Source organism: Phaseolus vulgaris, chromosome 3 (genome assembly GCF_051622355.1).
Source record: "Phaseolus vulgaris cultivar YP4 chromosome 3, ASM5162235v1, whole genome shotgun sequence".
Lineage (NCBI taxonomy): Eukaryota > Viridiplantae > Streptophyta > Magnoliopsida > Fabales > Fabaceae > Phaseolus > Phaseolus vulgaris.
In genome coordinates this window covers 42,394,580-42,461,480 of record NC_143500.1, presented here as the reverse complement: position 1 = coordinate 42,461,480, position 66,901 = coordinate 42,394,580, and the positions used below count along the sequence as shown (strand labels likewise).

Below are 66,901 nucleotides of genomic sequence, written 5' to 3'. Positions count from 1 at the left end.
TTTTTTTGTAATAAACTTAGTTACGGTGAAAAGTATTCTAAAGAACAGTACTATTAAGAAATTATTGAAAAAGATAGCATTGGCAATGAACATTTACTTTCCCATAACAAGAATCTAGTTCACATCGAGTGGTAGTACCATTCACATAACACAATTTTTTTTACCTTCATTGACAAATCAATCAACAAAAAATAAGTAAAGAAAGCGTTATGATTGTGAAAGCGAAAGAAAATTAGGTAATTTCTACATCAACAATTTTTTTATGATATTTTTTTATAAATATTCTCTATATTTCATAATGGATAAAAAGTGTTCTTAGTGTAGCATAAATGCTAAAAAAAATTGATTTGTTATTCAGATAGTAAATATAAATAATTGATGGTTAAAATCTTGGTTGCTAATTAGATACCAATTTAGAAATTATTTAGCAATAATAAAAACTAATTTAGAAACTAAAATATTTTTTAGTATCTAAAATGGTATATAATTTAGTCACTATAACAACTAATTATTCTTGATATCTAAAATTGATTTATATTTCATGATTTTCTTGTAATGGTAAAACTAAAATAAATAAATAAAATAGAATATATAATTTTTTACAGAGCTGGATCTTCTATTTCAATATCTCTTATGATATCTATATAATAAATTAGTACAAAACGACTAATTAGCATTATATATATTAAAAATGTTTTTGTTTTTTTAATTTTCTTAAATCAAACACATCTATTTCAAACTTTTTTTCTTGTGTTATTTGTATTTTTATTATTATGAGTTCTACTCAATACTTAGTATTCTTTTATATAATAATAACAAGATTAGAGCAATTGAACTCTGATTATTTAAACTGGTGAGTGAAGAATGAATGGTGGACTTGCGTAGAGTACTATTGGTGGCTTTTTTCACCAACGATACCACGATGACTAAGCAGTAGCTTCGTAATGATTGAGTTTTATTGTAACCCCAAAATATAAGGTATTCACCCCTCCCTCTTCAGATTCATGCACCTCACATGTCCTATTACTCGGTCACTATAGGTGCTCGTAGTAAAGGGTTTTATAATTGTGTATCACAATTTGGTTGTGAAGATCGTGCGTTATGGATGCTGTGTAACCAATTCTTAAACATGTCTCTTCTCACTTTGTTAAAATATACAATCAGATTAATGACACTAGTGTTCTTACACTCTGTCATTTCTTTGCTTTCATGCCATGCATCATTCATAATAATGGTTTGGTTTGGTGTCATACTGGTTCCTCGGTTTTTCCAATGTCCAATAACAACCTAACACACTGATTTGATTCCCGTCTTCTGTAATTTTTCCTTCACTAACTTTTCTGTTCTTTTTTTGTCAGCATTTATTTCCTAGATGTTCGTGAATGAACCATGATGCTCAAATTAGCTCCTCCAAGGTCCCATGTTGGAGTTATGTAGAATAAATTCATAATTTATCTCAACAACAGTAACTATATATGTTACATACAACGTACGAAATGTAGTGCTACATAATTGAGTTGTGTTTTGTAATAATAGTTATGGATGCACCTACCCTTGAAATATAATAATAAAAAAGTGACGAGGAACATACGTACATACCCTTGTCTTGTAAGATGCACCTAAGAGGAAGCACATTGATGATGAAGGACAGGTCGAATAGACTAGGAACCTAGAGGTTGAGAGAGACTAATCACTATAGCAGTGTATGCTTCTAGCTCAAACAGTTTTCAGGGAAAGCACATTAAAACTTTTTCTACAAACCTATCCCAGCTTTTGAAAATCATGAAATTGAGCTTTATCGCAAGCTGTTTCATTTCAACCACACTACTTTTCATCCAAAATTTCAAAATAATGAATTTGTAGATTTTTTTATACGTTTCTCAATTTTTTATTTAATGTAAGTCTCAATCTCAGTTGAATTTCACGTCTGCTATAAATTAGTCTGAGCTTCCAAAACTTTATTGAATGTATGTAGTGGTCTTATGCTCTGATGAGAAAGAAACCGTGTGGCTTGACTAGGAAAGTGGTGATGTTATTATGAAAGGGAAGACTAAAAAGTAGCCATAGCTTTCAACATAGCTACCAAAAAATAAAGCGTGAAAAGTGAGAGAAATGACTTTCATATGGTTTTGTAAAACAAAATATTACATTCTTTTTCATTAAAAAGTATAGTAAATATGGAATCATACTAGAAGTAAATCTTAAATTTGGTTATAGAGTTTCTCTTAGATTTAGGAAGTGAATTTATATTTAACTAAATTTTATAAAATTAAATTGTAGGTGTGATAAGATTTACACCCTAATTTGATTTGATATTTGAAGATATATTAAGTTTATAATTTACTTATTAAATAATTCAAATTCATTTAGTGTTAGTTTATAATAGTGATAATAAAACAACTAATTTAAAATCAATCCTCATAATTTAAAGGAAGAAACATTAACCAAATTGTGAAATTTATCAAAATTATGAAATAAATTACTTGTAATATATTTTTAAGAAACACTTTGTTTCACTCCACGATGGATATAATGCAAGTATGATGTGTCGGGCCCCTACTCCCAGACACTTTATTCTTGTTATATTATTTCACAATATATATATCGTTTATCTTAAATTGAAAATAACAAAGATTTGAGCTAATTTAATAGTAAGAAAAATCATTATAGTTCGCATTTATTTATTTAACTTTTTTATCAATAAAAAATAAAAATAAATAAATTAGAGTATTTAATTAAGGATCTCCGTACAAATTCATTTATTTGGCTTGTTAACTGAAATTATGTTTATTCTATAAAATAACTTAAATAGTTTTTATTTCTTTTGATTTCATTACCAAATTTATCTCATAATTTTGCTTGCATCTTTTTAATATGTGAAGAAGGAGCAGATGAAGAGAAGGTTTTGAGGTGCGTGGTGTACTTTAAAATAAATTTGCGGAGGGAATTTGTTTGGGGTTTTCCATTATTAGCCTCAAATCATTGCTTTCTAATTCCAACCATTGCTCGTTCTAGAATGTCTTCCCACCACTTAAATTCAACCGACAAAAAGCAAAATTACTTTCTCTTCAAGTTTATAATAAAACTAATTCAACACAATAAACTGAAGAAATAAAGGCCCAGGTTAAAACATGCTTCTGTTTTCCATAGTTTTCACTACATTTTTAAAATATCTTGCCAATGTTTATACTCTGAATCATAAGATTAATATAAGACCTTTTCATTAAAATATGTTCACACAATTAAAAATAAGATTATAAATTATAAGAATAAAATTTATCCTGCATACATATCAATAGAGAAAAGTGATATTCTCAAATTATTTTTTTATATGCTAAGTTTTATTATATATTTAGATAACTTACTTAAGACCTAGATTTTGAAATAATTTTATTGTTTAATTTTGAAAATTATTAATTCATGTAACAAAAATTATTTTATATGTTGATATAATTTTAGGATAATTGAATTAGACCAAAAATTAATTCATAAATTATAATATGCATGTTATAATTTAAAATTGAGTTTTGATTTTGATTTGATAGATATGTGATTTTGAATTGAAAATAATTGTAAAATATTTAATGCTTATATTGATTGAATTGGTCTTAAATATAATTGAAGAAAAATGTTAAATTTTTAGGATAAAATGAGAATTTAGCTTGTATAATCTGTTAAATTCGTTCTAAGCGAATTGAGGTGCTGATTGGTTCTATAAATATATGTATTTATATGTCCTAAATATGCATTATGAATATTTTAAAAAATTATAAATTTTAGTTATATATAAATCGGGTGTTACATAAATATAAATATATATTATATAAAAAATAAGTACGTAATTTTATTATAATTAGTACATTTATTTGTATTAAACAAATAATATAATTTAGTAAATTTAAAAATTATTTAATTATATATATATATATATATATAAATTGCATATAAATACTTATATATAACATATGTACGACAACAAAACGTTCCAGGAGGAGAATTAACTCTTTTTATTCATATTCGCAGGGAAGATAATAAAAGCTTTGAGTTTAAAGGATAAAATTTTATATTTTTATTCCCTTGTGGATTGGATTTTATATCATTCAAGTAAATTGATCATGAAACAGTTCCTTTTTTTTAAAAAAAATAATTTATTTATATATTTTAAAATTTTATTTTTATGTTTATAAGATAATATAAATTTTATAGTTTGGTAATCAAATTTACTTTCGTTATGATTAACAAAATATCACTTATGTATTAAAGTTACATTTTTTTGCTCTTTATTAATTTTATCTTTTATAATTTAAATTTTTATTTTTATTTCTTATCTTATTAAAAGATAAATACTTTATAAAAGATGCATTACGTGATATTTTCTTATATTATAAATCGAACACATAAATAAAAACAAACAAGAACATCCTATAAATCCCTTTTTAATTTGAACAAAAATAGATACCAAAAACTTGACCACATCAGGATCCAGGAACATCAACATGACTTGTTAGTTTATAAATTTAAAATATACAATTACAATTAAGATATATTTTACTATATTTCAAGATAAAATAATATCAATATACTATTATGTTGGAAAAAAACATTTTATCAGATAAATATGCATTATTAATACAAATTTATTTAAAAATAATATAACTTTAATAATATAATAAAACATTAATCATGAGGGAAAGGAATTGGAGTTTATTAAAAAAATATAATAAGTGGTTATTTTATTAAAAAAAATCTTTTAAAAGAAAGTTTGAACAAACAGACCCATGGATAATAAATACCCCAGATATAGTATGTATACCGTCTACAAAGGATTTGATATAATATATCATATTAATAAATAGTTTTGTTAATATATATGTGCATAAAAAGCAATATTTAGTATTATAGTTTATCACATTAATGCGTTCGGATTACACATCATATTATTGTATAAAACAGTAATGTTTATATTAACGGTTAATTTTGTGGTTTCTCAAGAATTTTTAATACATGATTTTGTGTAAAGTGTTGTCCTAATTTAATTTTTTCTACTTAAAAGAGATTAACATCCTTTTTAGTAGTCTTGAATTCTATTAACCTAATTAATTGTATTTGTTTTCACTGAAAAAAATATCGATAATATGTGCAGTTAGTTTTTTTTTTTGCTGAATATTTCAAAACATTTTTATTTTCTAATAATATTTTTGAACAAATAGTAATTGACAATAAATAATATTAGCATATTAAGAGTATTTAAGTGTTTTTCCTTAAAAAACTCTATTTTACTTTTTTTTGCCATAAATATTTATTACATTTGACATCTTGCATTACTGTGAGTATGAAGGTAAATTTTTAGAAAAACTTATTATTTTGTATAATTGCTAAGTTAGTCAATCCTAAGCTTTTCTACGTGACTTTGTTTTAGTTTCTTAGATTTTTCTGCGGTTACAAAAATAGTTACCAAGTTTTGTCCTCAATACCTTTTCTACGCAAATTGCACGAATGATGGTACTTTAATTTTGAATTTCTCTAACGTTTTTTTTTTATATTTTTAAATAAGGCCATGATCTTTATCTGTGATTGATTAATTGCAATAATACAATTAATAACTAATTTTGTATTTATAAAATTTGAAAGATAAATTAGATGAAATTATAATAAGTTAATAAATTATTTATTATGTTCAAAATATATTATATTAGAATTACATCCGTAAAAGGTTGTCATGTTAAAGTGAGGAACATATACAATTTAGTGGAGTTAATAAACTACAACACTTGCATACACAAAAAAAAGGTTGAAATGATTCATTCAAATGGAATGGGCAATTATGATAAGGATCACTAAAGCTTAGTGATGTTAATTTGTTGGTCTGATCCTTATGATTAATTACATCATTCACTCAAATCAAATGCAATTGGAAATTGAAAAGTGTTTGATAAGGATTAGAAACTAAAGTATGTATTTTAAAATGAATCACATAAATTTGGATGGACTTATATTGGTTTAAGTCATGTTTTACATATTTTTATTATTTGATTTTAAATATTATTGATAATGTATTCTTTTTATGTTTTTTTTTTGTTATAATTATATTTGTTACATGAGTAATAAATAACTTTGTAAGTTCAGGAAACACCTCTCTACAGACAGAAAGCACAGATAATGTTATCGTATCCGCGAACGTGTCCTTGCGATGAATTTTAGAGACACTTTCTGGATAGATTAGATGTTGCATATTTTCCCTATAGGAATCGCAATATCAGGGATTCATAAACCACATGACTAGCTGAGATGATGTTTCTTTGTCCACACTGAATCCATGCGCAAGAAAAAAAAAATACAGATTCATCATATAAGAAAATTTAGGAACCATGAAGTTTTCATGCAAGAAGATAAATCCAAATTGGAGAGGGACAAAAACGGTTTGTTGTAGAAAATGAACTCGAGTGCTAGATTCTATAGAGATACATAGAAGAGTAAGTATGATACGCAAGGCAACTAGAGGATTAGAGAAAAATGTGTATTGAAATTGGAGCTATAATTAACTTTTCAGGTGTAGGTAAGTGATTTCAAGTCATGAATGTAAAGATAGAGGCATATCTGCCATGCCATCTCCATGATTACTGTCCTACAGAAAAAACCAATCAAGTGCCCCTGCACTATACCAATTAGTGCATATATTAGTTAGAAAGGGAAGGGAACAAAAGAAATACGAATATATCTCATCAACTGTTTCACCTTCTCTCTCTCTCTTTTTCTTTCTATCTTGTGGCCCACTCCCTCAAGTTGTCTATAAATTGGACATGCTCGCAAGACTCTGGATGAACCAAAAAGAACAAAGACAACCCTTGCTTACACAAAATGGAGTACTCTAATGGATTTCCTAGAAAAAGAGATGTTTCTCTTGAGGAACTTAGCCAAAGGCTTGCTGAGTTTGCTGAAGTAAGAGGATGGGATCAATATCACAGTCCGAGGAACCTTCTTTTAGCTCTTGTAAGTCCCATGATGTGTGTTATATATGATGTTGAATTTTTTTTTAAGACAGTTAATGAAATATTGGATTATGCAGGTTGGAGAGGTGGGAGAGCTTTCTGAGATATTCCAGTGGAAAGGAGAGGTTGCAAAGGGGCTACCGAATTGGAGTAGTGATGATAAGGAGCACTTAGAGGAAGAGCTTTCAGATGTTTTGCTTTATCTAGTGCGTCTTGCAGATGTTTGTGGGCTAGATCTTGGACAAGCAGCTCTGACTAAAATAGTGAAGAATGCTCAGAAATACCCAGTCACTACTACTGACCATACAACCACTTCCACTCGCAACTAGCTAGCTATGTCCCCTCCAAAAATAATTGCATATCTATGTAACTTCTCTTCGTTTTAAGTTTTCAAACACACTCCATTAATTGCCACTTCAATCTTCCACATGTGATATGGTGTACTAAATGTAGTGAAATGAGAAATTTGGCCATGTGGGGCACGTGCCTGGCAAACCATTCTTCATCATGGGTTGTTTTCCATATCATTGGCATACCATCATTTACAAATAGGTATACAATAACTCAAAATTCTGTTTGTTGGAGGTGGATTGAAGCTAATGGTTGGTGGTAATTGCAGCACTTGGAAAGTGCCCATCATTGATACAATAAGAGGAGGAATCTTTTACATTTTTAAAACAGCTTCTGCTTGTTCTCCCAAACTCTTTTGATTCATTCTAAGGCTTCTGTCAAGGAAAAGAGTCAGAGTCAGAGTGAGGAAAAGAGTGAGGAGATTTGAATAAGAGTCAGAGTGTAAGGAAAAGAGTGAAAAGAAAATTAAATTGCAGGAAAAAGAGTGAGGAGATTTGAATGAAAAATGGTATTGATTGATGTCATTAGATTAAAAAAATTAAAATAATTTTTAAATTAAGAAAAATAATTATAAAATATTAATAAAAAATATATTTAAATAATTTTACAAAATAATGTATATCGTGTATTGTAACAGTTGTATGTATTTTCCTTTGAGTGAATTTCTTTCCAAATCTCCTCATTTGAAAAAAAAAAGTTTAAACTGTCAAAATTATTGCATTTTTCATGTTTTTAATATTTTATTCTTGTTTTCTAATTTTTCTCGCTCTCTTCTAATCTTCGTTCTTCTGTGTCTTCAGATACAAGACAATAAGACATGTTTAACTTATGATTAACCTAAAATTAAGTTATAAATTAATTAATTTATAGATGAACTTTTTTTTTTCTAGAGAGATCTTTAAAAATAAATTTGTTGAAAAGAGAGATATAGTCGCATATATTGGAAAAGATATTGGATGCAGCTATTTTAAACCATAGTTGCGGTTGCAGTAGCTTCTGCAACTCAAATGATGCTGTTGCAAGTGCATTTGGAATCATGAAATGCTGCTTGCATTTTAGAAACATGATCCTTCTTTTTTTCCAAGAGGTAATATAAAAGTGTAATAGCTACTTATTTCACTACTTTTTATTGTTAGATAAAAACAGATATATTTAGTATTTGTGCTCATCTTATTTAGTTTATAACATCCTTTTAGACATAATTTCAAGTAACATTCAATATTATATTTTCTTAAATAAAAATTGTTTTTACTTTCTTAATTAATGCATAAACTATGATAATTATCTTAAATACGATTTTTTCAAGAGTTTCTACTCAATGAGAGTATTTGCCGGATTTTTCAACAATGGCGTTTTATAATTTTGTATTTTTTTTTTATCTTTTTTCAATCGAATTTTTTCATATTTATTTTTAAGTTAAATTTTGAATTATTTTAGAAATTAATAATATTTAAAAATGTACTTAAATATATTTTTAGTTTCGAAAATATGATTTTTCCTGTTCCTAAATGTTTTTGTTAGTATTAAATTTTTTACTTCTTTTAATAGTTTTTTTTGTTTGTTTTATTATTAGTTCTGATTAGTTTAACACTAAAAATATAAAATATTAATTAACATAATAAAGATAAAAAAAAATTCAGATAATTATATTTTTAAATATATAATTTAACTAAAATATATTTCTTAGTTAATAAAAAAATATTTTATTTTATTTTTTATTCAGTATTTAATTTTCAACATATTTAGTTAACAAAAATAATTATCATTTAATGAGATGCTAATAATTTATTTTCTTTAAACTAATTTTGATATTATAATTTTGAATAATTATAAAATTATGTTACTTAATTGAATTATAAACTTAAAAGTGATCAAACTATAAACGCACAAACAAAATGTCAAAGATTTAAAAATATATATAAATAGAAAAGATTTAATAAAAATGTAGTTATTTTTAAAAAAATATAGAAAACTATAATTATATAATAATATTTTTTTCTAGAAGAATACAATTTTAATTATATAATAAAATTTATATAATTATATTCTTTTATGTTATTCTATATTACTAATTATTTTTAAAATTAGATTTATTAAAAAAAATAATTTAATAAACTGATTATTACCTGGACAAAACTCGTACATTAAAAATTAATATATAACTTCAATTATTAGTTACAAAATAGCTTTATCGATATTGGATAAAAAAATAACTAAATCTCCCTCTTGAGAAGATAAATGATTTAGTTTATAAAGTGCATTTCAAAACTATCAAGTTTTTATTGGAATGTTATAATATTAGGTTATAAGTATTACATGGTTTTTATGTATAAGAATCTTCTAGGTTTGAGAAGATTCAAGTGTGTAATGTATTGTTGCTTCATCTTTTTAGGTTTTTTATATACTCTCCAATCCCCAATTGATTAAAACTAAACCTAATTCCAATCATTAATTTCATTTTTCTGTCTAAGTAAGTTGAGTTATTTCTCTTCAATTTCCTCCCATTCATTTTTTAAAAGAGAAAAAATAAATTGACCGACGAGTTAAAAAATTATTAAAAAAAAGAAACAAGATGATCAGTAAATTAAATAAGAAAACAAAGATAAATATATATAAATAATTTATTATTTAAATTAATATCAACACAAGTAACTATATTTCATCATTGGTCAGAAAAAATTTCTAATATTTATAATGTCGGATAATTGGGCTTAAATTAATTATGTACAATTATGATAACTTTAATAAAGTATTTTAATGCTGAAAATTTCATTTCTTTAGAAGTTGGAATTATTGGTGCTTGACTCATCAGAAATGTCCCAACCGATCCCCGCACTAACAAATCGTTTTAAAAAATATGGGATTTGTATTAAAATTTGAGAAAAAAATATAATATAGAATAATGTTGCCCCGTTATCCAAATTACAAACTAATATATATGAAGTCTGTTGATTTCTATAATAACTATATTAAAAGTCATATCAACAATAATTTGAAAATAAGTAATGATGTAAAATTATTTAACATTGTTAATGTATAGTTACAAATTTGAAAGACTAAAAATACAATTAACTATTTTTTATTACTTACATAGGTATTTGGTTTTAATTTAGTTAAATATAACTAAAGTTTGGTTTATCGTTAATTTATATTGAATTATTTTATCATGGATACACTAGTATAATTAATAGAAATAAAGTTACACATAGATAGTCTTTATTAAAAACAATTATGGCAGTTTACTCTTGAATCCTTATATTTTTTTTCTGCACCTCCCTAAAGACAAAACTGTCTCTATATAAAAACGGTATATTTATTTCTTTTATTTCAGATTACAAAATCTAGAAAATTTTTGGATTGACGACGTGTCCGGTAACTTTTCAGATTGGTGCTTCTGGTAGTACATGAATGACAGTATTAATCCAAAATAAAAAATACAAAATATCCATAATTAAAAAAACCATTCCAGATCCGTCAATCCGTAATTCAAAATATGCATTCTGGATTCAAAAACACATAGTTGAAAAAAATCATTCCGGATTCATCAATCCGTAATAGAAATTAGGCTTCCGAATTCAGCAATCTGAAAATCAACAATTTATACAAACTTTGCTTTCGAAACACCCTTCATCTGGAAAACAACATGATTCACTTTTGGATTGATGAATCCATAGCATACTTTCAGATTTCGATTTTAAATAAAAGGTGAAGGTTAGTTTTCGGGATTTACAAAATTGTGGGGGTGCAGAAAGAATAATGTAGAGGTGCAGAAAGAAACTGCCAACAATTATTTGTACTACTTAGATCAATAGCATAAACCAAACATTTAAAGAAGAAGAAAAAATGCAGTACAAAAAGAGATAAATTCGAAACGTGAACACTTCTTTCTGCACCCTTAAAAAAGGCTCTATTTTATTTTGAAAAGGCATACTTAAAATATAAAAATCCTAACTATTATTTGATGGAACGCATAAAATTGAGGCCCACGTGACAGTAAAATGGGCTAAGGCCATGAGAAGAAAAGATTTAAAAGAAATCAAATTCTTCCTGCACCTTCATATTTTCTTCTGCCACCTTCATACACAATATGAAAATACATTTTTATCATTTTTTGTCACCCCCATAAACTAGTTTCCGGATTATGTAATCTGAAACACATTTAAAAAAAGACTTCCAGATTACATAATCTGGAAGCTGAATAAGACTTTTGGATTATGTAATTCGGAAAATAATAATGCATATGAAAAAAGGCTTTTGAATTACATAATCCAGAAGTTAATTTTAAATTTTGAAAAATAACTTTCAGATTACGTAATCTGGAATATTATTGAGGAGCATTTTTGAAAATTCAAAAATATATGGAGGTGAGAGAAGAAGGTATGGAGGTGTAGGAAGAAACAGTCTTCTTTCTTTCATCTAACTCAGACGCGAAAAAACTTGTTTTTTTTGGATTGGTTTCAACTAGAGTTTACGCTCTCTCTCAACAGAAAACTAACATGCACTTCTTTTTTCAGGAACTTTAGTTTTGCCTTTTTCTATTTTCACCATCCTGACGGTTTCTTCCAGCACCTCAATCACTTCTTTACTAAACACATTCTAAAGTCGAATTTACTATTATACCTTTCAGTAATTACTCACGCCGTTTTCACTCTTCTCCTCCAGCGCACCTCCAACCTCTCCTTCATTTCAGTAGTGTTCCACTTCAGTCCGGCACATGATTTCATTCATTTTGGCGCACTTCTAGTTGCTCTTTGTAGTTTTTTCGTCTCACTCACACAGTTATGCAAATTAAAAAAATGCATTCAATTTTCTTTCTTGATTAGGTAATACGTATTTTATTTGATAATTAAAAAATAACTTTTAAATTGGGTAATTTATAACTCATTTTATAACTCAAAAATAAGTTTCAAAATAATTCATAAGTCATTTAATAATTAAAAAATAGTTTTCGGATTGGATAATCCATTAGTGATTTGATGACTCAAAAATAACTTTCAAATTGGATAGTTTTGCTTCATTTTTTAATTTGATATATTTTTGGATTACTTGATTCGTATGTTTCAAAATTCAGTAGTTATGTTCTGAATTGTGTAACATAAAACTTAGTTCCATATCTGGATTAACTTTTTGGGTTATCTAATCCAGAATACAATAGTATATTAAGAATTGAAGCGAGGGAGAAAAATCAATTATAATAATTGTGTGCATGGATAACCATTTTATATTGTTTAAATTTTTTTCACTCTTTTCAATTTAGACAGATTCAATCAGGGTAATATCTTCCTACACCCCTACATTTTTCTTCCTGCATCTCCACAATGTTTTGCAAAAACAAACATATCCCTAGTATTTTTCTAAAATTCCTAAAATACACATAAGATCCACAATCTACTCTTTCTTTTTCCTTTGCCCACAGACTGCAGACACAAACTCCATTCCTCTTTGAACGGTGATGACGTTGTTCTATCTCTTGGCACAAGAAGGCGTTTATATTGGTGGTGGTCGATGGTGTCTTGGTGACTGGGTAGTGGTTTCTCTTGATGGTTTCTTGTTCAGAGAAGAAGGTAAGTATTTTTTGTTTTGTTTTTGGATCTGTAGTTCTATTTTTTCTTGTGGATTTTCATTTTCGCAGTTCATACGTAGTGATTCTAGACAATGTAGTCTAATAGGTTTATAGAACAAGAAATCCGTATTTATTTTTTTGTATTTTGAAATATTGAATCCGCATAAATTCTGGATTAGGACATCCATAAATCTTTTGGATCGATAAGTTCAATAAGCTTCCAAATTGACGGATCCATAGTAGGTCAGGTCTTGTTGTTGTCAAATAAATTATTGGATGAGGATAATAATAGAGTATTAGCGAATGAAGAAGAAGATGATACTATTAGACTATAGTCTCTTAGTTCTAGTAACGGACGAGGAGGACAAGTGCCTACACTTTATGGTAAATAGCAAATTCTTCCTGTACTCAACCTTTTTAACCTACATCTTACATATTTTTTAATATTTTCCAAAGATATCCTTCATTTCGAAAATAAAAATCCAAAATATATTATTGTATTCTAAAAATTAAAATCTAAAATAAAATTAAAAAATTAAGATTTCATTATGAAAAAGTAAATTCGAAATAAAAAAATACGTTCTAAAAACATCCAAAAATATATTTCCAAAAAGAAATATTTGAAATATATTTTTATCCATTTTTTATTTAAAATTGTTTTTATTATTTCACATTAAAATCAGACAGAAATTTAAATATGAAAATCGGACCCAAATATAAGGTACAGACCGTAATTGCCATGGTAAATAAATGATAAATACAATATATATCTTGTAGTTATTTATATAGAGATTATTTTATAAATTAAGAAAATTATTAATATTTAATATAATTTTTATTATTAATAATAGTAATCACTTTAAATACTAATAATTTTTTAATCTTTAATATAATATTTAATTTAATTAATATAATAATTAATTATTTTTTAGTTTTAAATTTAATTATTATTTAATGACTTATTGTAATATTTAACCAATAATTCGCCAGTTCAACCACGAATCCAGTATTTATGAATAATAATAAATTTGTTTACATGTACTCAACTTATATTTAAAAAAAAAATGGAAGATTTTGGTAACAATTTTTAGGCGTCATAACATTAAAGGTTGTACATTAGTCAAATTATTTTCGAATTGGATTTTTTTTAGTTTTTGATGTTTTTCAAAAAAACACCGATTTTAATGTTTTAAAATATTTTATAAAAAAAAACATATTTTAAAAATATAACAAATAAATAATATTAAAATTCCAACAAAAAATACTTTGTTTCAGTAATAATGTTGACTTTTATAAGCAATGGACAGAAACCCACAACCATACAGACTCCACCAACCAAACTATTTGGAGAAGGAGAATATATAAACTAAAGTTTGAACAAAGTTCAAATTAAGGGAATAATAAAATCTATCTACAACTTCATACCACCAATAATGTGTTTCATGATATTTTTTAGCTAATTAAATTATTTCAATGCCTTTTCTTTTTCATTTCCATAATTTACTCATTCTTTTTCAAAATACCACTTTGTACTTTTGCAAATGAAAAAAAAATGTTTCTTATTTTAATTTTTAAGTGAATAAAAGTCTAAATTAGTTGATATGGATCCCTTTTTGAATAAGGTCATATCTCAATCACTGTTTTATTCAATAAGATTTAACATTTCTTTATGATTAATGCAAACAGCAACATCACATGGCTTACTTGTTTAAGATTGTGAGCCAACATCTCACAACCTATTTGTCCACTTCTTAAATATATTTCTAAACAAAAACAGGTTACGTGGTTTTTAAGTTTACTGTTACCACTTAATTTTACCTTTTTGTTTATGATTTACGTTTGATGTTAGGTCAGAAACTCAATCATTATGAAATGATATCTCTTGTTTATATATTATAATTTATCCTAAGCTATATGAAAAACAAAAATATAAGAAATTAATAAGGAAAAGGTGAGAATTATTAATATGTGTGACGATAATGGGCTTTACAAAAAAAAGAGCAAAATAAATACTACCAATAGCATTAAAAATGCAAATTCAGACCCACCACTCACATAAAAAGAAAAAGAAAAAAAACAAAAAACAAAACCTCACACTTTGAGCAATTTGTATTTGCTACCTTAAGACAATTGATTGTAATTTTTATACCCACCTACGCAGATATTTCTACAATGGAGAATCATTTTTTAAGAGTATTAGGTTTCACTAACTCACTATAATCTTAGCTTTTTATGGAAAATTATTTATTAATTAACAACCTACTTTTTTTATACAACTATTTAACAACCCCATTTAATAATAAAATATTATATTTAGAGGTTAACAATATTTTTAATTAATAATAAAATATTGCACTTAGATAATGATAATATATATTTTAAATAAAATAATAAAATATTTCTTTTATGTTTGTTTCTACGTATGGATTGTTCCCGTAGACCAGTCTAAAAAGGCCAGCCAGGAAAAATACCCTTGGCAAAAACTGGTGCACCATGGCTTCTACTTTCTTCAAACGTGGTTTCCACTTTCTCGTACTTACAATTATTGAAATAAGTGGAAGAATGACCACCTAGGATGTGTTTCGAGAAGTTTTGGTTAATGTCGTTTTTTGCCAACAAACTAGCATTAGAAAATAGGAAAAAATAATTAGACGATGATTTATATACGACGGAAGATTTGTTAACAATTTTTTGAAAAAATAGTGTATTTGGTAATGTGTGTTAGATGTAGCTTTTCGTTTCACAAATTCCTTTGTTTAAAAATATTTTTAAATATTAGTTTTAAAATAACTCTCTCTCTTAGACTATAATAACATTAAAAAAAATTAAAAAACATACATATAATAGTTTTATACTGATTTATTTGACATAATAGATTTCGTTGAGTTTCTTCAAAGTTAGTAACCAAGTATTATTTGTCAAACAATCATTCTTGACCAAGTTAAAAAAAAGTTATCTGAGTGGTATTCCACAAATTACAAGACTGCTTACTATATGAAATAGTGTTCTCTATTAAGTGTGGGGAACAAAAGATTTAGATAAAGTTTTAGCATTACGTGACATAGTTTCTCTCTCTTCTTCTTTTTTATGAATGATTTTAAATTAGGTTGAAGAACATAATTGTTGCAATATGATCAATGAGCAACCTCAACTCACTTAGATGTTTTTTTAGCATCCTACAAACCTTGAATGTGGATGATGCATTAATACACTCCATGCAACTTTAGTTATTCTTCTTTTTTTCACGCAATTTCATTGATAGCTAACAATACTTATTTTCTTAGGTAACATAACCTTTTGCACCAACATATGGTAAAAATACATGTCATATTTAACCGATAGTTAGACCAAAGTTGAAATGCGCTTGTGTCAAAAAGCGATTAAAGAAAACAACTTTAATTCTTTTATCCTAGTGATAATTTGATATGTGTATAGTACAAAGTTAGTTTTATTTTTATATATGCATGCTCTTAACATATTTATGTTTATTTGTCATAAAATAAGACTACACATTGATATTTACCTATTGAACCAGACACTCACGATTTATTTGTCAAATATATACTATCGTCTTATCCACAAAATATAATAATATTTTATGCTTAATTATTTTTAAAACTTAATCAAAATACTTTTCCTTAACAGTTAATTTAGTTTTAAAAAGTGTAAACTTCGATTTAGGATATTGCAAACAAAAATACAAAATATGTAAGTAGAGATTGTCTTTGGAGAACCTGAAGTATCTAATAATCTTTTTTTTCTCTGTTAACAATTATATATGTTCAAATGATAAGCAAAAGTAGATAACATCTAATTCTTAAAAAAAATAATTTCATGTGTTTTTCATAGAAATTAATATGTTTAAACAATAATCTTTAATTTTTTTTTTATTAAATTAGTAACTATCAAATTTATATAATTGAAACCAAAATAAATAATATGGAATAAGTTCTGCCTCATAAGCATGGTTATGTTTTTAGGCATAAATAATTTTCTTGTATACAACTAGAGAATTTAAAAAAATAAAAGTGATAGTAGTTGTAGTATTAGTGAATGTCCTTATCTATTTAACGTGGATAGTCGTAGGTAGGGCACTAGGGTAATTATTAAAAGCTTTTAAAAGATTGTGTTAGATTTCTCCGCAATTAGTTAATAATATAAGTATTATTAAAATTTAGAGTAAAAATTACCATAGATCGAACTGCCATGCACAATTAACCTTGCATAAAAAAATAGTATGCAAAATTTATTTGAAAAACTTTCACTTATTTTAATGTAAAAGAAGAGAATAATTAAAGAAAAAGCTTGAAAATGTTGTCTGTGTTTGTGCTTTGAAGAACTTATTGTGTCTTATCCAATAATTTAAATTATTAAATAGTTCTGAATCACCACACATTCAACCAATATCTAATAACATTTATTTAAAATTTTCAATTTAAGATAAAATAACTAATGATCATAATTACATCAGTTGAGAGGAAGGTAGAAATCACTCATAATAATTTATTTAACAGTTGATAGGAAATGGATAAAAATGATACAAATCACTTAATAATTTATTTTATTTTAAATGAGATCAATTTACAAATTCTACTATTCTAAATAAGAGCTAAAACCTTAACAACTAGTTTAGATAATGTTAAATACTAATTTAAAAATTAATTTATAAATTTTTGTTAGTAATAGAAATTATTTTAAATATCCAATAATTTTTTTAATTTATAAAACAGTTTCTAACTTAATTAATACTTTTTTATTTTTAAACTTAATTTTTATTTAATAATTTTATTTTATGATAGATTTTATTTTAAGCTTACTCTTAAAAACATAAAAACATTTAATATTGTTTATGAATGATCAGTCTCATTCAAAATTGATCCAATAATTTGATTTCAAAATTAAATTAATTTTTTTAATTTACTTCAAGATTAAATTTATATATTTGAACTTGGTAAGAAAGGCTTTATCATTTTTTTTTCTCAACAAAAAATAAATAAAATAAAGTAAGATACTTTTTAGGATGTTTCAACCTTTAGAATATCCAAACCCTTATTAATCTAATATAAGCCAAATCCAATTCAATCTGCAAACCGATCAGGTTCTACAGAGCACCAATCCCAATATAAACCTGAATTTATCATTAATTAATACTTACTAAAGATAGTAAATTTTGCGGGATTTTATTTTTGCATTTAAATCTTACATGAACTTTATGGTGGCATTTCATCTGGCCAAACTACGCCATTTTAGAGATAGAAGATCATTTATTAAGTAGAAATTTAGAAAGAAACATCCTCAAGATCAACTCCAACAAGTTGAGTGAAGTAAGGACTTTGAAGAGCTTCCCGAAGCTTCTCATCATCATACCATGAATCACGGCAGGTCTCCAAGTTGACAAAGTAGTTAACTATGGAAGATACGCACAACTCTTTTCTCCATTCTTCCAACTTTCGAAATCCTGCAAGTTCTCCATATTTCTCAATATACTGCAAAACAACAACTTTAACTGTTATATTATATGTCACTAACATTTGCATGCTTTTGCAGATACCAACCAAATAAACTTAACCTCAAAATCTCCAATTTCATGGGTGTGGCGTTTATGAATGCCAGCAGCTTCTCTGGAATCATAAAACTCCTCGATTGATTTCATCATTTCCTCACATGATGGCAAAACCTTTTTCCCAGAAAGTAGTTCAGCTATCCATTTTCCTTGATACTCAAAGAAAGGGAGCCCTAGGATCTGCACCACTTATCAACCAATATTACTAACAAATATGAGCTTTCTCAAATTTATATTCATAATACATACCCAAATTACAGATCTAGTTCAAGGTAATTTACCCTTTTGGGAATGCCTACGAGAGAAAGCGAAGGAGCAAGTGATGGAGGGAAAGTGTGTTCATACAAAGGACCCACTCTATTATCATCCACAACAACTATTCCCTTTGTGTCAAGAAAGGGGAAGGAATAGTTGTACCTAGCATCCACAAACCATATTTTTTTTAAGTTGACCTTTGAATTAAACAAAAACTTAGAATAATTGAATTTTTCCTGTAAGTGTTTAATCAGTTTTTTGGCATTGATTTTGAGGTGATATGAGATGTTACCCAGTGCAGTATAAAACAGTGTCTGCGATCATTCTGGAACCGTCCGTGAAAACGACACTCCCATCCTCTTGAAGGTTGTCGATCTATACAACGTACCACGATGAGGCTAGCAAAAATAGCAGTGGATCTATTTCATGGAACTAGAACTTCAAGATTAGGAAGTGATACCTGTGGACGAAGGTGAAACTTCTCGTATTTGGATACGACTTTAGATAAACCCTCGTAAATGTCAAGTGATTTGGAACTGAGGTGGAGTTCCTTCACTACTTTCACAAGTTCCAGTGATATTTCTTGTCCACTAAAAGAACTTCCAACCACCACCACTATCTATGTAAAAAAAAATGTCAGTGATTTTGAGGAGTGTTAGGTTGATAATTTAATGATAATTTAAAACACGAAAGCTGAACAGATATGCTTGCATCTATAAAAAATCTCACTCTCTACTAAGAAAATATAATCTATTCATGTACCTCCCCGCGGAATGGCTCTGGAGACCTGTAAATGTGACTGTGTATTTGTCTTCTTCTCCATTTGTCCATTCCTGAGCATCAACAATAATTTCATGGCGTTTTCATTTGCATGAAATGTATGGATTAAGAGAAAGTATTGCATAATTGTAGTAAAAAGATTCGATCCACCTACCCTGAATGCAGGGCAATCTAGGGCTGGAGTAATGGCCAGTTGCCACAACCACAGCATCAAACACTTGTTCAACTTCCTCATCACTCTTCTTCTCTTTGCTTCTAACAACCCATTTCAAATCCTCACTAGAGACACCATAGTTGAATGGTCCTACATAGAGCACCTTTGTATTGAACTGGATAATCTCTCTCACCTTAAACCATTCACAAAAGTCCTTGAGGTAGAGAAGGAGCTCTTTATGGCTAGGAAACCTCCTTGGGTCTCTATCTTTCTTGACTGAAAAAGGGAAATCAGTGAAGCCCGTGATCTCTCTTGGGGACATGAGCCTCAAAGATTGGTAGATGCTACTATGCACCCTTAGCCAAGGGTTTCTTCCCAAAGGGTCCTCCTCTTGTTCTACATTTGGGTCATATAGCCATTGTCCTCCAATGTCATGGTTCTGCTCCAACACCACCACCTCATGACCTTCTCTTCTCAGCTCCCTTGCTACCGCTATCCCCGATGGTCCTGCTCCAATCACACACACATTCTTCGATTCCTTTCTTTCTGAAACCATGGTCTGAATGGGATCGATTGTGTCAGTGGCTCAAGCAAGACATGCAATTGTGTGAATATGCAAACATGGGACGAGGGATTTATAGTTCAATTTTCTCACGTAAAATAAATCAAGGAGAGTCACGTGTGATATATGGAGAAACTTTTAGATCTACAATATTACAAAGGAAAAAGTTTTCTTGACCAACAGTATAAATAACACCACTCCACAACCCTTTATAATAATATTATAATATTTTAAAATAAAAATTAAAATGAAAATAATTAAAATATTAATTTATTTGTTTCCTAAGAGTGTGTTTTCACTGTATGAGAGATATCACGGTCCTATTATAAAAAAAAACAAACTTTTCTTTCTGGGTTATTCAATTTCTCGTGTTTTTGGGTGGATTTCAAAGTATAGTTTTTCTATTGGAAACCATTTAGATTGGTGTAGTATTGTCAAGTAGGTGTGGTCCTTTTAAAATAAGGAAAACTTTTCCTTTGACACTATAAAACACACTCTTTAAATTAAAAAGTAAAATAAATATTATTAAAATATTAATTTATTAGTATGTTAGGTATATGTTTGTAGTCTATACAAATATGAAGCTCAAACACTTCTTTTAAATGACGTGTAGTGTCGAATATACGTATTGGACACCGACACTCTCGTATGACATTCGTAGAACACGTATCCGTGAAGTGTTCAATTTAAAAAATATTTGTTGAAATTTTGACAATTTTAGCACGATTTTAATACAATTTAAAAAAAGAAAAATACATTAATTTTCTAAAACTCAAACTTATTATATGAATTTTTATTATTATTATAAAAATAAGAAACAAATCATTTTGAACCAGTAATGAAAAACATCTTTTTCTCAAAAAAAATATTTGAAACATACTTGTGCACATAAATTTTTATTGTCAATTTATATAATTCATAATTATACAATATATAGATTCGTGTCCCGTGTCCTACATTTTAGAGATTATATGTATTTTCGTGTCTGTGTCCATGTCTGTGTCGTATCCGTATCTGTGCTACATAGGTATATAATATTAACATATCATTATCCTTAAAATAAATAACTCAATAATTGAGGATCTACTTTAACAATGATTTCTAGCTGCTAATTTGTACATATTGTTAGTGCAATGAACTTTTTTAATATAATGGATACATCATCTTTTTTTGGCTTTTCGTAAAATATGGCTAAATTTTATAAAAACTTTGGCAAAATAAAATTATATTTTAAAAGATTACTTCTAATTATAAGTTATGTTTTAAAAGAAGCTATTTTTTTTATTTTCCTAAATAATAATAATAATAATTTTTTTATCTTTAAAAAATAATGTAGTCGTTTTTTGAAATTTTATTTTATTTTAAATGAATTCGACTTTTGAAATGACTTCACCTTTTTTAGAAAAATAAATTTGTGTTTTCAAACATAATTTTTCTTTTTTAAATAAAAAGTTTTTTTTATAGGCTTTTAAATAAAAAGTTAAATCAGTTATTAAATCACCATTTCTTTTCAAGAGGAATGAAATTGAGTCTTAAAACATAACCTCGGTATTATTTTAATAAAAAGTTCTTAATCATACCCATGATATTTTGAATATATATAATATTTTTTTACTTCCTTAATTTCTTATGTGTTCTTGTAAATATGAAAATTTTCACTTTTTATGAAAAAACAACTTCTGGATTATATTTTAAAGTATTTTTTATGAAAAAAACTTTTCATTGTAGAATCTCAAATTTTTTAGACTTTTAAATTGATAATTTGAAAATTATTTTTGACTAACCTTATATAATATTTTTTTATTATTTATAGATGATATAATCGGTAAGTTTTTTTTTACTTTTAAATTACAATCCAAAATCAATTGTTTGAAAAAAAAAAAACCTTTCAATTTACACAGTTTGAAAATCGTTGTTTCCTAAAAAAATTCAAATTTAAAATTAACTTTTAAATTAGAACATTTTTATATAAAAAAAATAACTTCAAAATTACATATTTTGAAAGTGTTTCTTAGAATTATAATATTTTATTAGTTCATTCATAACACAACATAATGGGGGTGATAATGACAACAAGAAATTGTGGCAGGAAGGAACAGTTTGATATTTTAACTAGTTTCATGAGATGCACGTAAAAAATGAGATAAAAAAATTATATATATATATATATATATATATATATATTAAATTAGCCCAGAATGTCTCGTTCTTGTCAAACGTGTTCCATCTCTGTATATAAAAAGTTGAGTGAGTTAACTTTTGTGTGATGATTAGATAAAAATGTTATAAAAATATGAAAAAAAAAGAGGAGATGACAAGGAGAGAAGATTGCGTATTCTATAATCAATAATTAGCGTTATGGGTGTTGATGGATCTCATATGATAATTCAATCCAATTAAGTTTTAAGTTAAATTGATTTAATTTAATTTAAATTAATTTATTTTTATTTTTATACAAGTTGAATGAAGAATTTAGTACGAGTGATCGATAACTAATTGAGACTTGTTTTTGATATTTTATTTTATGAACAAATTGTATTCTATATTTTTTTTCATATGTTATATTAATTTGAACATTTTTTTATAACTTGATTTATTTAATTATTTGAAATCTTGAATTAATTTTTGTAAATATTATAATATTTTTTTTACTTAAGTTAATACTTAAAATTTTAATTTTTAATAAAATTAAATTAAAAATTTTGATTGACCGAATGTAACCATCTAAATTTTTTATAAAATTAGATTACAATATCTGTTATTTTAATATTTTTTTATATCATTTAATTATAAAATTACTATTTATTATATATATTTATATCTAAACTCATTCAATAATTAAAAAGTTGTATACAACCTTACAACTATTGTCAAAGCATAATTTTGCTTAAGTTTAATATAAAAATGCAGAAACTCAACCGAAGTGAAAGTGGACACCTAGTGAAACATAGTAACAATTTCAATATTAAGATTTAAAATTTTGATATTAACGGTTATATATATTTGAATGACTTTTTCGTTTAACCAATATGTCAATGATAATATCTACTTGATAAGGTTTGATTAACGTTATATATCCTTACCTTTAGAAATTAGAATATACCAAATTTGAATAGTTTTCTATCTAATTTTTTTTAAAATATTTTGTTGTGATATAACTATTTAAATTTATTGATTTTTTATTTAGCAAATTATTTCAATTATTATCAAATATAAAAATGATTAATATTAAAACTATTAAATAATCCAAAAGTTTTTTTTTTCAAAATAAACAATGATTAATGTTAATTTTTCAACAAATTTTATCAGAAATTTTAGTTCGTGTAAATATCTCGATTGTATTCAATCGATATATTTTTTTTTTATCGACGAATTGATATCATTGAGATTAGTTAATTTCAATTGTTGATAGAGTTATTTTTTTTCTGACTTTTCAAATTGTATCGGTTAAAAAACTCTCTTATCTAGCATTGGCGCAAAAAAGAAAAAGAATCAATATTTACCGAAAGTTTCTCTAATCAACATTAGAAAAATATTCTAACCAATTGTTCAAAAGATAGCATTGATGACTTGGATTGAATAGTAATCCTTGCAAACATTGACCATAAAACAAGATAATAAACATCAAGTGAAAAATACGTGGTTGACATTAATTGGTAAACACTCACCAAAAATTAGCAACGATTATTTTTAGTTTTATTTATTTTTTATAACTTCTATGATAATATTTTTATAAATGACACTAGAAGAACTTATAGACAGAAAATGATTCATATTGGTGAGTAGAAAGAGAGTTTTAAACAGGACTCACTTAATGTTCCTTATCATTACTAGCGAAAACACAGATTATGTATTCACATTTTTCTCTTTTACTCAATTTTTATGATAATAAAAAATTAATATACATACAAAAATAATTTTAGATGAATCAAAATTGAAAAACAAAAAATGAAGTGTAGAAAATGATTAAAAATTGAGGTTATTTTATTTGATGTGCAATTGTGTGAGAGTATGCTCTTTCTTTCTTCCTCTTGTTGTCTTAAAATAAGGAATTAAGGAAAGAGTGGGGGAGTCATATAAAAATTGTACATTAATGTTAATTTAAAAAATAATTTTATTTTTTAAATAATTCATATGAAATGATAAAATACTCCATTACTAATGATATATATTAAATAAGGATAGAATTAAAAGAAAATTGTGTATACAAAAAACACGGTTATAATAGAGAATCCCCTTTATATATAGGTATAAATGATGTAATTACAAAATCGGTAGTGTACATCATTAGGTGATGAGATTTGAGAGTTAAAACTAACATAATAAATAAAAAACTATATTAAGAGTGAATAATGTAATATATACTCTATGTACATAATCTCATATATCAATAAAAAATTATCTTATAAGTCAAAATTCACAAATTCTTGTTAGAATATACTTTAAATGATTTTAATAATATATTAAGAATTTAACTTTAAATCTTTAAATCTATATAGTATTAAAGTAATTGATTTATACGTAGATGGAGTAATATATATATAGTTGGAGGCGTATGATATATATAGATAATGTTTTGAATAGAAAGAAAATGGTGAATTGTGATGGATGTTGACGTGCCTTCTTCCATGGATGGTCCAGTGTGGCCATGCAATGATATTGCATGGTTAGGGTGGTTTGGTTGACAGAGTGTTATTCCTCAGGGTGGTGGGACTCTCTCTTTTGGTTAAGGTTACTTTTTTCTCAACAAGGCACATTGTTTTGGTTTGCAGGAAAACACCTCATCAATTACAACCACTTGCACCACCCTTTTGAGTTTGAATCCAATCATTCATAACTCACATTTGCAGATCATTCCTTTCATAGCTTCTTTCTTCCATTCTTTTCTATTAAGATTAATAATCACACAGATTATTAAACCAAGGTATGCAACCATGCATTAATATCTCTTCTCTACTTTTCCACTTGTTTTCTCCTCAAACAATTTTCCTATGGTCGTGTCTGGCTCTTTCTTTTGTTTATTTTCTTTTTCCTTTCCACGTTAAATGGATGCCATGATGATCAATCACAAGGGCAATCCCATTAAGGATGAGTTGTGTGATGATGATCATGATTATCTTGAATGTGTCATAGGATCCAAAGTTTCAAGAGATTATTGTATTCTCTCCTTTTATCAGATCACAGTCATCATGGTTAAGAGATAATTACCGTGGGTTTAACGGGTCTGAGATAATCTTGTTCAGTTTCTAATTTAATTTCTGTTTTCCTTCTTGTCTTCTCTATCCATGTGGTTCTGTTATGCTGTTTCACTTTCGGTCTGAAATCTGAATCAATTTGTGATGTATTATCCTGCTTTTGTAGCACACCTAGATTTTTCTTCCTTTTGAAACCAAATTTTCAATCTGTTTCCTGGTTTGGACTTTCCTTCAAACTATATACTCCCCTTTGAGGTAGCCTAACATAATTGGTTGTGTATCAAAAGTGAAATTCATTTCACACTTTTATGTCGTAAAATTTATTATTGAACTGAAAGATGGATATTATATTGTGTGCGATCACCTACTCATGGAGTTAATGATGCACAAAAGTATTAATTAATGTAAAACTGTCTAATAAGGTTATTGTCTATCTCCTGGTAGTGTTGGCAAAATTCTTCAAGGTGTGACACTTCATTGTTTTGTTTCATAAATTCACTCCATTCTCAAGCACTTGACAAAATGAACCAACCAACGTAATTATCTCAGTAACATGCTAGAGTTTCTTTGCCCCTATTTTGGTATATAAAATCTACTTGATAGGAAGTCATTAATACCTCTGTTTTTGTGTGAAGTAACAACTTCTTTGACAAAATGTACATTCATTCTGCATGGTAAGTAACCCTTCATTCAAGGCTTTGTTCTGTGGATCTAGTTCTCGTTGGAGGCTAGGCATGCTATTTGCACATTCAAGTTTTTAATTCTCTTCTTTGAAATGTTTTCAGGTAACTGAACAGGTAATATACTATGGTATTTTTGAATGAGTTTCTCCATAAGTAATTTCTGGAAAAAAATAACGGAGTATATCAAGATAACCTAGCTTCACCACCCAGTCACCCTTACCTAGTAGTCCCCAAAGTTCTGAAACTAGAACCTTTGCACCATTCCAATGATCTAGATTGGTGAAAAAAAGTTATACACATTCCATGTTGCTTTGATTTTGACCAGCATATACTTCCCTTTCCTCTACATATCTAAATGGATTCTTATTTGTTGCAGGGGTCTCTGAAATTGTTGCTTCATCCTGGATCAAAGTGATGGCGGAGGAAAGTACTCTTAACCAGTTAAAGTCTGAGAAAGTTGAGCCTGAAGATGTGAAAGAAAATTCTAATGGGAGATTAACCATCACAAATGTTCCACCCAAGATTCTTTCGCGTTATCTCAGTGGTCCAAAAAGTTCCTGCCATGATCTTTGCAAATATGGCATCCCACATGCCGTTGAAGCCAAACCATGGAGACTAACACAGAAAAGGGTTACCAAAAAGGAAATGAAAACCAAAGTTCCAGAAGAGAATGTGACTTCTTTGGCAAAGACAAAAAAATCAGGAAGCGGTTCAAGGCCTTCTCAAACACCAAAAATTGAGAAGGCCAATAGTCCAGTTGACATTAAGGAAGTAGTAACATATGAAAAAACAGTTACATCAGACAAAAACTCACCACCTTTTGAAGAAACACATGTTTCCTTGGAGCATAATAACAGTGACCTAAAGCAAGAACAGGCCGAGCCATCTCTGCCAGTACAGGAATGTTCCAAAAGTGAAACAGAAAGGGAAATGGTAAAAAACAAAAGTCCTAGTTCAAGCAGCAGAAAGGAAACTGAAAACAGAAGCAAACAGACTAGGAAACCTTCAACTGGAGGCAAGGAAAAATCAAACTCACCAAGTATTCCATTGTCTTCAAAACGCATTGTCAAGAAATCTCGAAACACGAATTCCAAAGGTCCCAAGAATATGACAAGAGAGTATTCTCTGAAACGTCCTGAGAATGTTAAAGTCAAACCTGAACTAGCCAGCAATGAGAACATATCAGAAAAAATCCTTGATGTCACCGAACCTGACACTGCAAATTCATCTGAGGACCCTACTGTAGCTTGTGATGCAAGTAAGTTGTCTTCACCCTCATCTTCATCATCAGGGGACAGAAGCTTGGAGCATACGAATAAGAAAAATGGCATGTCTCCTGCGTCGTTTGCGTCTTCAAGGAAGGGCCTTAGATCTGTGGCCGACAAAGGGAAGGTAAATATGCAGCACAAAACGCGCAGTGTTTCACGATCACCACCATCATCTTCGTCGTCCTCATCTGTTTTCACTTCCAAGTCTTCCCCTCGGAAGCAAAATAATGCTGAATTTAAGTCCAACAAAAGAGGACATGATCATCAAGGTGAAAATGTGAAGATGGGTTACAAAATCAGACCAAAAATGAGCAAAAAAGTTGGGCTCACCAATAAAACTGGTGTTGCATCCCGGAAATTGACTTTTAGGAGAGGAAAAGTGATTGAACTTCAGCCTCAGATCAACAACGTTCCAAGGAGACTCAAATTCAGGCCAGCACGCATTCTTGGTGATGACATGCGAAGAGATATAAATGGTGCAAGAAAAAGTATCATTGAGGATAATAAAGTAGGTGGTGGTGAGGTAAATGCTGCAAATACAAAATCAGAGAAACATAGAGGAAAACTGAAAACCGTGGAAGGAGGTAAAAAGAGAATTATTGTTGGGAGGAAGGTTGGTGGAGATAAGAGCAAGATAGAGGGTTCAAAATCAGGATCTGAGAACGTGGTTTTGAAGCATCAAGATGTGGGATGGAAGAAACAAAATCCAGGTTTGTATAATAATGTGATTGAAGAGACCGCAATTATGCTTGCTGAACTAAGGAAGAGCAAGGTTAAGGCTCTCGTTGGTGCATTTGAAACCGTGATATCTCTTGATTCTCCTAGAGATGTCACTGCAGCGGAAGAAAGCACAAGTTGACTTACCTAAGGATTCTTGTGTATTCAACTTCAACATACGTATAACTGTGTATTTGGTCTTCAGCTTTGGCCTTTGTGAAAGGGTAACTATTTGGCTAATGTTGTTAATGGTGTTTTACTGTTTCCTTTGATGTCATTAAGATTTGAGGAAGAAGACTATTTCTCTGGAGTGTGTTGAGTGTGCTGTTGGTTGTTAATGATATAGCATTCCTGCTCTGAATTGTCATGTCAGGTTACGTGATAACTCTTATGCTAACTCCATTAGGTTTGTGTTGAGTGGCACAACTTTGCACGTCCATTGCCAAGTTATGTAAGATTCTTGTACTTGATTTTGGGACCTCTTTTTTCTCTCGCTTGGATTACGATCTTGAGAAAATATTTCTACTGGAGTTGAAGAGAAGAGGAGAGATGTGAAAAGAAGATATTGCACGTTATCTTCGAATCCGTGATTTATTACACTTCCAGTATCAAAAGACGCAAAAAAAAAGAAGTTTATGGTTAAGGATTTTAAGTAAAACTCGTATTTCTTTTAAAATAATTTTCAAATGCAACGTAAAAGGAATCCAAATATAAGAAGAAAGAAAGTGTAGAGAGTTCAGAGGACTACTTGTTCTTATTGTTTTAGATTCTACTGAAAAGGGGTGGCTTGTTTAGATATTTCAAGGGATTTGGGATTATTCGTGATGTTGTTTCAATTTCTGAATTAGTATGTTCCTCTTGCTAGTTCTTGCTTCTCGTGTGTCACGTTCAAATGTGGTGGTATCGTTACTAGTATAAATTCGCAAGCTCTAAACGAAGGAATAACAGAATAAATTTCTGTGATACTGATTTGTCAAGTTTTATAAGGATAAAACATGTTTTTTATTAATCTGTGAATACGTGCAATATCCCTTAAGCCTCCTCGAAATGATCACCCAGTTTGGTCGTTTCATTAAGAAACCAGTGCTTGCGGATATAAAGAAACTTAAGATCCGATTATATCATAGGAAGGTGGTAATACAATGGAGTGGTGGCAAAATAAATAAAAAAGCACGCTGACTTCTAATTGATGAGCTTGTGCACGTTTCGCTTATTTTGCAAGCATTTTTATTTATCAATAAAAATAGTTTGAGCACGAATTACATTTACTAGCTGACAGCTGTTCTTATTTCCATGCCAGACAACAATATCCTTCTAACAATTGAAGCTCAAACATTTCACAGGGACCTTGCTTGTTTTTCGATTTTTGATTGAGTTCTTTCTTGCCTGGGACTCTTCTCTTCTTCTGCCTTCTAACCCTGCTCTAGCTCCCATATCTTCCCTTATTACCTTACTCCGGTAATTTTGCATTTTCCTTGTTCCCTGTTGTTCCATCACCAATGAGATTATATTAACAAATTTAAAATAAATCTCCAAGAATTGAGGAAAACCTTCTTCCCTTCCCACCTGGACTTTGGCCTGAATCGTTTTCACAAACTCCCTGGAAAGAATTTTGGACTTCATTATCTCATACCTGAAACATTTTACCTACAATATGAGAGAAAACTAAACCCAGATTCCTATTTGAGAACCACATTGCATCGTAGGCAACAGTTTTTCATTAAAAATAAATAATATTGAATGAGCTGCTCAAGAAATTAGCATTACTGCTTTTGAATAATTTTTTTCAGAGCACTTCCACAAGTTTCTGGTTTGGTTTTAGTATTTTTGTGTGGTAACGGAATCCCTTTCTGCATCGGATGCCCTAATGCAGGAGATACAGGTCTTGGAGAAGATGTACCACTCGGACGTCTAACAGGAAAAGCAGTTTCTTTGGTCCTAGGGTCTTGTCCTGGTGACCTTTTCATGGAAGTTTCCCCTGGTACACATAATATAGCAATTCTTCATAGCAGCTAGTGGTGAAACTTTATAATAGTCCACATACATTTATTGTTAGGCATACTGTTATAATTACCATTACTTGGCCGCTTTGATATGCCATCCTCTTCTCTTCTCACAGTTTGAGGCCTCGAAGATTTGGGGCGCTTTCTCATTTTTTGCAAGCCACGTAACTCTGCTTCTTCTAGAGAATGAATCGCAAATGCCGTAGCTGCAACTGAAGTTACGTACTCATCATCTCTTATATAGTCATCATGAGAAGTTATCCTTGGGAGCCAGTTCAAAGTCTTGTCACTTGACCCATGATGTTTTGGAGAATGGGAATCAGAAAATGACACTCTAAAATAGAGACCAGAAATTTTTGGTTCCTATTCAGTGATACAATTGGCAGGAAACCAAAATGAAGTTTTTGTATGTAAAACATAAACAGCTCACAACCAAGGTGATATAAGAAACAGTTCAGAACGAAATTACAGCATACAGAAATCCAAAGTAAGATAAACAACAAATGGGATATCAACTTGCACTTCTGAAACCAAGTACCTTCTTTGGTGGAGTCTATTTTCCATTCCTTAAAATTGAAATCTGTGTAGACTTTTCGATATAGAACTGACAATTTCAACCTGTTTGATTGTGTGAAGATGAACTGAGAGCAGGCCTTATAGATAAGGCAGCCTCCAGCCAGAGACCAAAGCTGCATGCAGACAAGCAAAGCAAAATACACTTTACAAGCATCCTCTAGATGATGCAAAGTATCGTCTCTGTCTCTTTTCCGTTTCCTTTAACTACACCCACATGCACATAAACCTTTATCATCAACTTGTTAACAGTTTTAGTTGCATGGTTTATTTCTAGCTGTAAAGACGTATTTGGTACATTGAGGATTATCAGATATCAGAACAGAAACTTCGCCCGTAAACTGAAGCTATCCCCTTTTTTTCCTCGTAGAGGAAGGGTACAATGGCACGTTTACGGGCAGGCAGAGACGTGGATTATATTAGTAAATAAATCAAGTTGCATGAATACAAAAAAGCTAGCTCGCAAGCTTACCTTTTCTTTACTATTTATTTTTCCGTCTGTGTGCTGCCGAATTTGGAAAAATCGAAAGTGTTTTCATGAATGCATATAAAATTCCGGTTTAAAAAATCCATAACTCAGAAGGTAGGTTTGAACTTTGAAGTAAACAAGACAAATAGATGGCCAAGGTCGTTACCCCCGAACCATATCAGCTAAATAATTACAGCAGTGGTAATTAGTGGTGGCTGTTATCAACCGCCACTTTTCTATAGTTTATATATTACAAAAATGCTCATCAACTCATACTACAAAATATATTCTCAGAAAGTACAATAATTTTGGCATTGACTAAGCCTTTGGTTATAACTCGGACAGGTTAATCTTCAGAGAAGTCAGCTTTTTGAATGTTGGTGTGGCTGTATTAGCAGTATGAAACATGTATAAAGGAACATATTCAGTTAACGCGTGAAGATCCGTGCATTACCAACAAAAATGAGTTCACGATGTTTAACCTCAGAGTTCATCAACCCCGTTAGCAATTTCCGATGAAAAGAACTGCTCTACTTTATCGATGAATCTGGGAAGAAATCTACAGTGCAACATTAAATACGAAGGCTCGCCGTGCTTAGGAGCCAGTTCTTCAGAATGCTTAGTTGTTTTAGCGTCCCGTTGGCTTCTTATTCTACCATTTTTTACGTTATTTCCCGAAGCACCACTCTTTCCGAAGGAAGCCCGAGTGCCTTTGCCATTGGAACGGCCACATTTTACAGGAATTTCCACATGCGGTTTTTTAATTTCAGTAGCTAATTGATTATATTCACTCGATTCATCTGTTGTGGAATTGTCTAAGGTTGAATTAAGCTGAGTTGCAGGAGCAGCATTCCTACAAGACCTTAGCAAGGAAAGTAGCATGTCAACACTCAGTTCTTGCTGAACTACAAACTTGTTCTGCTCACACCCGTAGCAAGCAGCAACTAGTGTTCCAGCCAAGATCGGCATCAACTCTGGGTCACTGAAGAAAACGAATGGTAGATCGCAAACCTGTCCTCTTATGGGTGAACATTAGATTAACTTGATAAATAGAAGAAATAAATGAAAATTAAATAATATTTAGAGTTTCAGACCTTGTGGAGGATGGTGGGACTCTTTCCCCATCGAAGGACAGCCTGATTTCCCGGATGAAACAAGGCAAAGTGACCAAGAAGAGATAGAGATTCAAGCACAAGAGAACCAACCTGAAAAAAATGCAGACTGTGGCATTTTAGTAACTGGCATTCTAGCAAAGGTACATCCAAATGAAGACTTGAGGCAAGGGGTTCTTCCCCATTATGAATATTATGTAGGAAAGCTGGGTTTAGCAAGGCAACACAAGTATTTTATCACTTAAGAATTATGAAAGAATGTCAAGTTGTTGGTAATTCACCTGATCAGTAGGAGATTTCCACTTGATGGCAGAATGAGAAAGAAGGAAGCTCATCAAATGGAAAATTTCCATTTTCAAATCAGGCCTAGCCTGGAAGTATACCAGCATAAGGAAAATAGGAATACATAAGCAAGAATCGCTACCAGGAAAAAGAGAAAATCAAACACATTAGCGTTCTTAATTTAACATGCAGCTGCTTTAATAGATCATTATTACAAGGAGAATCAGCAACCTTACCAGCATTCGCTGCAAAAATACAAGATCCAAAAGAGCCACATTGTTCAGCACCTTCAGTACTCCAGCTGCCACCTCTTCAAAATTAGACGGAAGGATATATGAGGCCTAGAAGAAAATGGAGTTATTCAACTTAGACATAGCTCAACAAAAATAATAATAGTTACTTATTTACTTATTATAAGGACAGACGAGCAATTGAAGGTGTTAAATATATGATTTGATTACATCAAATAAGGAAATATTTTAACAAATATTTCATAATTTTAATTATTCCTTTTTTTCTTTATTACTGTAAATCCTTTTCATTATAAATAGGAATACTTGTATATACACGACAGACAATTACAAGCAATCCTTTCAATAGAAGGAAATAATTAGACATGTGACAAATTGCAAATGGCAAAATTCTCCAGAAAAACAAAGAAAACATGTAGGGTTTGGGGGATAAATGACAATTATTGATTGCGTTGTGAACATAAACCTGAGTAATTATCCCTGAAAAAAACATTTTGTTTAACAGGCCAATATCAGTATCTACTGATTTTTCACAATAAAGATCTTCAAAATAAATTAATACAACTTCTGTGAATGAATTTGCCAGTTGTAGAAAACCTACCTGTTCAGAGGATGATCTATTGTTTGCCTGCAGAAGAACAGCAGTCAAAAGAGAAGGGAGACTGACAAGTCCTGTTTCAGAAATAGCTGAAAGAAGAAATACTACTGGCTGACCCAAATTTGATACTTTTTCGTTTTTCTGTACTGCAACATTTACCACTGTATGTTTCTCGTCCTTTTGGGGAATAGACAAATTAGTCATATCCCCACTCTTGGATTCATCTAGATCTATCTTTTCTATATCATCAACTTTCAATTTAACAGAACTATCATGCTCCAATTCAGAATCCTTCCCAATAGAAATAGATTCATTATTCTTGTTCACCTTAATCATTTCATCCAATGGTCTGTCCTCAGGAACATCAGGTAAATGCACAACTGAGCTGCCATTGATCATTGATAAGGGAGTGTAATCTCCCCAGGAATTACTCACGACAAAATGTGCAGAATCTGCAAGTTTAGCCCCTTCACTACCAATTTCCTGTTCCATTATCACAGGGGAAGATTCCCAGTCAATATAACTCAATCTTCCAGATCTAGAGGTCAAAACCACCAAAAGTTGTATGCTTAAGAGAATAGGGCCAGGAAATGCTGACCCTTCCATCTGTGGCCTATCATGAAGTGCAAAAAGATCTCTTAACCTGTGAATAACTTGGTAGGAAATCAGTAACTCCAGTAAGCCATCCCGCATCTGAAGTTGTCTTTCTTCTGAGCTTATATGACCAAAAATAGCAGTAACAGTCCACAAAAAACTATTTAATATTTCAGAAATTGATTCAAAGTTTTCAACTGATGCTTTACTTGATGGCAAACTGAAGTTACCAGGAACACCTAAAGATGCTGCAATCTTTATATAATTCTCGAGAGCTGCCGAAAGCATTGGGATAATTGGAGGCAGAAGATTCTGTGCAAGGAAATAACTCCTATTTGCAGGTGTAGATAGCACAACTCTCAGAAGTTTTAACAAGTGCAACATAACCTGGCATGCTTCAGGTTTTGAGGTGTGAGATGCAGGCAGGGCAGAAGCAATAAAATCAAGTAGTCCAGCTTGACGAGATGCTTGTAACTCAGGATCCTTCCCTTCCAAATACTAGAAATAATAATCAATAAATAAATTAACATAAAGTTAAAAAATAGGAATTGAAAATTAAAATTACTACCCATAAATTCCACAATATAAAAGGGGGAATGCACTCATTTAAACTGTAAATATTCCTAAGGAAAATGAACTTGGTTCAACATTTAGTCAGGAACAAGGATTGGTTGGACAATTATCCATACAAGTTAAGTGATTTTATTGCCGATAAAAAAAAAACAAGTTAAGTGATTTCTGATTTCTGATCCAACAGTTGAGACCATGTGCAAGCATCAACCAGAATACAGCAAACTAAAGCTAAGCAATAACTAAAACAGGCGATTAAAAAAAAAACTAAAACAAATACAGCATCAAGAATAGCTAGTTTTTCCAGACTAATATTTATTCACTGACTGACTAAACAAGATCTCTCCAAAAAATGCTATTTTAATTAGCACAGGATTCAAAATACGAAGGTGCAGATACAAAACATCAATGAATACAAAATTTTCCCACAGAAACATTCTTAACTTTGAAACATATTAAAAACTTATATCCTTTGATAAGGAGAGATATAGTTACCAGTGAACAAAAAAAAAATACCTTGATCATTTCAGAAATTATTAGCCCTATACTTGTGGCCCCTTCTTTTCTTGCTTGCCTAAGTCTTTGAAGTTCTTGAAGCCACCGACCAACTTTTGCTCTAGCAGCACCAACTGCTACTCTATATCCCAGGCTAGCACTTTCACCACCAAGAGGGGGCTCAAGAAACTCGTACTTTAAAGCCATAAGCCTTTGTCGAATTCTCTTGATTCTTCTCTTAATTGAGTGTTGCAATGTGATATTGCCAATTCCAAGACTAGAACCAACGCCAGAAACAATGTTTGTTTGAGAATCATCAACACTGTTTGTAGGGGTAGATCTACCTTGTCCTTCCTTATTTAATGATCTACGCAACAAAGGGGATGATTGATCCCTCAAATTTGCTCTCTCCCGAATTTGCTCCAGATAAATCTTACGGCGTTGTTCACTTTCATTAAGTCTCTCTGCCAATTTCTGGGCCAAAAGTTCAGCTTCCTCTTGTTGAGCTTTGGCTCTTTCTTCCTTTCTCCTAAGTTGTTCAATAGCTCTTGCTTCCCGAGCTGCACTTGACGCTTTTCTTTCCTCTTCCCGTCTTACTTGAGCCTCCTCCTTTCTCCGCTGAATCTCAGCAAGGCGCTGTAACTTCTCAGCCTCAATGAGTTTTCGACGCTCTATAACAGCTTCTTCTCTTGCCAAATCCTCCTTTTGCTTAGATTTTAGCACTTGAAGCTTTTCAGCTCTCCTCAACTCTGATTCATGAAGTTTCTGACGCAGAATCAATTTTTTATTCTCTTCATTTAAGGAAGTAATAAACCGAACCTCATTTACCTTGCTACTTTCATCACCAGCTCTCTTCACCACTTGAGCCAAAAAAGCTTCATGACGAGATTCACTGCGTTGATGGCGGGCATACATGCCCTCTCGTAACTTCATATGACGAACAGCATGCCACTCGTTGACACGATTTAATTTTTGCGATGTTCGTTGAAGCTTTTGGACTCTTTCATTCTCTAACTCACTTCTGATTCTCATAGCACGAGCATGCTTTTCTTCTGCTTCTCTTTTTAAGTCTGAAGTTGTTTTCTTCTTTTTTTCAGGAGACATTAGCTTATCATGCAGAGTACGTACACGCTCAGCACTTTTCCGGCCCAGGCTTGGTGAATATGGCATGCGGGAAGAGACACGAAATGGAGATGAAAGTATGTCCTCCCAGTTCCTCTTCTCCTTCCAAGCATTCAAAGACTTTCCCGGGGCACTACTCCTTTTCTCCTTATCTTTTTCAGGTACTGCCATTTGCCTCCTCATATTATCTGTGGATCTTGGGGGTTTCTCATTAACACCTTCTATTGTAGCTTTATCTTTCTTATAAAGAGTCTTATCAGATCCAGAACCAAGGTGATCTCTCTTACCCTTGGTGGTGGTAGAAGCAGAAGAATTCTCCAAGGGAGATAATTTAGATAACTTAACTTCTGAACTTAATATGTTTTCTGGAGGGTTACATCCATTTTGCATTGTGATCGTGTCACAGGATTTTCCCCCTTCAATAATATGCTCTTTTTCATTCAGATTCCCTTGTCTTTCATCTGAAGATCCAACATGCTTTCTTGACTTCGTCACCAAATATTTGGCAGCATTTGTCCCATCATTGAACCTAGACTTGTTTGTATTGCCAATAGATTCAGAGGTCAAAGACGTGGAACTTTCCGTGGTACCTGATTGCAAGATAACACGCTCTTGTTGAATCTTTCTAAAAGCCTCGAGAGATGAAGATAGTATATCTGCCCTGTGTGGTGAAGTTGTCATCCTTCGGACCTAGAATCAATAAAGAGCATCTAAACATCTTGAACATAAGAAAGCCAGATTGTACAGATTTCTAACAGGTAAACTCATAGTCTTATTTGTGAAGTTTATGAACCAGCATCTTCAAAAACCAGAAATCAAACAAGTAAACAGGTATAGATCATAAGGGATTTCATGCTTAAATAAAAAAAATGTTATGCTTCATTTATATCTTTTTCTTAGTCCAAGACACAAATAAACCAATAACTGATAGTCTAAACTACAATAATGTTTAACACAAATTGTTGAGTGAATCCAGTTTGGATGACTTGAATTTCATCATGCAGAAGTTATAAAAGTAAAATAAAGAAATAATATCCAGTGGAGAATAGATCTTGTGAGAGTGTAAGATGAGTAAGTTCACGCTTATTTCATTTTGATCCTAACTCTCTATCATGCCCATCAGACAAAGCAGAAACTTTAGATATGCATACAATCACCCAAACAGATGCATATTTATACAGAGTTACAGATACATATCAAGACTTCTTATTTCATTATGCCCTCAACACAATTGATTAAAGAAAAATAAGAAGAAAATGAAAAGGGATGATTTATATATAATGTCATTAGTGAATAATTATTCCCCACTCTTCATAAATGCACATAATTACACTCACTTTGTCCCACACATTCAATGATAGCAAGTGTAATTATCTTTAGTATTCATCCACTCTAAGAATTGAAGGACCTAACATGTTATCATATACATTTTCTTAACAACGGATAAAATATTACTTTTCAAAAGAATTCAATTCATTATTGGTGAATAAATTTTATTTTCTTTGACAGAGGATCCATGGTTGTCATGAACAACATATACAATTTATGATTTAGTATCTTGGAACAACAAAATATCAACCTAACCAAGGAAGGAAGAAGATAAGTAGCAACAATATGTGAACACACATACTTCCCATGAGAGAGCATGAGGCCTGCGGTGATCACTCTTCAAGATGACAGGAACTCCATCCATTATTTGAGAAGATTTTTTAACCATTTCAAATTCCTCTACTCTAGTGATTAGCTCTCTAAAATCAGATGCAGACTCCTCAAGAACAAGAATTGCCTCTTTCATCTGCTCCAAATCACATTCTAGTTCACAGAGAAGATAAAGTTCATCCACAGACCTATTAAGATTCTCAAACAGAAAGCACCAAAGCCTCTGCCTAAACCTTTCTTTGCTTTCATTGGAATCACCTTCTTCAAGAGATCCCATATTTTGAGAGGTTGAAACAACATTTTCCACATTACCATCGTGTGAAACCCTAACCACTTCACTAGAAACCACAGAATCATTGACAACTTCAGGCACTTGTGACTCAGTACCTTGGGCAGTAACTGTTTCACTTAAGCTGCCATTTTGTTCTGGCACTTCAGAATTTTTTTTATCACGTACCAAATTGATAGAGGAGGCCTGTGCTTCATTTGTGACCTCGGCAGCATCTTTGGTGGACAGAATGTCATTGTTAATGGCACTATCAGTTGTTGTTTTATTCTCTTCATCATTGTTCTTATCGCAATATAATATGTCATCTTCTGGACCAATTCTTTCCACAACCATTTGTCGATTGTTCAAATGTTCCGAAGATACATTCTTAACATCTTTACCATTCTCCCCAAGTATTTCGACTTCATGTTTCATCAAAGGAATCTGATCAGAAGCAACCTCTGCAATGATAGCAGTCGCCATTAAGTCTTTTTCTTGAGCATGATATGAATCACAAGGTTCAGGAATATTCCCATTCTTTCGACAGCTAAGCAAACTATCATCTCCAATACTACCAAACTTGATCCCAACTCCAATCATGTTTTCAAGGGGCAGTGCCAATCCCCCCTCCTCTAAATCACCCCATCTTGTTTTCTGGGCTAAGTCAGGCTTATCAGTTTGCTGTAATTTCCTAATTTCCTCATGTTTACCTTGAGAATCCATAGTAATTAATGCAGTTGAGTTCTGACTTTCTGCATTATGTCTACCCACACCTGTATTAAAACAGTTTGTGCTCTCTTTTTCATTTGATTCACCAAGAGAACTCACAGCACTCCCAGAGGCAGGGTTCTGTGAAAAATTCTCCCCTGACCTTGAAAGATTATTTTTCTGCTGGCTACGTGAATTGTCATCGGTTTTAGTAATGCAATGCTGAGTGTGCAGAGAGTTAGAGGCATTTTTCCCCGAAAATCCTCCCACCCAGCTCTGCAAAGAGAATTTCGATGTATTTCTGTGCTTCTGGATAAGAAACAAACGACAAAATTAGAACGTGTAAGTAACACTTGTATAACAAGCCACGCAGAAAAACAAGAAAATAATCTTCAGTGCAAGACTCGGATATAACCAAAGGAGATTAATGATGATATATAAGAATTAGCGCAATCAAATTGCAAAATGAGATTAAAGGTTAGAGCAAATATATGAATACTAAATCACTGATCCATCCACTGTGAATGCATGAATTAGTAAATAACAATTTACAAGGTTTACACATTTCCTTTTTGTGTCTTCAGTTTTATCTCTCATCAAGTACAAATCAAAATGTCATAATAAAATACATCTCAAACGAGTTAAAATATTTGGGGAAAAAAAACCTTTTTAACTTGGAACCACCCTGAGTTCTGATCATCAACGACTTCATTATCCTCCATCACGGAACGACCAATGCAATAAGTGATTACGTGAAAGAAGTTAACAACAATTCATAAAAATTCCCATAGGGATGATATGACAAGACACTATCGAAATCGAGAATCATTGAAACACGGAGGGGAGAATATCGATTGAGAAGGAATTTCAAAGCTAAACTGAAATACTGCATCAAACAAGAGTGTGGGGGAAGCAATTCCTCTTGAAAATGAGAGTGGAAAAGACGAAGGAAAAGAAAAGAGAGAGAGGAATCGGAAGGGTAACGTGGAAGAAGGGGATTGTGCGGTTTTTGTTAGGGTTTTGAAGAAAATTTGGAAAAGGAATGAACAGAGAGTGTTGAAAAGGAGGGAATGAGGTTTATAGGTGGGTTGAGAAACAGCATGCATTGCAGACACAACACAAGCATTGCGTTTTCTCTTTCCCTTTTTTTTTTCCTTTTTCTTGTTGGTTGAGTCGGTGCAGTACAGATACTTTACCTTAAAACAGATTTCTTTTTTTTTTTTTCGGTTTTATTAACGATGTTAAAGAATCACTTCAAAACATAAAAATTATGAAAAAAGTAACTAATTTGAAAAGCTTTTATCATAAGAAAAAATAAACGATTACCTAACAAGTTTCTGCTTTCTAAGAAAATCAGTAAATAGGGTTGAATTTGGTATGTGGGGTTTTTCTTAAACTACATACTTGATGATTGATTAGGACTAGTTATTACATTTTTCGGCGAAAAACATGATGAATAAATGAGGATTAAAAAATATTGAACTTTTCTATCATACTCTTATCCCTAATTTATTGTTCTTCCCCTTGTTTTTGTTCATGCATTTTTAGAGAGGATGGAAGAGATATATTTGATTATTGTGTTGGTTTGAGAAGAAAAAAGAGAGAATAAAATGGTGGAATTCATTGATCAAGTTTTATTATTCTTTCAATATGATATTTGAGAAGAAGACTAGTTTAAATTATTTGTTTTGTTTAAAATGTTTTCTGCAACTTAAACATACGCATTATCCGTGATTTGTTTTCCATATTCTCTTTTTTAGAATCAAATTTTTATTGTATTCTTCTTGTTAAAAACTATATATGAAAATGTTGATATTATTTACTCCTTCTAAGCTTATAGCTGAAAAAAAGAATTATTTAGATTCAGTTTTCATTGTTAGTACCAAAAATCAATTATAGTTGTAGTTGTTGACTTCTCTCAAGCCTTCTACATCTTTTCCCAAACTATTGTCATTTACCATTTGTGGGGTCATAACATGCATGATATCATTGTTGCAATCTTAGTTTGAACACTTTAAACTCCATTGTATAGTTAAAATTACCTTATTTTGAAGCTTAGATTTTATAAGAAGAACATATGTTAGTTATCTACTCTATGTTGTAGCATCCTATTGTCTTTGTTAATTAATTATGTGACTTTTTAGGCATAATTAATTCTCTCTCCTCTCTCTTTTTCTCTATGTATATTAAATGAGTTTACTTGTTATTTACAAGATTAATTAATTATGAGATGTTATTTACAAGATTAATTAATTATGAGATGTTATTTACAAGATTAATTAATTATGAGATGATGTGGATTAATACATGTATTTGTTATTAATATTGAACTTAATACATGGATTCATATATGTTATGTGTAGTTAATAATTGTGATTATTATTGGTAAATGTTAGGATGCTCCTATTAGTAAATGAGGAGGATATTATACTTACTTAATTGTTGAAATTATTTTCTCCATTTAAGTACTTAATAATCTATATTTTGTAAAGATATAAAATGTTTTTCTTATAGAAGTAAATCAACTATCTAAATGTGATATTTTATTGTGACATGGCAAATAAAAAAAATATGGAAATAGAAAAAGAAAATAATGGACAATAATGTTGTAAGTTTGAATAAGCATTTAATAACATATGTTCTAAAATAATTACAAGTGTGTATGCAACATGTGTGATATTATGCTTTGTTATCCATAGATTACATATGTTAAGTATTTTGCATGATAAGGAAAGTAATGTTCGAGATTTTGGTATTAAACAAGATCATTTTCTAGGTGTGAGTTAATATTGCATCTCATTCATATCAAGAAAAATTGTAATATTATTCACAAGGAATCAGGTATTTATTTGTTTATTTTAAACATTAAAAGCAACTAGTATGTTTAAGGATGTCATTATTAGGTTCACATTAAAAAATAAATGACTCAATCTTTATATGTATTAAGGCAAAATATAAAAATTATGTATATTTTTGTATCTTATATTTTGATTTTATTAGTAGCTTGTAGAAAATAATTATGCATGACTAGAAATAATTTATAATATTTATACTTCTTAATTTATTAAAATATAATTAAATTAACAATCACAATATATTAAGAAAAAGGTGTTATAGGAGTTGGTTTTTTTTGGTAACGGTAATTCAAGTACAATGTAAATTTTTATATTATAATTTTGATTTTTCTTTTAATAAAAACATTCTTTTTCATTATACTAAAACCAAGGACAACAAAATGAATGAAATAGCAAATTAGAAACTATGATCTTTTAGAATAATTATGGGTTTTCGATTGTGCTACAAAACACAATTTGCAATGAAAAGGTAAGTCCACCAAAATATGAGATGTGAAAATTTAGTTGTGGACTTGAATGTTGTGATTGAAGAAAGACACGTTAAAGATGTCTTCATGAGAGCTTTTAATGACATTTTGTCCTCTCTACCATGGATGGATTCATATGTAAGCTTATCTCAATCCATCTGTTATAGTGGAACCTCAACATGTTGAAGCATAACAAGAAAAATAACTGATGGTAGATTTTATAAATGCATAATTTGAGAAATTGATAATAAGGTTAGATAATGTAGTTGACACCTTGGGAGTCAATAATATATTGACAAAGAAATCATCATAAGTTTTGTGAAACGCTAGTTTATTATTTTCAATGGACAAGTTGTGGCAATTAAGAAGTGAAATGACTTTGTGCATGAACAAGTTAATATCATGAGGTAAAGTTCAATTGTTCAATATTCAGAATTTGATATACGAAAAATGTTGATGAGGATGAATTTAGAAGATCAAGAAGTAACTCTTGAATATTGTGAAGTTCTATGCAATAACCAATGTCACATAAGACAATTGTTTAACCTGTCACCCTATCTAGGACTAAATTATCTATTAAAGTTTACGCGTTAAAGTAATTTTTGTTAAAGTAGTGGTGGTTGTTAGTATAGTATGAATGTGAAAGAAATTTTAAATATCTTCTAAGTTATACTTGTAATGTATTTTTTATAAACATTATTGTAATGTGACTTAAAAGACGATCTAGTCAAAATAGTTACAAGGTGGTACGAGTTTAGTTACATTAATGTAATGACCAACTTGAATGTACATTTTATTTCTATGATGTATGTTCATTTTGTATGATTGATGCCTTAACATGTGGTTTAACTTATAATTTACACTACTAGAAAAATCATTAAATAGAAACCAAAAAATAATTAGTTGTTATATTGATTAAATTATATATTATTTTAGAGACTACAAAAATTATTGATATCTAAATTAATTTCTATTAGTGATAAATAGTTTCTAAATTGGTATATAATTTTAGTTACTAAGGTTTTAGCTACCAATTATTTAGATTTTAAAGTTTGTAATTAAAACCTTGGTAGTTAATTTAATACTAATTTAGAAACCATTTATCAATAATAAAAAATAATTTAAATACCAACATTTTTCCAGTCTTTAAAATAGTATATAATTTAGTTAATATGGCAATTAATTATTTGTTGTCTTTAAAATTGGTTTCTATTTAATGATTTTATTGTAAATGTTTATATTAAAATTGCAAGGTTGATGTTGAGCTTATAATTTATACTATCGCAAAGTTGATGCTTTTTAAGGAGATAATTAATGCAACATCGTTAAAGTTAAAAAACAATGATGGTGGAAGTCACATGGATACAATTATAATTTTAAGCATAATTAAGACCACAATTGTTTATGTAATAGGATATATCAAACAATGAAATATGCAAATTGTCTATAAAAAATATCTATTTTTCATTTTTTTTCTTTCTTAGGTTTCACTTCCATTAATGCATAACTTTCCAATGATTTGATCAATTTATTTCACAAGGAAGTAATTCCTATCAAAATATTATAAAAGTGTTTTACTCAAATTTAAAAGTGGTTGGTAATGGAGATTTTTGTAGTGAAGTTTACAAAAATCGATATTAAAGTAAAACTTTGTGATAATTGGTGAGGTTAATTTGAAATATCAAGACCAAAATTTTTGTATTTTTGACATTTCATAATAACTTAACTACGATTAATATATAATATTGTATGTCGTGAAGGTAGAATTTGTAAAAAGGCAAGTAGTTTAGCTATGGAGGACAAACTATTGCATTATATTTATGTTTATATTTTAAGTTTTTGGAATAAAATTTATGTGCACATGAGACAAGAAGACATTTTCAAGAATAAGACATTTTCAAGTTTTAGGAAACGAAACAAAGAGACATTTTCAATTATGTATTATTGATTACATGGTTATTTATGTGAAGGTTATGTACATATTCATGTAACTTATGTAACTTTTATTTAATGAGAAATTCAACTTTTTCTTTTTTATTTTCCATCAAACAATTTATAAATAGTTTTTTTAATTATTTTTCATATTTTTTCACTTTTTTTTCCCCTAATCTAAACAACCTAATTTTTCACTTACGACAAGAAAATCATTAAATAGTAACCAAATTTAGAGATAAAAAATAATTAGTCACTATATTAACTAAATTAGATACAAATTTAGAGATTACAAAATTATTCATATATAAATTTATTTCTATTATTAATAAAAATTTATAAAATGGTTTATAAAGTGGTATCTAACCATTAGTTACCAACGTTTTAGCTACTTACTACTTTATCACTTAGATTCACATGTATATTTCCATTGGGCCATGTCTGGTTGTCTGTGGAGTGTCCTCCCCACATTTTCGATGACTTTGTCATTCAACCACAACTCCTCCATAAGGTCATAATTGCGAATGGAATGGACACGCCATTTAACGGCAGGAGGCTTTGCCTGTAACCAATAATGGCAGTAAAAATATTAGTAATTATCCTTTGTTTAGGGTTTAAAGAAATGTTGTCAACATTATTAATTACGATACCTGGATCAAGGACTAACCTGCACCCAACAGCTACTAAATACACCTCACTTGGTATTAATAACACTTTGCAGTACTAAGCACACCTTCACAACCACTTTCACACAGCCCTAGCACCAACTAACCACACCCCCGCATGAGCTAAGCACACACTGCATAAGAGACAGAGAGAAGAAAGCAGCTAGTCAAAGAAGAAGTTTAACTTTAACGATTTACATAAAGAGGTAACAAGGTGTAGAGATAGGTGAAATGGGAAAAGAGAGAGAATAAAGAAGAAAAGTTCAGAGTGAGTGATTGTTTGGAGGTAAACCATAAACCTCACAAATAAAAAACCAATGCATATTAAAACCATCAATGCACAAGCACAACATACATATTTTTATGAATTGAATATAACAAAAAAAAAACACAAAGAACGAAACAAAACAACTCCAATGCCAATACAATACAAGACAACATAGAACACAAAGGAGTGTGCCCAAACCTGAATTGGAAACAAGTATATCTGAACTGGAATGGAGGCACAAGAACCTGAACTTGAGAAGGAAGAACTTTGCTGAGAAGAATACTTCTAAAAAATGTCACATGCTACACTTCACGAAAAAATATCCAACCTTCTTCTTTGCTTTTCACACTTTATATAAACATGACACACATGATCATTGCTTGTGTTGATATTCACAGACCTAGTGCCTTCTAAATCACCATCACAGACCAAGCTCTTGGTCAAGGAAAACTTCATAATTTTTGTATGCCTTTTCAAGGAATCTATCTCTGCATGCATGGGTTATCTCAAAAGTATTGTGCCCACGTGAAACCAAATGATGCACTATGACCATGTGAAATACTAGAATAAATGAGGCTAAATTCGGAAATAAGAGATGCTACGTGGTTTTCCCTCCACATCTCTTGGAAGAAAATATTTATTGTTCATAGGTATATTTTCTTCTTTTCTTCCTCATAAAACTCTGGATCTAAATAATTGATATCATCTCACTTTTTTGTCTGCAAACAATACATCCACAAAAGCAAACAGACCGAATAGTGTAGCGCGATGGGAAGGAGAGATGTAAGCGCCAACAACAACAACATGATGTACAATGAAGGATATTTTAGTCTTTTCATTAATATAAGAGTGCACATAGTAATTATGGGGGGTGCATGAAAAGAGATGTTAGACTTAAAATGGACACACCAAACGTTTTTTCTCAAATTAATGGTCACTCACGGAGGACCTATAATGATTATAGGATCTCTTAGTGCTGTAATTTAATTAAAATACACTCATTTTAATATATATTTTTTAAATATTAAAATCAATATAACTTAGTAGATATATTAATTAATATTGAGTTATATTTGTCCAAAATACTAGCTCATTGCATAGATAATTAGTATATTTATTCACTCATAATTCATAATTATACGTACTAAAAATAAATAAAAATTATATTTTTTTAAGTATATCATAAACAATTAATAAATGAATATACTATTTTTTAAGAGAACTTACTTCATATTAGTTCTAGATGAAATGAGGGAAAAAAATGAAAGCAATAATATTTTTAATATTACATATAATTTTAATATATTATAATTAATAATTCTAAAAATATAAATATTGTTTTATTTTCTATTTTTATAGCTAAAGTCCATATTCACAATACATTAGAAAATAAATAATTTTTAATCATAAAAATACAATATCATAATTAATATATAGAAAATAAATTTTAAGTTTATAAGTGCATTGTGATTGTTTTTATTAAAACAAAACAAAATATTAAAAATAAGTTAGTGGTTGAAAAGTAAAATAGTGTATATAATTATATTATTTATATCATATAAGAAATATATTACTTGACTAAATTATGTACAAAAAATATAATTATCTTAATTTGAATTTAAAACTAACCAATATTTTTGTAATTTTCTGGGATTAAAATAATATCTAATCGTATTTTTGAAAAACATATTTTAACTAAAAAATAATATGGAGTTCTTTTAATTCCTTTTCTTCTTCAAATGTGTGATTAATTTGCATTGTTGTGTAAATAGTGTTGATGCGCTGAAGTTTCAGATCTACATTTGAGCAAATTGCCTTTTCCTAAAATTTCAAAATAGCACAAGAAATATAACGCCATTTCAAACAAATAAATACTTTCGATATGCTAAAAATACTCTGTGTATCTTTATTTTTCTTTTAAAAGTTGTATTTAAAATTACTTACAAGGATTAAAAATATCTGTACCATAAAAAATATTTTAAAATGATCACAAAATGTTGTTTTACTTGGCTAAATTAACCTCGATAAAAAAATTAAATATCATTAACTAATATATAAATATTGAAAGTGATTTTTTTTTGTTTATACTTACTAAAAAAATTCTCATGTCACTTAAAAGTATAATTAAAATTAGAGAGTGGAAAGTATTTAAATATTAATATAATAAATAGTCGGTTGATTATAATAAGTGTGGAGATATTTGATTTTCAAGGTAACTAGTTAAGTTGTAAACAAAATTGAACAGAGCAAATTATTTTATTCCATTTTATTCAATCTAATCTTTTACTAAGATTGAAACTTATCATATGTATAAAATATAAAATAAAACATATTTATACATTATTTCAATTAGCTCATCAGGTGTTGTAAGGATATTCTTAATTGAGATTATTGGGAAGAAAATAATCACAAATTGTTAAATATAAATAAATAAAGCAAATAATTTTATTAAAATAAACCGAACCTGTATATAACATTTGAGACAGTGATTATCTATTACGATTATAATATTACAGTCAAAGTTTGTGCAATTTTAATTTCGATAAATAGTTGATCTAAAACCTTTAATGTACATTTTTTTTAGTGTTATATACATATTATTCACTTGCACCAGATTACAACTGTAAGATAGCCACACATTTGTCGTACAAAGCTCAACCAAAATATACATTGAATTTCTATTTGTGTTTACTTCTAAATAAATAAATAAAAAATGGGCAATATCAGGATATTAAACCCAACTCCAAAATTAAAACAAAATAACTACTCACTTAATCATTATATTAAAAAAAAACATATGTTTTAAACTGCAAAAGCTAAAATAAAATATTTTTTCTACTGCATATATAAAATCACTAAATTAATAAAATCTATTTAAAAAAACATCATTTTCCTCAATGAAAAAGGACATAAGTGTTTTGAAATATATATATAAAAAAAAAAGTCTCCCCTTGTGGAATACGGTTCTGTGGAAGAAGGTATAGCTTCTCAACAAAGGCAAGAGAAAAAGACAGTGACTCCTTGCAACATCAGCAAATTACAAATGTTGTTTTCCATTTGTTTTTATCACAAGAATAATTATATTTGGGCATCCAATAATTTTTATATTTATTTTAAATTCATTAGTTTAACCTTCATTTTATTTATAAATGTAAATTTTTTAATGACCATATTACTATTAGAAGTGAGTTGTTATGTAAGGTAAATGTAAAAATTTATTGATATAAAAAATATGATGATACCTTGTCACAAACAGAATTGTACTTTTTTTTTGTTAGTCCAATTAAGGAAAAGGGAAAGAATTGACCCTTGCTTTGCTTGCACCCGTTATCTGACTTGGTGTGCTTTCCTAAAACGATGCATACCTTCAACCACTCTACCACAGAGACACCTAAGTTTGGAGGCAACAATGACCTCATGAGAAAACCCCTTCTGCTAAAAAATAATATTAATGTAGAATAGCAGCACTGCATGTGAGTTGTGCCACCACCCTCCTCAGACAGGCCTGTTCTATCCAACCAACTACTACTAAACTGACATTACATCACGACAATTTTGTCCTTCTTCATGCTGCTTCGTTACCTTAAACCTTTCCTTTCTTCTGGGGCAGCAAGACCCAAGGAAAGTGCTATTCTTTGGCAGTTACGTGAAACATTATTATTATTGGTATTATTGTTGTCTTTTTTACACCTCTTGCCTCACACTTGAGCCTCACTTTCGTTTTAAAAGCTGTGCTCGATCAAAAAGTCAATACAGGGTTCAGGTTGGTGTTGTGTTTATGTTTTATAGTTTTTCACCGTTTCTCTATCTGGGTGTTCTTCAAGATTGATTCTTTTCTCCTGGGTTGGTCCTGTCGTGTGCGAATACCAGTTTTCCTTGTTGGTTATGATGTGGGGTTGCGTTTAGTTCTACAGGTTAATGCTTACGAGTTCTTATATCTGTCATTGTGATTAACGATTTCCTTGTTGTAAAAATGCGCATATTGAATAGAATATGTATATATAAAGAGTTCATTGTGATTGGCACCTTGTTTAAAAATTTGGTAATGGAGAAATAGTTAAAGTAAATGAGTTATTGGCTCTTGACTAGAGTTTGAATTCAACATTACTGGTTTTGTTTTCATGGAAGATTGCACTGTAAAAATTCCGTTCTCCTTTTATGTATTTGTTTATTTATTTTTGTGTTCATAAGTTTTTAAGCACGGGCTAATCATTAAAAGCTTATCTAGAAACAGCTATTCGATACAGAAAATATCAATTATGCAGCTTCAAAAATCTGTCTCTAAATTATGGAGTGTTTGATTTGTGTTTTACTTTCCTTTTCTGCTTATATATTTATAAATATAAAAAAAATGTTGCTTTCTTTTACCATTTTCCCTTCACAAAATCATGAAATGGAACACAAGGTGGTGTTTTTATAATTGTTTGTGGAAACAAATTATCTGGAATGTGAAAAAAACAAATAGAACCTTACTTTTCTCTTTTTCAGTTTTTTACTGCAGCTAATTTGGATTCTGTCGTAATTGATCTACTAATGGGAATGCACCTCGTCGTGTTTCTCTTTCTGGCTTCTCTGAGATTGGCTTTATCTCAAGATGTTGAACATGGTTTGATTCTAGTAGAAGGAATTCAAGCAATTGCCGAGACTGATGATAACTTCATCTGTGCAACTATTGATTGGTGGACTCACGACAAGTGTGATTACAAGTATTGCCCCTGGGGTGATTCTTCTGCTGTAAATTTGGTGAGTATTTTGGACTTATTTGTATACATGGCTTAAGTAGAGAATATATGTATTCTTCCTATTTCCTACCACTCATTTAGAACTCTAGAAAGCTTTGAAGATGTTTTAGTGATTGGTCAATGTGGATTGGTTTTTTCAGGACTTGTCTCATCCTTTCCTTGCGAAGGCAATCCAAGGTATTTATATTGTAGAAAATCAGTCACTCTGATGGAATTCTACTGTTCTGTGACTTCCTAATGCTAGATATATTTTTATTGATGGTATCATGTTTGGAATATTTACTTCAAGTGTGATATCATTCTTTCCATAATGGTTGCTTGATAGCTCTGAAGCCTTTGAGGATTAGAGTTGGAGGTTCTTTGCAAGATCAGGTGCTGTACGAGGTAGGAAATTTGAAGGCCCCTTGTCATCCATTTCAAAAGATGAAAGGTGGATTGTTTGGATTTTCAAAGGGATGTTTGCAAATGAAAAGGTGGGATGAGCTGAATCATTTTTTCAATGATACAGGGTGAGAATTTAGCATTGATATTGTTGTTTTATTCACCATCTCGCTCCCCTTTGCCTTCCGGCTAAAGCAAAAATGTGAAAAAACTCTTATGTTTTTGGTGTTCTGCAATTGAAATTAGAGTTACACCTAACAATAAAAGTCCTCAAAGTTTTTGCATCCATCCAAGAATCTGAGTTTTGTTCTCATGCATTTTGAATGATTAGCACATTTATACTGGAAGGAAAGAAGAAAAGGGCGAGGAAGAGGTGATTATCTGTGGTGTAACATAGCTTGAGTTTGACACTTGCAGGGTCCTTGTGACATTTGGTTTGAATGCACTCCATGGGAGGCACCCGAGTCATATTGTTTGGGGAGGAGACTGGGACTCTTCCAATGCTTATGATTTAATCAATTACACTGTTTCAAAGGGTTACAAGATTGACTCATGGGAATTTGGTACGACAGAAGACAAAGCTATTTTTTATGTGCAATTTTGTTTCACTGGAACTGATTCTTGCCTGTGCTGCCATAGGTAATGAGTTGAGTGGGAAGGGCATTGGGGCAAGTGTGAGTGCTGCACAGTACGGGAAAGACTTGATAAAGCTTAAAGAAGTTTTACACTCATTATACAATAACTCCAATTTCAAACCTTTACTTGTAGCACCTGGAGGGTTCTATAATAAGGACTGGTATGATAAGCTTCTTCAGGTTACAGGTCCAGGCATAGTCAATGTGCTCACTCATCACGTCTATAATTTGGGCCCAGGTTTGCTTTTCACTCACCTAATTATTTCTACTATAGTCATCCTTAGAGAATATTTTACACTATAACATAACTAGATGATGGATGTGTAAGAAAAACAGTTATATGGAGAGTGTTTTAATCTAATCCTTCTTGTGTTTCTTTTCTAATTTGTTTTGAGTACTGTTGAAGTGGCATCAGGTACAACCAATTCAGGGGATGATTAATCCTTTCTGGTTAGTGTGTTAAATAAATTTCTGTTTTTCAGGTAGTGACGTGCATCTTGACAGGAAGATTCTAGATCCCAAACAATTGAGCAATGTAGAATCAACTTTTAGCAATCTTTCAGAAACTATTAAAAAATATGGCCATTGGTCTTCTGCATGGGTAGGAGAAGCTGGTGGGGCATTTAACAGTGGTGGTCGTCAAATTTCTAATACGTTTATAAATAGCTTTTGGTAATCTTGGTTCCTCCTTGCATCATTTTCTATTCCTCTTTAACTACAATATTTTGTTTTACAAAAAATATCATTAAAATTAGTCAAGAATTTCTAAGATTTAGGTAACTTACAGGTACTTAGATCAACTTGGAATAGCATCCAGATACAACACTAAGGTTTACTGCAGACAAACTTTAATTGGAGGAAACTATGGTCTTCTCGATACCACTACTTTCGTTCCAAATCCTGATTACTACAGGCAAGTGTATATATTTTTATTTTTATTTCTAAATTGTTGAGGAGTTATAATAATGTAAAAATACAGTGCTTAACATATCTAATCTATGTCCTGATGATGTTTTGAGCAGTGCACTTTTGTGGCATCAGCTAATGGGGAAGACTGTTCTTGCAGCTAATAGTGATGTTTTTTCACCTTCTTTACGAACTTATGCACATTGTTCAAAAGGCAGAGTAAGTGCCCTATCATCTTATAGAAGGATAAGTTGTGCGAAGGAAATTCGTTCTTCTGTATCTCATGTTTCGTTACCAACTTCTTAAGTTTTAAGTCCAACAATCATACATCATATTATATGCTAGATTGAATTCTAGCTCGAATCGATTCATAGAAGAACCAAGGTGATATTATATTTTAACATCCATGAATTGAATGTTATGCTACCTTACTAAAATATTGGTAGTTTAATGCGTGATCCATTAGTATAATTTTCTTTTAACTTTCAATATCACAGCATTCCTATAACTTTCTTTGAATTTGATTGTACAGGATGGTATAACATTGCTGCTGATCAATTTGAGCAATCAGACTCGTTTCAGACTGATGGTTCATGATCGTGTACCTGTGAGTAATGGAGGAAATGAAAATGCTACGATGATCCATGCAGAGAATTCATTCTTTAGTCATCTGAAGAGGGCATTTTCTTGGATTGGAAGCAAAGGATCAGATGTGACATTCAGGGAGGAGTACCACTTAAATGCAAAAGATGATTACCTTAGAAGCCAAACCATGTTGCTCAATGGTATTCCCCTAGAGTTGACAAATGATGGAGAAATTCCAACATTGGATCCACTACTCAATAGTGTACAGTCTCCAATACTCTTAGCTCCTTTATCCATTGCATTTGTTGTATTCCCCTACTTTGATGCCCCAGCTTGTGCTGAACATAGAAAACTTTAACCCAAACCCTCCTTCAATGAATCTTGTAGAGTAGGAATTATTAGGACTGAGGAATGTAAGCTGTCATTAGAGTTGTATTTAATAGGCTATATATTTGTGTCAAAGTTGTAACCCCCTTTATAATAATTTAATATGAACCACACTTACTACAATCATAATTAATTAGCTTGCATATATGTTGTTGATTCAAATTATTTAAAATCCATCTCTAGTCCATGCAAACATTCAACCACTTCATTTTGTTAGATAAAATTTAAATTAGAGTGAAACTATTTATTGTAAATAATATGTTATCACTTGATTAAGAGGTTGACTGAGTTTGTTGTTTGATTTATTGAGCAAGTCTTTTGCTTAAAATTATGTTGGTTATCAATAAAATTATCTTGTTTTTATAAAAAAGTTTGAGCTATTAGTTTTTTACTATTATTTTTTTTATAAAGTGCAATGATTGTCTGAATGAAATGATTTTTATAGGATAATGATATTGCTGCTAAATTTTATCTAATTTTATTTTTTAACACTTTTTAATCATTAGTAAAAAATATACTTATTATTGACTGAAGTTTATGAAATTACTGAAATGATAAGTTTGACATAAACATAATGATTTATTTCTTCATTAATATCTACTAACAATAAAAGAATGTGATTAAGAGAGTATGCTTTAAAAATGTATCCTTGCGTTGATAGGCTTGATAATTACAAACCCTGCTTCAATTCACTATTTCAATCAAATAAGAAATTATAGCTTTACACCTGTATATAAATTAGATGAATTTAGAAATAAATATATAATAAAAAATAAATTTGTAATTAAATGATATAAAAGAATATTAAAATAATAATATCAAGAGTTATAATTTGATTTTATAAAAAAATAAAATATGATTTAAATGAATTACTTGTTTGGAAGCAGAAAAACCATTCCAAACATGTGTCAAGGCACTGAAATAGATTTTATTTTTTGTCCCAACATGATTAGTTAATTTGTGCGAGGTCAATTCTGCATTGCAAAACAAGGTTTTGGGAAATACTATTCAGTTGCTTTTGTTGTGGAAATTTTGACAAAAAATTATTGGAATTGCAAATTAACATTCCATTTTAGTAATTACACGTCTAAAAGTGTTTTTTCTTCATCAATGCACACAACTAATAACTTTTATTGATCAGTCAAATCACTTAGGGAAATTGGGTGTGTTTGAAAATCTATTGGCATTTCTAATTTCATTTTCTAAAAATACTTTTACATTCCCTATTAGTATAAAAATATTATACTCAGGGTATTAATCTTTGAACACTTTGGTAAGGATAATAAGTTAAAATACTACTACTAATTTTGTCGTTAGAGAGCACTTTAGGGGATCTAACCAAATAAAATCAGGGTGAGAAATGAAAAAATTGAATGTAATGCAACACAGGTGATGGATTGTTTTATCATAACAAGTGATGGATCCAAAGAAAAAACAACGATGAGGGGGTAGGGCAGGTAATAAAACTTAGCAACAGAGGAAATCATTCTTATTTTCCGAGTAAGCGACGGCCACGTTGATTAGCACCTTTCATTCGGTAATTCAACTCATCCACATCATCGTATAGATGATTCAATGCTTTGTTATGCCTGCAAGTGCAATGCCATTCATGAAAATGTTAGGTAAACTATAACATTGTTTTATAAGTATATTAGTGTTCATGAATATCACTTAAGAATGCATACAAGACAATGTGATTCACTAACCTCTCAATCTCGGATCCCATGTCTACAGCCATGTCTTTAAGCTCTCCCAACATATCACTTAAATCTGATAGTGCATCATCTTGCTTCTTTATTTCAACCTGTTTCAGGACATTTTACTTAGTACCTTAATTCAATATTAAAAATAAATATAACGTCATCCAACAGTGACTCGAGTCTAATGTTAGTGGCAGAATGATGAAGATAAAGTCAGCAAAATTGGTAAGGATTGTAAATAAAACTGGTTTGTTGTAAAACTTGTGATCTGGTCATGAGCTGAAACTATAGCAAGTAATCACCAACCACTAAATAACCATAAGAGTACCTAACACATTAAAGCTTTAAACAACTTAATCTTCACCAACTAGTTGATACAAACCTCAACTTTTTCAAGTGCATTGGTTGGTTCCTGAGGTAGGTTCCGCAGCTTGGACTGCCCTTTGGTGGCAGAAGTCAGCCCCAACTTCTCTCTCTGCTCAAGATGACTGCCCTTGCTCCTCACTGGGTCATCTGCATATCGTGAACCTCATTATGCCAATGAAACAACAATAATAACAACAACAAAGGCTTATTCCATTCATAGGTCCATTACATGGATCACACACATAAGCCATTTGATTTCGTTAAAAACCAAAAGGTTTCAAAGATGTTAATTATCATGAGATTATGCCAATGATACAACCCAACAAAATTGAAACTACAAAAGAAAACCATGCAGAGAAGGCATTAACCTCCAACAATAACTGGGCCTGTTATTGCTCGCGTCTTCTTTGGTTTCCAAGTTTTGGAGAAAAGGCCACCGAGGCTTCCCAAGAGCTTTTCCCCCTGGAAGCAGAATTAGTCAAACTTTAGTCAAATTTAGAGCAGAATATTATTTGAATTCAAAAGGGTTTCATAACATCACAGTATTTTCAGCAAGGTAAAAAGAAGCCACTCATATAGGAACACAGAAAAAGTAACAAGATTGATACCCGGCTTAAATCGTGGTCAATGTCAGCAGCAACATGGTGACTCTTGATAATTTGCTCACCCTGTTGATGAAGGGTGACTAGTGTATTGGTGGCATCCTCTCTTATATTCGCTGCTATCTTCAAACAACTATTGACTGAATTTGTAGTCTCTTCAGCCTTGTAAACAGCATAACTCTCCAGTTCTTGAACCGATTGATTCTCTAATCCGCCTGAATCGCGAAAACCATTCTTGTACCTGTTCCGGTTGGCCGATTGAAAGGCATACGAAACCGAAGAAGATTTCTTAGTGGCATCAATGTCATCATCAAAGGGGTTGGTGTTAACTTCCAGTGAAACAAGTGCGCGATCCGAAGAAGTCTTTCTCGAGGAACTATACCTTTTGGTGTTCTTTTCCTCATCATCAGAATCAAATGGATTAGTCCAAGATTCAACAGAACTAGGTTTAGCAACCTTCAAAGGAGATTTCTTGACACCCGACATTATCTCTCTTCAAGCAAAATTGATTCAGAAGTAAAATTCTAAAAATCCTCTTCCACCTAAAAAAGATAAGCTAATTTTTCCCTGCAAAGACAAGCAAGTGCTACTCAATCACTGTAAATGTTCCACAACAAGCAAAAGAAACCCAAATACCAAATTCTTAATCCACTTATAACAAAAGCATTCATTTTATCAAGAAACCTTATTCGTAACTTTACTAAAACTACATGTTAATAGAAAGGGCCAAAAAAACGGACCAAAGCGATTAAGTGTAAAGCAACGTATAGAAAAAACGGAATCAACAACCATTGACAATCACATGGAAAGGGATTAAAAAGAGTACAAAAAAAAGTACACAAATCCCCAACAGAAAATGAAATAGGATCTTCTTTTCTTTTTCAGAAGCCTGTGTAGAAAGGATCAAGAAACACGACATTTCCGAGAATAGTGCAAGACACAAGAAAGCAAAATCTCAGAATACCCAAATGGATTAAAAGGCTTCTCCAAGCAACAGAATCATCAAAATAAAAAAACTTGTACAAGAGAAAGCAAGATGGTACCAGGGAGAGGAAAAGAAATGTTGAGAAAGACTCGTACAGAAGCACGAATTTTGAGAGCTCTACACAACAGAAGAAGAAGAAGAAGAAGAAGGGTTTCTACAAGAAGTTGATAAAGCCAAAATCGCGTCAAGAAAGGTCAGAGTTGAAGGGTGGGTGGAAAACGCAAAGAAACCGCACTTCGCAAGGCAAAATCCAAGAGTGGAAGTTTTCTCTGGAGGCTTTGGTGATGCGCTCTTGCTCTTTTCGTTCGGTTATTTAATTAAAATATTATTATTTATTTGTTTATTTTATTCTATGCATCGTTTGAATTGAGACGTTGAAATGGATCAAGTGGGGACCTTTGGAGATGTGCTATGTGGGGCAATTCCAAACGCAAAAAAATATGAAAAAGGACTTTTGACAACTTCTTTAAACGTGGAAAACCAAACTCTTCTTTTGGGGTTTTAGGGTACCAATTATTCCAATGAAAGGAAAAGGCAGAGGGATAAAAAATGTTTTAATTTATACTAATAATTTAAATTATAATATAATTTTTTTAAATTGAAATAGATAGGTGGTTAAAAAGTTTAAAAGGGATTTTTAATTGGAGATAATTAAGGGGGATATTTTTTATTAGTTAACTAGTTGCGTGGGAAATGCACTTCTAAAATAGGAATGAAAATTATATCCAAGCTTCACAAGTGTTTGAAAAAAATATCTTCAAAATTATAGTTTAAGATGGATCAAGATAAAAAAAGAAATATCTACTCACATAATTTAATAAGAAAGAGTATAAGTATGAAAATGTCCAACTCATCTCATACATGCATTTATTATATATAAAATAATTAAATTAAAATATCATTTTTTACATTTCTATAAATAGAAAAACGGTTGATTTTACAATAATTACGTTTTACATTATTAGGTTCTTTTAAATCTTAGATAGTTATGTTGTTGGTCTATTTTATTTTATTTACGGTGCTTTTTTTTCTAATTGATTTTGGGGTTTACCCTTTTTTACTGAACAAGTAATAAAGTCTTGCCGGCCATTGACTAAATATTGTGTTGGGTAATCCAAAAACAAAATGGCACCCCAAAGATGTCACTAAAACTAAACAACTGTGTTATTTATTATAATTAAATAAACAACAATTGTAATTTTATATCCACAGTTATAAGTTTTATCTTCTCATTTTCATTTGGTGAGTTTATATACTCAATTACTCCGTTAATATAATTTGGAATTAGTATCTGTTTACAAATAATTTTAAATTCTTATTTTATTTTATACTAATGGGATGTTTTAAAATTATATTGTACTAATATTAGTATATTCAGTAAATAACTTTTTTTTAATATATGTGTATTCGTTTATATTATTATACTTGGTATTAGGATTTATGTTGGATTAGTTTGTGACACAAGATTTGTCAACGAAATCAGTAAGAGTTTTAGTTTTGTTTAGTTAGGGGTGGGGTTGAAAATGGAAGGAAAGGGGGAAAGTAACTGAAAAAATTGATTGTTTGCATGTAGTGAAAGTGAGTGAAAATGATATAAAATTTTATAGATGATTTGATTTATGTAATCGAAAAGTAAAAATAATAATTATGTAATTTAATTATTTATTGAAATATTTTTGTCTAGATAAGTTTTTGTTTTAAAATAAATATAAAAGTTTATATAAAAGGATTTGTAATAAGTTTTTGTTTTAAAATAAATACAAAAGTTTATATAAAAAGATTTGTAGTATATATATTTGTTAACGAAATTTGTAATTAAAGAAAATATTTTTTGGAGGATCATCAAGTCACCACGACTTTGGACTAAGAAGATTGAAAAAAATAGAGCTTTGATTAGCATTTCAAGAGTCTTTTTTTATCTTATTAGTACGGTAAATTTGTATAAAATAGTATAGATTTTATATTAAACTTATATCTGGACACATTTTCTTGTGTCATGTATTGGACCTTGTAAAATGGATTGAAAAATAATATTATAAAATATAGCTACAGTTACAATTGGATCTCTTTGGGCCCAATGCAACCCTATACGATGTAGGGTTTTGAAATGCACACGATATTCATTGGAGCGACACTTGCAAAGCAGAAAAGATGTGACTATACACATCGAAACGCCTCAATGGAGAGTTTTTTTTTTTATCTAATACAAAGACGTCACTTGTCATCATAAGAATGGAGAGATTCTCTCTAGTTCGAGAATGATACTTGTCAAGATAGGGATTGAGAATTTTTAGGTTAATTTTTTGAAATTTGGCTTCACTAATTATTATATATACAAGTGTTAATCCTCTTGAAATGCAACTTAGATTTGATAAAGAATTGTTGTCAAAATTTCATATGTTTAAAAGATACTAATACACTTATGTTTATATTTCATTTAAATAAATACAAATGCACATAAATAATTAACGAATTTAACAAAATGTTAAAACTAAAATTACTCAATTAAAAAAAAACCAATAAAAGAATTTAAATTGGTATAACTATCCCAAACTGACGTGAAGAAGAATCGTCATTGAAAGAGTTCATAATAAAGAACAAAAATAAGCACATGTATAGAAATAAGATTGAGTGGTTAGAAGAGCATCACGTAAAATCAAAATGTTGTGAGAACAACAAAACCAAGTATTATGCCTAAATGCCCTTCAATTCTTGTTGAAAAATAATTTTTTCATTGAATGACAGAGAGAAGATAAATTTATGTATATTTATATCTAATATAGGATAATAAAAAAAAATAGAGTTATGAGATAATATAAATCACAAAAGTATTACTTAAATGTTAATAACATTGCATCAGACAAAATGTGAGACCCTAACAAAAGTAAGTATCATGCCTTAATATACTTTCATTTTCAATTTAATCAATAAAGTTAACAAATTTTAAAATTTAGTTTAGATTTAGGGTAGGATTTATCTATTGTCGTTAGTGACAAATAATGAATATGTATACAATTGGTATCAGAGCTAGTCTGTTATCATGAACTTTACCCAATTATCAGTCTCTATTCTTGATGGAAAAAATTACAATTGGTGGTGTGTGCAAATGAGAGTTTTGTTTGATTATAATGAGTTATGGGATGTCGTTGAGAGTGGAGTGTCTGCATTAGCTGCTAATACAACTGAGGCGCAACGAGTAGCACATCGTGATCAGAAGAAGAAGGACAATAAGACTTTGTATCTCATCCATCATCAAGGGATGAATGATGAGATGTTTGAGCATATAGAAGGAGCAACAACTGCCAGTGAGGCTTGGACAATTTTGTTAACCAATTATAAAGGTGATGATAAGATCAAAAGGGTGCGTCTTCAAACCCTAAGACGCCAATATGAATTGCTGCAGATGGAAACCACAGAGACTATTGATGTCTATATAAACAAAGTTTTTGCCTTGACAAATCAGATGAAGAGCAATGGTGAAACACATTGCAAAGGTGGAAAAGATTTTGAGGTCTTTAACTCCCAGATTTGAACATGTTGTTGCCGCAATTGAAGAGGCCAATGACATTTCAAAAATGACAGTAAGGTTATTGTCTGGTTCCCTACGAGCGCATGAGCAGCACATGAATAACAATAAGATTGAAAAACCAATTGAACAGGCTTTACAAGCACAAATCTCAATTGGTAGATCCTATCATAAACATGGTACTCTTGGTGGCCATAATCATATTGTAGTGAAGGTCGTGGTGGCCATAATCATGCAGGCGCTGAGCAAAACAACATTGGTTCCAATCACAATCCAAGTTCAAATAGCTCTTGGTGCGGTGAACATGGACGCGGAGGACGAGGAGACATTTATAATAAATCAAATATTGTGTGTTATAATTGTCATAAACACGACCATTATGCAAATGAATGCAGATCAAAACGTGATAATCATGTTGTCAATGGTGCTCAAGAAGATAGTAATCACGAACAAGAGGAAGCACCTGTAGTTCAACCTGAAGCTGTAATTCAACCTGAAGTTGTAACTCCAATTGCAACTATGATGGAGCGACCAAGGCAGCAACGACAACCTGTACACCTTCAAGATTGCAAAGTAAATCTTGATGATGAAGTTGATGACAATGGAGATTTAGTTCACTTTGCTTTTCTTACAGATTCAGAACTCGTGAGACTTGTTGATGCCATTCAACACCCCAAATGGAAAGAGGCTATGAATGAAGAATTGATGGCGATTGAAAAAAACAATACATGGCAGCTCACTAATCATCCAAAAGGACACAAAGCAATTGATGTGAAGTGGGTGGACAAGATTAAAGTGAAAGCAAATGGTGAGATTGATAGATACAAGGCAAAGTTGGTGGCAAAGGGATTCGAGCAAAGAGAAGACTATGAATATTTTCTCCTGTAGCTCGAATGGAAACAGTGAGATTAATCATTGCTTTAGCTGCACAAAGGCAATGGAAAATTCACCAAATGGACGTCAAATCTACGTTTCTAAATGGCCCACTTGATGAAGAAGTTTATGTAAAGCAGCCGTCGGGTTTCATACAATCTGGCAAAGAGGAGAAGGTGTACCGACTAACTAAGGCTTTATATGGTCTTAAACAGGCACCAAGAGTTTAGAACAAAAGGATTGATTCATTTCTTCATGCCACTAGATTCAAAAAATGTGCATCAGATCATGGTCTTTATGTAAAGACTAATGATTATGGAGATTTGCTAATTTTATGTCTTTATGTTGATGATGTGATTTTTACAGGAAGTAATCTCAAAATGATTGGTGATTTCAAGCATATCATGATGAAATAATTTGAGATGACTGATCTCGGTCTTATGTCCTACTTTTTGGGCATTGAAGTCATCCAAGGAGATGATGGAATCTTCATTCAGAGGAAATTTGTTGATGAGTTTTTAAAGAAGTTTAAAATGAAGGATTCAAACCCAGTTAAGACTCCAATTGAAACTGGAATTAAGCTCACGAAGGAAGGTGGTGGGCAAACTGTAGATGCAACATACTTTAAGTAGATTGTTGGGAGCCTTAGATATCTCACGTGTACTAGACCCGACATATGTTATGTTGTGGGATTGGTTAGATACATGGAGTTACCTCGACAAGTTCAATGCGCTACATCAAAGGTACTACAACTTTTGGTCTATTTTAAACAGTCAATTGTTGCCGCTGAGTATGTAGCAACAACAACAAGTGCTTGTCAATCAGTTTGGCTTAGCAATATCATGACTCAAATTGGTTTTAATCTAGATGTTCCAGTTAAGATTTATGTTGATAATGTCTTTGCAATTAATCTTGCAAAGAATCCGGTTTTTCATCAAAGAAGTAAACACATTGATATTCGATATCACTTCCTGCGAGACCAAGTTGGGAAGAACATGATCAAATTGGAATATGTTGGGCATGAAGGTTGTTCCAAATCAAAATTAAGGGAGGATGTTGGTTATTAATTATGATTTTATTATTATTAATTATGATTTTATTACCCTTAAACTATTTTACCGTATACCAACTTGTTAGTATTTCTATTTTATAGCTTTGAGTAATTGTAATTTTATTATATATATATATATATATATATATGATTGAGTAAATCAAAATGAATAAGATTAGTTTTACAATTTTGTGCAATTACGTTCAATCCTTTGCTACAACCTTTTATCTTCTCTTATTTTCTTCAATTAGTTCCTAGAAGATAGTCTAAAATATATTTATTTAATATAAAATAAACAATAATAAAATTGTAACATACACGTACAATTTCATTTGAAAAAAAAAACACTTAAATTATCTTTTTAATTTACTTTTCTGATTAATTTTGTTAAATCATTTTATTTTTTTAAAACTCATAAAAGAATTCCAAGGTATTATTGAAAAAAAAATTTAAATTTTTTTTTTTCATATAAATGAAAAAAGCAACCTAACACATTCACGAATAATAATTTTTAAATTTTATATAAATATTGGTAACTATCTCTACATATATTTTAAAATCAAATATGTATATATATATATATATATGTATATCTGTAAAATTAGTTTTTGTTGAAAAATATATTAAAAATTAGGGTTTCGTTCTCCTTCTGCACTGCCACTACTACTCCGAATCGCAAACTGTGGACTTAAAGGTTGAGAGAGAACAGCAGAGAAACACAACAAACACTGCCGCCTAAACCGTTACCTAAACAGTGATACACACTTTGTAATTGTTAGGGTCTTTCCTTTCGTCGAACACTTGGAAGGCACGATGGGAGGCAGGAAGAAGAAGTTCATCGACAAGAAGAACTCTGCCACTTTCCAACTCATCGCTCGCGACACGTCCGACCCTTCTTTCTCACAATCCGACCGCGTCTTCGTCCGCGTCGACAACAACCCCGTTTCCTTCCCCGTCGCTGAAGACTCCGGTTTCGACGATGCTGCCGATGACTACGACGATTACGACGGGGTTAGCGGCGGCCCATTGTCTGAGGACGTCAGGAAGGAGATTCTGCAGCTAGGGTTTCCGGATGATGGCTATAACTACTTGAATCACTTGAGGGAAATCAAGAATACTGGCGCTGGTGCTGCTTTCTTTCACAACCCCAAGTTCAAGCTTCAACACCTCCCTCGTGATGTTAAGGTATGTTAAGGTGCTCCCGTCTTTCTCTCTCATATAGATTGATCAGTGTCTTTGATTTTCGTTACCGTTCATAACATAGGTGGCAAATAAGAAAGGGAGATTGTTTTATGGTATGATTTTGTGCTCATAGGAATATTATACCCAGAGGGATATTACACACACAAGTTAAGTTTGCATATTTAATAATTTTAGAAAAAAAGTTAAAACTTGTTTGATTTAAAAAAAGTTAAAACTTCACGATAGAAACTGTTCAAATTTTTTCATGATAGAAACGGTTGTGAAGGTTTATTTTTTTCTTTACAAATGAAGGAATATTATTTCACCTTCACATCCCCTGGAATAATGAAAGATGACGTGAAACCAACATTCCCATCCAAAGTTATAATTCTATTTGTAGTTATGCACATGAAGTTATGGATGCTTTGGCATTTGCAGACTCCTTAGTGATTTTTGTTTCGTTTAGCATTTAAATTGTGAGGTCTATGATATTAATATGAGGTTGACCTGAAGGGATGAATAACTAGGTTTTTTGTTGAAGTGGAAATTGATTGGTTGTGTTTTTTTTTTGCTGATGAGTTTAGGCTTATGATGCTTCGAGATTGCAAATTTCTGAGGCCCATGGAGAGCCTGAAGAGAATTCTATATACAGTGTTGCATCCAAGACTACCAGCGTAAGGGTGCAGAAGGCGGTTGATCCTGAAGTGGCTGCATTGCTTGATGACAGCGATGTGTCACGGTTGGGATCTGATGATGAGGATTTGGAAGAAGACTTTGTTGTTCAGGCAAATATCCTTGAAGATGATGGAGAGAAGAGTCATATTTGTAATGAAACAAGTTTTTGTGAGGAATCTCTGGTAAACAGAAACCCAAACATTACAAATGTACTGCAAGTTTCTACTCATTCCAGAGATACAGATGATTCTGGACCTTTTCATGGGATAACAGATGGTGTACCAGGGGTGGACTCTGTTGTTGAGAAGCCAAGAGCTCGTCGTTTGCTGGATGAGCAATTTGATTTGGTGAGTTATGTTATCCATAATATTTTGTTCTGTATCTATATTTTGTTTGGGTTCTCTGTTCTTTAGGAATTGTAGTATTTAATAAGGCATGTCAAGCCTCTTTGTTTCTGGTATCTGAGGAGGATGCCTTTGCCATATTTTGTCCCTCACCATAATTGCAAGTATCGTGTCTTTATTGACTGTCTGAATTTTTACCTAAGTTTCTCATCCTCTGTATATTTCTGTCACAGCTTGAACGCCAAGAGTATGGAACTGATGATGAAGATGATGGTGATTATTATGAAAATTATCAAGCTGATGAAGATGAGTCCCTTGCTGAGAAGCTCAAACACACTCTTAACAACCGTCGGATGGATGATCTAGAACTTGATGATGACAAATATAAGGTTCCTGCAGATTTATTGAAGAATAAAGAGGCCCCACATGAGGAACAAGAAGATTCTGCTGCTGATCTGATTCGTCGTTGCAAGGAATACGCTGAGGGGTATGAAGTTGAAGATGAAAACAAAGATGTTGTACTTGTAGAAGAAAGTAGTGATGAATCAGAAGTTTGGGATTGTGAGACCATTGTTTCGACATACTCAAATTTAGATAATCATCCAGGAAAGATAGAAGCACCCGGAGCGTCTAGGAAAAAGAAACTTGCTCAAACTGTGTCTGCAGCCTTGAGTTCCTCTAATCAAATAATATCCCTTAGAGGAAAAGAGAAACTTCCTGTAGACTTCCTTCCTGGTGGTAGGAAAGCTTCCACTGAAAAGGTTAAAGGCCAGAGCATTCCAAAAACTGAACAGAACAAGAGAAAACAACACGGGCTTGAGACAAAGGAGGAGAAGAAAGAACGGAAGGTATCTTTATTATCAACATGATTCTATGATACCTGTGTTTATGTTTTCCTTTTATACACTTCTATTGTTATTATTAGTACCTTACAGTGACAGGAATGGTTGGTCATGTTGTTTTGCAGGCTGCTGTGAAGGAGGATCGACGTGAGGCACGTCGCGTTAAAAAAGAAACAAAAGAGCTTTATAGAGTTGAAGCACATCGGGCACAGAGAGTTGCTGCTGTGTCTGGTCCTTCTTCCATCCATCTGCTGTAAGTCTTGAAATTATAAATTGGCTTATGACTTTCAAAAGTTGGATACATTGGTTCCTACATTATGAAACCTTCAGTTAAAGGTTTGAAAGTAGATCAATATCATCGGACAAGGCCAAAGGTGCTTGGATGCTATGCCCCAATACTGCAGAAGTAGATATCACAGTACAGTGATATGACATATAGAGTTAAAGAAGAAAGGCATTATGCTAGTATAGATTAAATATAAACAAATATTATATATATATATATATTAATATTTAAAGTTATCAAAGTCTAACAAATTTCACTTTTATGGAGGGATTGGCTTTGTACTAGTTAGTTTAGAGACATTTTGAGTGTCTTGAATCGTTTCAACTTGTGTCAAATTCTTTCACTTTACTTTGAAACGTGTTTCAGGCATATGGAAATTTATCCATCATGATTTAAATTTATAATTTGGATTGCATTAGCCTGAATCCTATGCTTATATGATGATTTCACACATGTTTTTTTGTAAGATGTATTATGTTTGAGTGCTGTATCCTTCCTGGTAAGAAAATTAGGTTTTTATGTGGTAAAGAAAATTAAAGTTTTTTGTATGCAGGTCATGGCTCGCTTATCTCGTTAACATGTATTGGTTCAGCAAAAAATATATTCTAATTTTTGTGCTTGTAAATTTACTTGTAGTGTGCCCAGTGCTCACGTTTTATTGTTGAGTAGGATTGGGATAATTACAAACTTTGAATTGCAATGAATGCCACGGCATGTTAATTCTCACTTTAAATGCGAATGTCCAGATGTTGTGGCTTATGTGTTTTTCTTTCTGCTGACGTTGGTTTTCCTATCTATCTATGTAGGTAAGTTAACAATTAGAAGTACTGCATGCCACTCGTTCGTGTGTCTGCTGTGTTCCGCTCTTTTAAAGCTTTCGAGGTTCCATGCCATGCCTTTGAACATCTTTATCAAGTTTTGCCCCTTGAACGTTATTACACATGGCTGTGATGAGTTTTTTTACACAAGCAAGAATGTGCTCAGAGAGTTTATTTGTTATTCTTATTCATAAGGTTTACCAAAAATATTGCTGAAGGAAGTGTTTTTTTGGCCTTCTGTTTTTTTTATAACAAAGTACGATAACCATATGTACGTTTTGTTTTGGTGTATTTTTCCGAGTTTAGTTATACAGTTTACTTATCAAAGGCTAAGAAACATATTTTATGCCTTCGGCCGATATTCTGTGACATAATGTAACAGCCTATTTTAGCTATTTAGAAATTTTGGGATTTCAAGTTCCATTATGTGACAAAACAGGTCTGGTGGAGTTTTGAACTGATACAATTCTACTTGGCCGAATCCGTAGTTCTTGCACAGAATTCGGACTATGAATTATTGAGCCTATTTCTATAATGCCGGATAGGCACCCCAAAATCCGCTTATTATGATATGAAGCTTTTCTTTCAGCAAGCGAGCCAAGTTAAAAGTAACAAAACATAACATGTTATTTAATGAGTAAACCGGAATGATCACATTTTCAATGTACGTTCCTTCATATGGAATAATGAGCTCTAGGGGGTGTTTATACAAGTCTACAATAATTAATGCCAGTTATTTAGTTTTGAACTAGTTTCAACTTGAGGCTGTAATATTACCAATTCTATGTGCATCTCACTTCGTTCATACTAACAGAGTAACATTCTAAAGTTACCAAGCCTACCAACCAAAATACCTGCATGAGGGATTTGTAAATTAAAAATGAAAGTTTTGCAAAAGAGTATTTTGGTTATAGGAGTGTTAAAATATAAGATTAAAGAATGAGGCATGAGGCAGGCACATGAAGTTGGCTTATCCAACCCAAAGTAGATAACAGATGAGAAAGTGGGAGTGAGCCACAACCAATAAGGAGAATCCAGCTCAGA

General features: G+C 30.8%; 8 protein-coding genes across 11 annotated transcripts; 4 read left to right on the top strand and 4 right to left on the bottom strand.

Annotated features, from left to right (window-relative positions):
- The first annotated feature begins 6,806 nt into the window (after positions 1 to 6,806).
- Positions 6,807 to 7,497, top strand: LOC137807737 (uncharacterized). Its single transcript, XM_068608516.2, has 2 exons — positions 6,807 to 6,990; positions 7,067 to 7,497. Exons 1-2 carry the CDS (start codon positions 6,859 to 6,861, stop codon positions 7,316 to 7,318), a joined length of 384 nt encoding a protein of 127 aa, XP_068464617.2. The 5' UTR covers positions 6,807 to 6,858; the 3' UTR covers positions 7,319 to 7,497.
- A 10,565-nt stretch (positions 7,498 to 18,062) lies between these two features.
- Positions 18,063 to 20,398, bottom strand: LOC137807733 (flavin-containing monooxygenase FMO GS-OX-like 8). The gene is made up of 7 exons (XM_068608515.2): positions 19,656 to 20,398; positions 19,484 to 19,554; positions 19,182 to 19,340; positions 19,014 to 19,096; positions 18,748 to 18,883; positions 18,473 to 18,646; positions 18,063 to 18,389 (listed from the first exon to the last, which is right to left on the bottom strand). Exons 1-7 carry the CDS (start codon positions 20,209 to 20,211, stop codon positions 18,183 to 18,185), a joined length of 1,386 nt encoding a protein of 461 aa, XP_068464616.2. The 5' UTR covers positions 20,212 to 20,398; the 3' UTR covers positions 18,063 to 18,182.
- A 4,389-nt stretch (positions 20,399 to 24,787) lies between these two features.
- On the top strand, positions 24,788 to 28,572 carry LOC137807732 (uncharacterized). Its single transcript, XM_068608505.2, has 2 exons — positions 24,788 to 25,141; positions 26,472 to 28,572. The coding sequence occupies exon 2, from the start codon at positions 26,510 to 26,512 to the stop codon at positions 28,220 to 28,222; it is 1,713 nt and encodes a 570-aa protein (XP_068464606.2). The 5' UTR covers positions 24,788 to 25,141; positions 26,472 to 26,509; the 3' UTR covers positions 28,223 to 28,572.
- A 687-nt stretch (positions 28,573 to 29,259) lies between these two features.
- LOC137807731 (uncharacterized) lies at positions 29,260 to 30,933 on the bottom strand. The gene is made up of 5 exons (XM_068608503.2): positions 30,622 to 30,933; positions 30,155 to 30,417; positions 29,848 to 30,058; positions 29,647 to 29,713; positions 29,260 to 29,562 (listed from the first exon to the last, which is right to left on the bottom strand). The coding sequence occupies exons 1-5, from the start codon at positions 30,645 to 30,647 to the stop codon at positions 29,395 to 29,397; spliced, it is 735 nt and encodes a 244-aa protein (XP_068464604.1). The 5' UTR covers positions 30,648 to 30,933; the 3' UTR covers positions 29,260 to 29,394.
- A 295-nt stretch (positions 30,934 to 31,228) lies between these two features.
- On the bottom strand, positions 31,229 to 39,983 carry LOC137807729 (uncharacterized). Of its 3 annotated transcripts, none has more exons than XR_011080590.2 (8): positions 39,450 to 39,983; positions 37,780 to 39,093; positions 35,049 to 36,839; positions 33,372 to 34,460; positions 32,756 to 32,860; positions 32,519 to 32,657; positions 32,220 to 32,330; positions 31,229 to 32,136 (listed from the first exon to the last, which is right to left on the bottom strand). XR_011080590.2 is itself a non-coding variant. In XM_068608501.2 (8 exons), the coding sequence occupies exons 1-8, from the start codon at positions 39,504 to 39,506 to the stop codon at positions 31,609 to 31,611; spliced, it is 5,085 nt and encodes a 1,694-aa protein (XP_068464602.2). In that variant the 5' UTR covers positions 39,507 to 39,983; the 3' UTR covers positions 31,229 to 31,608. The 3 variants fall into 3 exon arrangements, 1 of the variants encoding a protein (XP_068464602.2); XR_011080589.2 differs by having other exon boundaries at positions 32,220 to 32,346; positions 32,519 to 32,608; XM_068608501.2 differs by having other exon boundaries at positions 32,519 to 32,608.
- An 8,344-nt stretch (positions 39,984 to 48,327) lies between these two features.
- Positions 48,328 to 52,736, top strand: LOC137807728 (heparanase-like protein 1). 2 transcript variants are annotated; one of them, XM_068608500.2, is made up of 10 exons: positions 48,328 to 48,734; positions 49,460 to 49,714; positions 49,854 to 49,890; positions 50,039 to 50,222; positions 50,512 to 50,657; positions 50,734 to 50,967; positions 51,212 to 51,401; positions 51,517 to 51,642; positions 51,752 to 51,854; positions 52,168 to 52,736. In XM_068608500.2, the coding sequence occupies exons 2-10, from the start codon at positions 49,505 to 49,507 to the stop codon at positions 52,576 to 52,578; spliced, it is 1,641 nt and encodes a 546-aa protein (XP_068464601.2). In that variant the 5' UTR covers positions 48,328 to 48,734; positions 49,460 to 49,504; the 3' UTR covers positions 52,579 to 52,736. The 2 variants fall into 2 exon arrangements, with proteins under 2 accessions (XP_068464601.2, XP_068464600.2); XM_068608499.2 differs by having other exon boundaries at positions 48,709 to 48,885.
- A 1,225-nt stretch (positions 52,737 to 53,961) lies between these two features.
- Positions 53,962 to 56,571, bottom strand: LOC137807727 (SNAP25 homologous protein SNAP33). Its single transcript, XM_068608497.2, has 6 exons — positions 56,319 to 56,571; positions 55,282 to 55,842; positions 55,042 to 55,135; positions 54,690 to 54,820; positions 54,314 to 54,411; positions 53,962 to 54,196 (listed from the first exon to the last, which is right to left on the bottom strand). The coding sequence occupies exons 2-6, from the start codon at positions 55,759 to 55,761 to the stop codon at positions 54,097 to 54,099; spliced, it is 903 nt and encodes a 300-aa protein (XP_068464598.2). The 5' UTR covers positions 55,762 to 55,842; positions 56,319 to 56,571; the 3' UTR covers positions 53,962 to 54,096.
- Positions 56,572 to 62,315: 5,744 nt separating this feature from the next.
- LOC137807726 (Low temperature viability protein) lies at positions 62,316 to 65,010 on the top strand. The gene is made up of 4 exons (XM_090299499.1): positions 62,316 to 62,895; positions 63,477 to 63,914; positions 64,145 to 64,759; positions 64,879 to 65,010. The coding sequence occupies exons 1-4, from the start codon at positions 62,524 to 62,526 to the stop codon at positions 65,008 to 65,010; spliced, it is 1,557 nt and encodes a 518-aa protein (XP_090155625.1). The 5' UTR covers positions 62,316 to 62,523.
- Positions 65,011 to 66,901: the final 1,891 nt, after the last annotated feature.

Excerpts from the sequence above, each read along its gene's own strand:
- LOC137807737 (XM_068608516.2), top strand. The coding sequence starts at position 6,859 with ATGGAGTACTCTAATGGATTTCCTAGAAAAAGAGATGTTTCTCTTGAG. Across the intron at positions 6,991-7,066 it reads GGAACCTTCTTTTAGCTCTT|GTTGGAGAGGTGGGAGAGCT; the intron begins GTAAGTCCCATG and ends TGGATTATGCAG.
- LOC137807733 (XM_068608515.2), bottom strand. The coding sequence starts at position 20,211 with ATGGTTTCAGAAAGAAAGGAATCGAAGAATGTGTGTGTGATTGGAGCA. Across the intron at positions 19,555-19,655 it reads TAGATTGCCCTGCATTCAGG|GAATGGACAAATGGAGAAGA; the intron begins GTAGGTGGATCG and ends GTTGATGCTCAG. Across the intron at positions 18,390-18,472 it reads ATGAAATTGGAGATTTTGAG|TATATTGAGAAATATGGAGA; the intron begins GTTAAGTTTATT and ends GTTGTTTTGCAG.
- LOC137807732 (XM_068608505.2), top strand. The coding sequence starts at position 26,510 with ATGGCGGAGGAAAGTACTCTTAACCAGTTAAAGTCTGAGAAAGTTGAG.
- LOC137807731 (XM_068608503.2), bottom strand. The coding sequence starts at position 30,647 with ATGGAAAATAGACTCCACCAAAGAAG. Across the intron at positions 30,418-30,621 it reads AATAGACTCCACCAAAGAAG|AGTGTCATTTTCTGATTCCC; the intron begins GTACTTGGTTTC and ends TCTCTATTTTAG. Across the intron at positions 29,563-29,646 it reads CGATTCAGGCCAAAGTCCAG|GGAACAAGGAAAATGCAAAA; the intron begins GTGGGAAGGGAA and ends ATGGAACAACAG.
- LOC137807729 (XM_068608501.2), bottom strand. The coding sequence starts at position 39,506 with ATGGAGGATAATGAAGTCGTTGATGATCAGAACTCAGGGTGGTTCCAA. Across the intron at positions 34,461-35,048 it reads TAATTTCTGAAATGATCAAG|TATTTGGAAGGGAAGGATCC; the intron begins GTATTTTTTTTT and ends TATTATTTCTAG. Across the intron at positions 32,331-32,518 it reads GGAAATCTCCTACTGATCAG|GTTGGTTCTCTTGTGCTTGA; the intron begins GTGAATTACCAA and ends CATTTTTTTCAG.
- LOC137807728 (XM_068608500.2), top strand. The coding sequence starts at position 49,505 with ATGGGAATGCACCTCGTCGTGTTTCTCTTTCTGGCTTCTCTGAGATTG. Across the intron at positions 51,402-51,516 it reads ACGTTTATAAATAGCTTTTG|GTACTTAGATCAACTTGGAA; the intron begins GTAATCTTGGTT and ends GGTAACTTACAG. Across the intron at positions 51,643-51,751 it reads CCAAATCCTGATTACTACAG|TGCACTTTTGTGGCATCAGC; the intron begins GCAAGTGTATAT and ends TGTTTTGAGCAG.
- LOC137807727 (XM_068608497.2), bottom strand. The coding sequence starts at position 55,761 with ATGTCGGGTGTCAAGAAATCTCCTTTGAAGGTTGCTAAACCTAGTTCT. Across the intron at positions 54,821-55,041 it reads AGGCCCAGTTATTGTTGGAG|ATGACCCAGTGAGGAGCAAG; the intron begins GTTAATGCCTTC and ends CACGATATGCAG. Across the intron at positions 54,197-54,313 it reads ATGGGATCCGAGATTGAGAG|GCATAACAAAGCATTGAATC; the intron begins GTTAGTGAATCA and ends TTGCACTTGCAG.
- LOC137807726 (XM_090299499.1), top strand. The coding sequence starts at position 62,524 with ATGGGAGGCAGGAAGAAGAAGTTCATCGACAAGAAGAACTCTGCCACT. Across the intron at positions 62,896-63,476 it reads ACCTCCCTCGTGATGTTAAG|GCTTATGATGCTTCGAGATT; the intron begins GTATGTTAAGGT and ends TGATGAGTTTAG. Across the intron at positions 63,915-64,144 it reads TGGATGAGCAATTTGATTTG|CTTGAACGCCAAGAGTATGG; the intron begins GTGAGTTATGTT and ends TTTCTGTCACAG.